The 62,099-nt window shown below is 33.9% G+C and overlaps 6 protein-coding genes across 18 annotated transcripts; 4 read left to right on the top strand and 2 right to left on the bottom strand.

Moving 5' to 3' along the window:
* Positions 1–4,043: 4,043 nt before the first annotated feature.
* Positions 4,044–17,955, top strand: LOC121218263 (protein TIC236, chloroplastic). The gene is made up of 19 exons (XM_041095186.1): positions 4,044–4,201; positions 5,372–5,434; positions 5,747–5,977; positions 6,077–6,160; positions 6,602–6,759; positions 6,879–7,404; positions 10,351–10,521; positions 10,623–10,682; positions 11,204–11,326; positions 11,742–12,017; positions 12,296–12,361; positions 12,476–12,607; positions 13,299–14,126; positions 14,218–14,498; positions 14,760–15,016; positions 15,807–16,045; positions 16,167–16,358; positions 16,951–17,223; positions 17,509–17,955. The coding sequence occupies exons 1-19, from the start codon at positions 4,193–4,195 to the stop codon at positions 17,653–17,655; spliced, it is 4,116 nt and encodes a 1,371-aa protein (XP_040951120.1). The 5' UTR covers positions 4,044–4,192; the 3' UTR covers positions 17,656–17,955.
* A 195-nt stretch (positions 17,956–18,150) lies between these two features.
* On the bottom strand, positions 18,151–22,862 carry LOC121203170 (psbP domain-containing protein 5, chloroplastic). 4 transcript variants are annotated; one of them, XM_041095189.1, is made up of 12 exons: positions 22,720–22,827; positions 22,623–22,632; positions 22,442–22,539; positions 21,637–21,745; positions 21,187–21,236; positions 20,952–21,019; positions 20,764–20,862; positions 19,867–19,926; positions 19,682–19,741; positions 19,534–19,588; positions 18,823–18,872; positions 18,151–18,552 (listed from the first exon to the last, which is right to left on the bottom strand). In XM_041095189.1, the coding sequence occupies exons 2-12, from the start codon at positions 22,628–22,630 to the stop codon at positions 18,454–18,456; spliced, it is 756 nt and encodes a 251-aa protein (XP_040951123.1). In that variant the 5' UTR covers positions 22,631–22,632; positions 22,720–22,827; the 3' UTR covers positions 18,151–18,453. The 4 variants fall into 4 exon arrangements, with proteins under 4 accessions (XP_040951123.1, XP_040951121.1, XP_040951122.1 ...); XM_041095187.1 differs by having other exon boundaries at positions 22,442–22,632; positions 22,720–22,862; XM_041095188.1 differs by lacking the exon at positions 22,623–22,632 and having other exon boundaries at positions 22,720–22,851.
* A 4,720-nt stretch (positions 22,863–27,582) lies between these two features.
* Positions 27,583–30,474, top strand: LOC107901381 (polyadenylate-binding protein-interacting protein 5). Of its 4 annotated transcripts, none has more exons than XM_016827369.2 (4): positions 27,659–27,866; positions 28,689–29,120; positions 29,229–29,315; positions 30,053–30,168. In XM_016827369.2, the coding sequence occupies exons 2-3, from the start codon at positions 28,692–28,694 to the stop codon at positions 29,298–29,300; spliced, it is 501 nt and encodes a 166-aa protein (XP_016682858.1). In that variant the 5' UTR covers positions 27,659–27,866; positions 28,689–28,691; the 3' UTR covers positions 29,301–29,315; positions 30,053–30,168. The 4 variants fall into 4 exon arrangements, with proteins under 4 accessions (XP_016682856.1, XP_016682855.1, XP_016682858.1 ...); XM_016827368.2 differs by having other exon boundaries at positions 28,671–29,120; XM_016827367.2 differs by lacking the exon at positions 29,229–29,315 and having other exon boundaries at positions 27,583–27,866; positions 30,053–30,474.
* A 1,135-nt stretch (positions 30,475–31,609) lies between these two features.
* LOC107901382 (pentatricopeptide repeat-containing protein At1g09900) lies at positions 31,610–35,610 on the top strand. 6 transcript variants are annotated; one of them, XM_016827373.2, is made up of 5 exons: positions 31,611–31,812; positions 31,903–32,058; positions 32,160–34,149; positions 34,293–34,375; positions 35,163–35,610. In XM_016827373.2, the coding sequence occupies exons 2-3, from the start codon at positions 32,005–32,007 to the stop codon at positions 34,044–34,046; spliced, it is 1,941 nt and encodes a 646-aa protein (XP_016682862.1). In that variant the 5' UTR covers positions 31,611–31,812; positions 31,903–32,004; the 3' UTR covers positions 34,047–34,149; positions 34,293–34,375; positions 35,163–35,610. The 6 variants fall into 6 exon arrangements, with proteins under 6 accessions (XP_016682860.1, XP_016682859.1, XP_016682862.1 ...); XM_016827372.2 differs by having other exon boundaries at positions 31,903–34,149; XM_041095185.1 differs by having other exon boundaries at positions 31,611–32,058; positions 34,293–34,370.
* Positions 35,611–52,886: 17,276 nt separating this feature from the next.
* On the top strand, positions 52,887–56,170 carry LOC121218262 (dnaJ homolog subfamily B member 4). Its single transcript, XM_041095183.1, has 3 exons — positions 52,887–53,612; positions 54,712–55,118; positions 55,475–56,170. The coding sequence occupies exons 1-3, from the start codon at positions 53,448–53,450 to the stop codon at positions 55,911–55,913; spliced, it is 1,011 nt and encodes a 336-aa protein (XP_040951117.1). The 5' UTR covers positions 52,887–53,447; the 3' UTR covers positions 55,914–56,170.
* Positions 56,171–56,473: 303 nt separating this feature from the next.
* On the bottom strand, positions 56,474–61,903 carry LOC107901385 (cyclin-A2-2). 2 transcript variants are annotated; one of them, XM_016827375.2, is made up of 12 exons: positions 61,747–61,903; positions 60,390–60,755; positions 59,840–60,128; positions 59,327–59,454; positions 59,039–59,131; positions 58,550–58,683; positions 58,157–58,232; positions 57,970–58,046; positions 57,802–57,835; positions 57,545–57,694; positions 57,317–57,451; positions 56,474–57,223 (listed from the first exon to the last, which is right to left on the bottom strand). In XM_016827375.2, the coding sequence occupies exons 2-12, from the start codon at positions 60,714–60,716 to the stop codon at positions 57,161–57,163; spliced, it is 1,506 nt and encodes a 501-aa protein (XP_016682864.2). In that variant the 5' UTR covers positions 60,717–60,755; positions 61,747–61,903; the 3' UTR covers positions 56,474–57,160. The 2 variants fall into 2 exon arrangements, with proteins under 2 accessions (XP_016682864.2, XP_016682865.2); XM_016827376.2 differs by having other exon boundaries at positions 60,390–60,747; positions 61,747–61,898.
* Between the last annotated feature and the right edge of the window lie 196 nt (positions 61,904–62,099).

The following is a 62,099-nucleotide window of genomic DNA, read 5'->3' as shown; positions in this document are numbered from 1 at the left end:
TTATGCATTTATCATGCAGTAAAAAATTTTTAATTTACTTTAATGATTTTTCGTTATGTCTGATTGACGGGCAATACAAGTTTTATAGTCATGCATGGTATTCCACAAGGAATTTTTACTCCCATTCTGATATGGTATGCTAATATAACAAATCTCATTTGGTTTTGTTGATTATTTGTTTGGAGGGGAAAAAAAGAGGAATTTTATACTTGCATACTAGATGGCATTTTGTATATTTAATACGTGGGACTAATATGTGCTTTTACCTGTATCTCTTTGAGTTTCACCATACTTTTTTTGCTTTAAGGAAGACATTGTTCTTTAAGGTTTTGTTTGTTTAGATTTTTGCTTGCACATTTTAGAGTTATGCATGTAATTAGTTTTTTATCTGCGATTTCCATGGATTATTGTTTGGTTTTTAATGGTCTTGTGATATACTACTGAATCCATATTGAGGAGTTCAAAACGGTGCAGCCAAGATCTTTGCAAGACTTGAAAGGTATGGGGTAATGTCCATTTCTATTCCACTACGTGAAAACGAACTTTAACAAAAGAACATCATAAAAAGTTGACATACCACCATTTTAAGTAACTCTAAACCGTCTTTAAAGAGTCAAAGGCCCACCATTTCGCCCTCTCCAAAAATTTTAAACTAGACACAAAATTAGTAACTCAAGTTCTCAACTTCTATAACTTAGTTTCTCTAACCAAACATGCTCTAGATACTGGGCAGTCTGAAGGCAAAGAAAAAAAAAAGATGATGAAATCAAATTTGGAGAGAGGGACTAAGAGGTAAGAAAACTACTGAAATTGATGTTAATGGTATTGCCCAAAGTGAAGGCATCTGTGGTTGAGGAAACATAGAACTAGAGAGAGCTGTACTATCTTCTAGTGTTTGTCTTTTCGTCAGAAGTACTTAACTAAGTCAGTTGCATTTTGAAATTGGCCATTGGAGGTTTAATCTAAAGCATTGTAATTCATTCCCTCACGCTCAATATTCAGATCTAAAAATGCCGAAAAATTTATCAAATTCATTGTCTTGGTTTATGAAAATGAACTATTCACACATTTTAAAAGGAAATCCTCTTGAAGTACAATCTCCTTGACATAACCATACACACTTATTTATCTAACTTTTGTCTAACGATGTTTGCCATGTCTGGAGAAAGTTATGAAAAAGATGGCTAATATATATATATTAAATGTTTGATATTTAGTTTAGAGAAGGAGAATTCTAGATATGTGAAATCAAAACCATATGGCCTGGCACGACAACTCTGTGAACGTAAAACTTGGAGATCAGATTTGGTGTCTGACGATGTGGCTGGTTGTCTACTATGTTTTCATTGATAACTTAGATCAGAAATGGCATGCAATTTAAATATTTCCAACTCTTTTTCGTAAGGTATAAAAGAATGTGATGATTAACTTCTGTCTGCATTTTCCACATAATCTAATGTCTATGTTTCCCTTTTATCTTTTCTACAGCTTTTTGAAAGAATTTAAAATTCCAGCCACATGGCTTAAAGGAAGAGCCACTGGTGAGGTGCTTTTCTGACTTCACTTTTTTTTTTTTCCTGCAATTGTGTTTTTGTCATTATATACAATAATATCGTGTTTGATCTTTTAGAAGCAATATGGACAACAAGTTTTTTCGCTTCCATAATGTTCAAAGTTGTTTTTCTATTCCAATATATATTTATATCTTTACTCCTTTCTTGACTTCTCTTATTCTTAATTTCATTCTGACTTCAAGAAGTTCTGATGATTCATGCTTTACTTCCCATGCATATCAATGAAGGGGATAGATTTCATAGTATATTACCTACATTAGCATGTGCTCCAACTCTCATTTTTCAAAGTATCCATATCTACACATATCAGCCATGGCCATGGCTCTAAAACATTCCAAATACTGAATAACTTAAAAATAGCCATATACATGTCAGAAACGTGCTTGTATTTGCACTCTCATACTTTCACCCAGTTCGAATACCAGCATTAGTTTGTAGAATGGTTGATATTATGAAGTACACTAGATATGATTTGTTTCATCCCCCTGCCATTGAGACATTTTTCATGAATTGTCACCTAGAAACAATCAAATGGCAATGATGACTTGTTTTAGCCTTACAGCTTTATTTTTCCCCTTAATAGTAGAAGATTCTACCAATTTGACTGTTTTCTTATAGAAGGAAAGGAATATATACTCAACTAGAGTACTGATTGGTTATATCTATATCCTTGTCAATTTGTTATTGGAAGGACTATATTCTGCAAGAACCGAATTCTACTTACGTCTAAGTGATGAAGATTGATCTATATACCGGTCAACTTGTTTATGGCAGTTCACTGTGGCATGCAGGGAGACATTCCTAATCTTCATGGACAGCTTGATGTGACAGGGTTGGCCTTCCAGATATACGATGCTCATCATGGTTTCTGTATGTCCTTGTTTTTTTCTCTATACCATTTCCCTGCTCTATATCCTTCGAGATATTTCTTGTAGCGCTCCATCAGAATCAGCAATATATAGTTGTAGCAAGTACTCCAAAACGGTTATTTTTTTTGCTGGTAGCATGTACAGGTGTGAAGCTCATTTTGCATATCTGTTGCCCTGGTTTCATTTACCAATGACTGTGTACTTAATGCCGATATGATGTATGAAGACTTTTAGTAATTTATGGCCAGCACATCAATTGAAATGAGCACGAAAAAAACATTATTCTCTCTGTAGCAGGTCTAGGTCTGAAAGTCATTTTCTATGTAGTTTGTTGCATGGTTAATGATTGTCTCTGTTTATACAGTTTATCACTCTATCTGCAAATGATGCATGGTACTCTTCTTTCTTTTCCCTGTTTTTTGTTGTTATGTTCCAGTAGTCTTGAATGCTTTAGTTATTTTATAGGTGCTAATGGTACATTCCAGTCTTTTAAGATATGACATGAACTAATTTATCTTCATGGGAATTGTATTCAATCAGCCTATATGAATAGATTTGTAAGATTCATGTTTGCATTATATAATTGAAGAGTGGCTAAGAAAAGAAGCTGTTTGTATTCCTCTTTGTAGATTTTCAAAAGCTGAAGCGGTGCAGTTGTTGGGAAATAATTTCCTCAGAGTCATTTTTATTTTTTCTATAGAGTTGCCCCATTTTGATGCAATGTACTGCTATTAGTAAATTCATCATAACTTTGCTGCTCTATGCTACATCATTATTTATTTTCCTTTTTTCTTTCCACAATTGTTGGCAAAAATTGCTCAATTTAGCTTAGATTGCCCAATCCTTCTTTTCAGATGCATTACTATTTTTCTCAAATTTTAGAATCATTCTATTGCAAGACTAAACTCCATTTGGCTTGGGTCTTGATGTTTAATATGGGAATTGCAAATGTTCTTACAGATGTCTTTGCCTTTGTTATTGCATCAATTTGAAATTACTTTTCTGGTCTGGGTGGTGCCATGAGGATATCATTTTCTTGAACGTTTGCTGTTTCTCTTTTCCTGTTGTCATTAGGTTATGTTTTCTCTGCAGCGATTGAGATCTAAACATTTGAGAAAGATGGTTTTAGCAAAAAAATGAACTTGAACTTTGCACCTAAAAATTGATCCAGCTGAAGGAAGAACATTGACTGGATGAATATCAAGTAAACCTTGGCTTGATGTCTGTTAATAAAAACAGCAAAAGCGAGAGATGATTGCTTAGAAAGGAAAATTTTATGGCTCTGCATGAAACTTAATAGTATTCATATACTTGATTTTTTTAGATTAAGGTTTTCTTTTGCAAGTTGTATATATTGATGTTGTCTGTGAACATCACACTAATCTTGCATGTCCACTTTTAGTTTTGGTAATATTCTCTTCTTTCTTGACATAGGAGACCGGAAAAAGTAGTCTAAGGTTTACTCCTTCTCTGCCTTTTCATTTGATTATTTTATGTTCATGAATGCTTTGCACTTGCATTGATACATTTAAATCAGTTAAACTTGAGCATTAGGTTAAGGACCTAATCTTATATGCTCTCTGAAGTTATTGATCTATCCATTTTTTTTCTTTGCAGGATATTTCAGCAAGTTTATGTTTCCGGGGTCAGAGAATATTCCTTCATAATACACGTGGCTGGTTTGGTGATGTTCCTTTAGAAGCTTCTGGAGATTTTGGCATCCACCCTGAGGAAGGAGAATTCCATCTAATGTGTCAGGTATTTACTTGAGCACAATCTGGCCTGGCTTTGCTTGATGACATGGTTTCTGAATCAAACTGTGTTATTATACCGGAAGAACTCTTTTTTCAGAATTCAGAATAAAAGTGATGCTGCTATAGGTGCTAAAGTAAATCTGGATTTTAAAGTTATTCAATAGGACTATTGGAGGTTTTTCATGCAATTGAAAGAGGGATAATCCTATTGATAGTTCGATGGTCGATTAAGTTCTTTTCTTTGTAGCTTGAGCAGTTGAATACATGATTTCTTTGGTAGTATTTTTCGCATTGGTCAAGTTTGAGGTTTGTTAAGTCCTTTTATGTAGGTTAGGCTTCCCACTTCCTCAATTTGCTTCATTTTGGATGCCTAAATTAGTATGAGAGCTCAAGATGTTTATTGTCAATTTATTATTTGTGACTTACAGAATTTTTACTCCTTGTTGTCAGAAGTAGGCTTGTTCTATTTGTTTTAGTTGTTAATATTGTGCCTACATGCTGTTGGGAGTTTTGAGCAGTGCCATCACATATCTGTTACGTTTTGGGATTGCTGTAGTGTTATATTCAGGTTGGACTATTTTGTCTATTGCCAATCGATTTTGTGTTCATGTTTAACATGATCTTCATGTTTCCAAAAAGAAAAAAAGAAAATTTCTCTCATGTTGTGTTTCTTTCTTCTTTCATTTTCTCTTAGTTGTAATCATATTGAAGATTATTCTTCAAAATTTTCATTGTTTTCTTTGGTTGATAAGAAGGTTGCTATCTCTTATATTATAACCACCAGCTTCAATCTGTTTTAGTGCTAGGTTTCAAAAGGAATGTGTGAAGTTAGATGCATATTTGAAGATGAGCTGTAACTTCGGTGATCACTTCAAAGTTGCTGTCATAGTAGCAACTTGCCCGTATATTTTGCATTTTAAGGAGTCTGTAACTCTGTGTCCACTGATGGAAGTGTTTGATTATTGCTTAAATTTAAATGCATGTATTTATAACATGCATTTCACGATATTCACGTCTGAACTTACTGTGAAGAAATAAAAGAAGTCATGGCTTGTAATCTTATGCATTCTCTTTGAGCTTGAAGTGGCAGCATTGCTGTGATCCTTTTATCTGGCACATGCAGTGTTTTATTTTCCCCCAATTTTCTAATTGTGTCACCGTTACTCATTTCCAGGTTCCATGTGTGGAAGTAAATGCCCTGATGAAAACCTTCAAAATGAAGCCTTTGTTGTTTCCGGTACGCATATCATGTATTTTTATCATCCTCAGTGTTACCATCTCAATGTCTGCTACCATGGTTAATTGTTTAGGATGACATATTTTTATTTCTTAGGACTTCTCTGCTCTCATGAAGTGATGCCTCTACTGTTATTATTATGTGATCAGTGCAGGATGACATTGTCATTTTCCACTTCAATCAGCATTAATTAGTGCAGGATATTTTAATACACTCTAGGTTCATCTTTGTATCTTTCCACTTCTTGAGGAATTTAGTATTGTTACATCACCTCTTAATTTCTTTCATATCTGCTTTCTATCTTGATTGCAGTTGGCTGGTTTTGTGACTGCGGTGTTCAACTGTCAAGGTCCACTGGATGCCCCTATCTTTGTGGGGAGTGGAATGGTGTCTAGAAAGATATCTTACTCTGTTTCTGATGTCCCTTTGTCCTCTGCATCTGAAGCAATGTTGAAAAATAAGGAGGCTGGTGCAGTGGCAGCATTTGACCGTGTTCCGTTTTCATATCTGTCTGCTAATTTTACCTTTAACACAGACAACTGTGTACGTTGTTTTCAATAGAAAATCATGTGTATTAAGATGAACTTTTTTTTGAACATAAGTGCTGTGGCAAGCTCTTTGAAAATGTGTCATATGTGATAGGTTGCTGACTTGTATGGAATTAGAGCTAGTCTTGTGGATGGTGGGGAAATTCGAGGAGCAGGAAATGCTTGGGTTTGTCCTGAGGTATGCTAGTACCCCATTTCCTGCTTAATTAGCTTGTCTGACAGAAGACTTAATGTCCTTGGAGTATCATCTTATTCTATCACTTTTTTCTATTGTCATGTTGACCATCTGCTTCATTCCTTCTTTCTTGATCTGCTTGTTGGCTATGATATTGGAATTGCAGAGCTTGGTTGACTATTTTTATACATTGATCTGTTATTTTCTGGACTAACAAGGTTGCTTCTTCTATATTGATATTATTTACTTGTGCACAATTGTTTGTGATTTATTTCATGCTGGGTGGTTGGCTTTTTTTTCTTTTCTTTCTTATCTTTTGTCCTCGGTAAACTAGTTGGTGAAGTGGAAATACAGTAAATCATATGTTTCTTTGTCCCACGATTCATTGTAAATGCAAAAGTTATTTCTTCTGCCATTCTGATGTATGGTACTGGCATGCCACAGGGTGAGGAAGATGACACAGCAATGGATGTAAATTTCTCAGGAAATTTGTCCTTTGACAAGATTATGCAACGATATATACCAGGTTATCTTCATCTTATGCCACTCAAATTAGGAGATTTAAGTGGAGAGACAAAACTTTCTGGATCACTTTTGAAACCGTAAGCTGAAGATCTTCTTGGATGAGGACCACTTGGTTTTATTTCTCAAATTTCTGCTTGTTTCTACTTTGGTGCTGCTTACACTTTAAGTTGGTTAATCGACATTCCTTTGAACATAGGAGGTTTGATATCAAGTGGACTGCACCAAAAGCTGAAGGATCATTTAGTGATGCTCGGGGAGATATAATGATTGCACCTGATTGTATCACTGTTAATTCTTCATCTGCTGCTTTTGATTTGTTTACAAAAGTTCAAACTTCATACCCTGAGGAATTCTGGCTAAACAAAAAGGAGTGCAGTGAGAATATCACCGTGCCATTTACTGTTGAAGGAGTGGAGTTGGACTTACGTATGCGTGGTTTTGAGTTTTTCAACCTGGTCTCCTCATATACTTTTGATTCTCCAAGGCCTACTCATTTGAAAGCAACAGGAAAAATAAAATTTCACGGAAAGGTTCTGAAGCCTTCTATTATAAGCGACGAAGCTGTTGGTCCTGAGGCTGAGGGGGAATCTGAGAAAATGATGGATAAAATAAGCAAAAAGAGTCTTGTTGGTGACTTGTCGGTCTCAGGTCTCAGACTAAATCAGTTAATGCTGGCACCTCAGTTGGTTGGGCAGTTGAGCATCTCTCAAGACTCTGTCAAGGTATTGTGTACAAACTTTCTCCACTAAGCAAGATACCTATTAAAGCTTTTCTTGCATTAAAATTTAGGGCATCTTAGAATGCTAAAAGTTTTGTGTACATGAGAGGTCTATGAGATACTGCTAAGAGGCGAGATGAAACTTTAGCATGCTCTATTAATGTGGCTGCAGTAATTACTTAACTGCAATATAGGCAATATAATATAGAGGCTTGAAATTTTTTTGTTCTTTCATTGAGTCAAGAGGAGGGAAAGGAAAAAGAAGTCATGGGTTCAAACTGTGAAAGGATGTTGCTTTTACTGAGGATGCTTAGGATAAGGACCTAAATAGAGTGATGGTCTGGCATTGCCTTTAACCCTTATAGCCTATACGACAAAGCGTGGAAGGTTTAAGTTGTTTTTGTCGCTTCCAGGTGTCTATTGTTGACTGGTGATATGACCTCTCTACAACACTAATTGTAATCTGATCAGATGGTGAAGAAGTTTGCTAACCTTTCTTAATAATTCTTCTAGCAGAAGTTTTAGACTTAAAACTGAGATTAATGGCCTGTTTAGAAACTTGAGTTTGAGTAAGAAAGGATTTGGAGTTACGAATCCAGTCTTTTTGTTTGGATATTAAATAAAAACAATTGAATTTGGATTTGGTAAATTCAACATTAATTTTAGATAGTTTGAATCTAGAATTTGAAATTCCTTTTGAAACTAAGTATTTACGAAGTCTACCACATTTCCTTATCTTCTTTAGCTCTACGTGATGATAATCAACCTTTCTTGGTTATGAAAAACACAATTATATAATAATATAAATTATCTCTCAGTTCAGTTATTTAGTTTATATGTGTTGCCATCATATTATTTTTTAATGTTATAATTGAATTCAAGATATTATGTACTTATATAAATTTACGTTTGTAATTAATTTGTTTTATATAGTTTTTGACTCGTTTATGCATTTGGGTTGTGTTCAACTTTTTATTGTGCCATGTTTAATTATTTTCTTATATTGGTATCATATAATTATATTATACTAGAAAATATCAAAGTCTAATTGAAAATATTCGGGTATCATGTCACGTGTCACTGTGTTTGCATTTTTTTGTGATTGTTATTTAGGCAATACATATTTATATAAAATTTTAATAATTTGTTTATGTCAATTTCGACATGTTGACCTATTCATGTTGTGTTAATGTTATTTTTCGCTTTTCATTGTACTTTATTATTGACTGAGTTGAACATATTATTAATTGTCATATTTTAATTATTAATTGTTGAGTTTAACATGCTACTAATTAAATACAAAGCCAAAAGTTGCATTTAGATCCAAATCCAAATCATGAACTTGAATTTGAAAGTTTATATTCATCCTGACAAAGAACTTTAGATCCATAAATTTGAAATCTAAAATTTGATTGTCGAAACCATTTCTATTGATATTCAAATCCAAATTTAAGTTTTCAAATTCAACTTCAAGCAAGTTTGGAATGGTTGCTTCCTCAGTTTAACCTTTTAAAATGTTGCATTCAAGAGGTGCCAGTCTTGAAAATGTTTCAGAAAAATATATATCATAGCAAAGTAGGATATATGAAATTTGCCCATTACTTCTCTTTTACAGTTGTTTTTGTAGCTTCCAGGTGTCTACTATTGACTGGGTAATGATTTATCATGCATCAATGAGTGTTATCTTAAGATGGTGATGAAGTTTGCTAGCCTTTTCTTGTAATTTGTCATTCAGTTCTGAACTGGGAAATCTTTTAGACTTAAACTGAAGAAAGAAGAAAAAAAAGAAAACAACTTTGAAATGGTTGCCTCCTTGTTCTAATGTGATAATTACATGGCAATTTGAGAATTTATGTGGTTAGTCTAGAAACAAATGCATCCTTCCTAGTTACATTATGCATGCAAGAGTTGTGTTGGAAGTTTTTCTGACTAACATAGAATAAAAATGTATTTTGTAGGCATTTGGCCCATAGAATGTTTCTTTCCTATTTAAAGTTTTTTCCTGACTCCATTTTACGAAGGGAGTATTTTAGCAACTATATTTCTATAGGTCTTTACCTTTTTAATTCTTAAATAGAAAATTGGATTTAGTTAGCTTTTTTGTGGATATTTGAAGCATATATAACCAATGAAATGGGAAATAACATGTATTTCAATGCTATGAATAAGATGGCTGCTACCCGGTTTATAAAAGGGAAATAACACGAATTTCATCAAAATTAGATAATGTGATGAGGTAAAAAAATTATGTGATGAATAACTTTTCAATGCAAGTTTAATTGACTACGGATGTAGTCATTCTCAATACTTGTGGCTAACTTAATAAAACTATATTTTTGTTATTTTGCTGTTTCATTCATTCTGCCTTTTTTATTTACTATTATTGGAGCTTGTCCTTGTTATCAGTATATGCCAACTAATTAAATACCCGTTTCTGTTGAGATGATGAGATCTTAGTGTATCTATTTGATACGAAAACCTCTATCTCGTGTTTGTGTACTATATTGTGATCTTTATTGGTCTTACAGTGTATAATTTTGAATTCTAAGTTTTGAAAAGATAAGAATGCATCACAAAAGTGTATATGCCAGTTAGTAATTTATGTCTTTATCATCAAGAGCCTTTATTAGAAATAGGGACTTAGCCCAGTCACCCACCTGCAGGTGGATTCTCGCAAAGCTGAGTTTTGATCCCTAGTTCTTGCCAATTATCCTTTCCTAGCATCCCATTGGCCTTTGGCCTCCTTTCTACCCAAAAAATGACCTTAGGTCTGTTTATGTTGGGCTGAGTAAAATACAAGTAAACATTTCCTTTCAGGATGTCAAGTATTTCATTGTCAAATAGAGTATCTGTGGTGGAGGTCCATAGTTTATTCTTATTGTGTACACATATATTGCCAATTCTTTCTCACTTATTTACAACAAAATTTTTATTCACCCTGGTTGTGCAGTTAGATGCCATAGGCAGGCCAGATGAAAGTCTTGCAATTGAGGTTGTGCAGCCTTTACAATCTGGCTCTGAGGAGAACTTGCAAAATGGAAAACTATTCTCCTTTTCTCTTCAGAAGGGGCAACTGAAAGCTAATATTTGTTTACGCCCACTTCATTCTGCTACTTTTGAGGTATATTAAGATCTTTCCAGTTTAGTTTGTAAAGTTAGAATCAGTAAGTGCTAAAGGTCAAATGAACTTGAAACGTTCTTGCCATGCGTCTGTTGTTGCAGATACGCCACTTGCCACTTGATGAATTGGAGCTTGCTTCACTTCGTGGAACAATACAGCGGGTAAGCTTTTATGTGGGTCTTCTTGTCAGCAAAGAAAGCTAATACTAGAGATTACAGCTGAATTGAAATGATAGGAATTTTCTTTAGGGAGAGAGCAAAAGTGAATACACTCAGTTTGTTAATTTGGCTAGAAAGAATCCAAAAGTAAATTCTATTTGGATAATAATAGCATTTTTAAGCTTGAAGGTAGTAATATATCTCCTTTTCTGTTCTTCTCTTTCCTCTTTCAATATTTGAGAATAGAGAAGAGGAAAAAAGGGAGGGGGCCAGGGGGGTGTTTTCTGTACATTATACGTTCTAAAATTTCTAGAATCTAAAGAAATTTCTACCATCTTTTGTGGTGCTTGTATTGATGTTTTACGCTGTTGCTGATCTCCATCTCAAACATTTTGTTCCAAGTGAAGTTAGATGGGAGCTTTTTCTAGTTTGATGATGACTATTGACTAATCATTTAATATATCAGTTGCTAGTGGTAATTTGAACTGGAAATAGTTAGTTAATCATTCTTTTTCGACTTTCAGGCTGAAATCCAGCTTAATTTCCAGAAAAGAAGAGGTCATGGTGTTCTATCAGTTCTTCGGCCTAAATTTAGCGGTGTGCTTGGTGAAGCCCTAGATGTGGCTGCTAGATGGAGCGGTGATGTTGTTAGTATTTGAAGCTTCTATTCCTTTGATATGTCGATTTTTTCTGGTTATTTTATCGGGTCATCTCACATGAAATTTCTGTGACTTACATATATATATATGTGTGTGTGTATTATTTTTGTTTTTGAATAGGTTTGAAATTCTTTCAACCAAGTTCAATTTTAAGTTGTCTTTTTTACTAGTAGTGGTTCTTAGGTGATTATATTATATATCCAGTTCAGTATAAAATAAAGTTGGTTGTTTATCTTACTGATCTTGTGATTTGGAATTTTCTTTTTTGCAACATTGATTTCTATTATCACATGCTAAAGATTTTACAAATCTTTAAGGACACCATTCTTAATTTCCTGCATTGCAACATATAGACACTGCAAACTATGATACTGATGTTACTCGCTGACATGAACTTTTGTAGATTACACTTGAGAAAACTGTTTTAGAGCAAATTAGTAGCCGGTATGAGCTTCAAGGTGAATATGTATTGCCTGGCAGCCGGGATAGAAACTTTTCTGAAATGGGAATGGATGGTTTGTTTAAAAGAGCAATGACAGGACATCTTGGTAGTGTCATATCTTCTATGGGAAGGTGGAGAATGAGACTTGAAGTTCCCAGAGCTGAGGTTGCTGAGATGCTTCCACTTGCTAGACTCTTGTCTCGAAGTATAGATCCTGCTGTCCGTTCTAGATCAAAGGTTGTTTTGGGTTTTATTTATTAATGGATTTTTTCAATTTTCTCAAGGCAGCTCAGATTGCAGGAAGCATTTTGGTAGTTGCATAACAGAGATTTTATTCTTATGAACTGTGCCCACTTCATCCTAACCAATTTCTTCTAAATGAAAAATAAGAGTACAAATGGTTTTAAACATATTTAGAATTCTCTATAGTTGTTTCTTATTTGCATTTGGAGATCTCTCCTGATTATGTATTCCTTCCATTTAAAAATCTTCATGTTTCTTGATACTGTGTGCAGGATCTTTTCATTCAAAGTTTGCAGTCGGTGGGAGTATATACTGAGAGTCTTCAGCATTTGCTTGAGGTACTTGGTCAATACCTGATTCTAGTAACTTCAATGACATGAACCGCATGTAGAACACACCAAAATTCAGTTCTTGTACTTTTCTACACTTTTGACAGCTCTTTGAATTTTTAGGTAATACGGGGTCATTATACTGCATCAAATGAAGTTGTTCTTGAAGACATAAGTCTCCCAGGTTTAGCTGAACTTAAGGGCTGCTGGCATGGTTCTCTTGATGCAAGTGGGGGAGGCAACGGAGATACTATGGTGTGCATAACATGAATAAGTTTCTGAAATTTTTGTTTTTCAAATATGAAATATTATAGCTACTGGTAAGGTCAGCATATAATCATGTGATTGGCGTGCAAAAATTGTTGTGTGAAATAATGAGGTCAGGATTTCTTCTTGTGAAGCTTAATGAAACTGGATCTTTGATGCATATTGTTAAGTGGGATAAGTATTTGGTCTTCTGTGGTCTTATTTAAAGTTGGGCCCGTCCACCTATTACCATGTGGTTTTAGGTTGGATACTTAACACATCTATAGTCCTTCAAATGGGAAAAGCCAAGTTTATATTTGTCCATCATCATTCACAAAAATTTGGATTTACAGCCTGTTTATAACTATATCTTAGGAATTATAAAATATGAATATTGCTGGTGTATTTGTTAAGGTTGTGCAAAAACTCCTAAATCAACATGCAGGCTGTCAATCTCAAGCACAAAATTATATCCATTTTTTGTGAATTATGATCTCAAGCACAAGGCTCCTATGGGGGACCTTCTCTTTCTCTCACTTTTTTGAACCCAAATTTCATATAAGGAATCTTAAATTTTTTGTTTAATTTGCATTTTTTGGAAGAAATGATTGCCATTTATCATTTGCAGCAACTTTTTGGAACTTGTTTCCATGCAGTATATTTCCTCTTGACATTATTGGTTCTTGTAAATATTTTTCAGGCAGAATTTGACTTGCATGGGGAGGAATGGGAGTGGGGAAGTTATAACACTCAACGTGTAGTGGCAGTGGGTGCATTCAGTAACGACGATGGTTTGCGTCTTGAGAAAATTTTTATCCAAAAGGATGATGCAACAATCCATGCTGATGGAACTTTGTTGGGGCCAAAAACCAATCTTCATTTTGCTGTTCTAAATTTTCCTGTTAGTCTAGTTCCTACCATAGTGCAGATTATTGAATCATCTGCCACTGAAGCTGTTCATTCTTTGCGACAATTGCTGGCCCCGATTAAGGGTATATTATACACAGAAGGAGACCTCAGAGGAAGTCTTGCAAAACCAGAATGTGATGTACAAGTAAGGCTCTTGGATGGTACCATTGGGGGCATTGATCTTGGGCGTGCTGAAGTTGTTGCTTCCCTGACCTCAAGCAGCCGCTTTCTGTTCAATGCCAAATTTGAACCAATAATCCAAAATGGCCATGTACACGTACAGGGAAGTGTTCCTGTTACTTTTGTCCAAAATAGCATCTCTGAGGAAGAAATAGAAATAGAAACAGAACGAAGCGAGGCAACTTTTGTCCCTGGCTGGGTGAAAGAAAGGAGTAAGGAGTCAACTGATAAAACTAGTGAGAAGAAAACCTTCCGAGAGAGAACAGAAGAAGGTTGGGATGCTCAGTTAGCTGAAAGTCTTAAAGGTTTAAACTGGAACATCTTAGATGTAGGAGAAGTTAGAATCGATGCTGATATAAAGGATGGGGGCATGATGTTGTTGACAGCATTATCTCCTTATGCAAACTGGCTTAGTGGCAATGCTGATGTCATGCTTCAGGTGGGTTAACTAAAGGTAAAGAATTTGCATAACATTTGACCAAGTGTAATTTAGTAGTAACTTTCAATTGTTTTCTCGTCTTTTAAAACAGGTTAGAGGCACTGTTGAACAACCTGTGCTTGATGGATCTGCATCATTCCATAGGGCATCTATATCCTCACCTGTACTCAGACAACCACTTACAAACATTGGTGGCACTGTACATGTGAAATCAAATAAATTATGCATAGCTTTATTGGAAAGCAGGGTAAGCAGAAGAGGGAAGCTGTTTCTAAAAGGGAATTTGCCCCTTAGAACAAGTGAAGCATCCCTGGGTGATAAAATTGACATGAAATGTGAAGTTCTCGAAGTACAGGCAAAGAACATTCTGAGGTGAACATGATTTATGATGCATAATATAATGACTTTGTTCCTAAATGCTGGTTCTTGTGTTTATTGTGAGTATTGATGAAAGGGAGTAGTTGCAGTAATCTGCCCCCCAGCTGCCATCTGGCATTTGCCCCTACTCTCCCTTTAGATCCATATACAGAACAGATCTCCTTCCTCCCGCCCTCTTGCTTCCTGTTAGCTGTCTATTTGTATTGATTTCTTTCACATGTTGCTTGTGGAAAACTGAAATCTTGCTGAAATTAGTGGCCAGGTTGACACCCAGTTGCAGATAACTGGTTCCATACTGCAGCCAACCATCTCAGGCAATATTAAGTTGAGCCATGGAGAGGCATATTTACCGCATGATAAGGGTAGTGGAGCTGCACCTTTGAATAGGCTGGCATCAAATCAGTCTAGGCTTCTGGGTAGCGGTGTCAACAAAGCAGTTGCTTCTAGATATGTCTCACGGTTTTTCGGTTCTGAACCTGCTTCTTCAAGGACCAAACTCCCACAACCCTCTGGTAGTATATGCCATTCAATGTTTTCAATTCTGATGCCTTTTTCTTTTTTTCTAGCAGTCACCGAATACAGCAATAGAAATCAAGACTACTCTTTTATATGGTTTTAGAATTTTGAAAATTTCAGTAGAAAATATTTCTTTTTCAATAACTGAATAAGACTCCTAGGAAACAATTTTATGCGCTATTCAATACCCATTACTTGTGGATTTATCAATCTAGTTAAACACAAACAAGTCTCTCAATTAGAAAAGAAAATTGGAGGACTTTTCCTTCAGGTAGGCTCTTAGATAACTTGAAGAGGTTCAAGGGCAAAACCTCTGATAGAGGATTTTCTTCTTGTGTTTCAATACTTTGAAGCCTCTCATGGGTTACAAATACAAGTAATAAGCTACTTTGATGCAACAAGAAGTGGAAGAAGGAAAAAAAAGTGAAAAATCTATTGGTAATTTAAGAATTTATGGCATCAGGTTAAATTTTGTTTAAGAAAATTATGGATATGGATATGCCTGGTCTATTGATGTCTAAACCTTTGGTTTGCTATTTTTAAATGTTATTTAACTTAAACTTATATTTAGATTTTGTTCTTATTTTCTGCACAAATTAGGTGATACTGACAGGATGAAGCTTCTTATTAAAAAGAATAATAACTATTGTCAATCTCCTGAAATGAAGAATACAGATTTACCATCAGTTCTATGAACATGCAGAATCCTGTCTATTGTATAATTAATTTGTCTTTATTATTTGTTTCTGATCATCCATGTGAAGTAATTATTATTTCTTTTTTCAGTTAAGTCAGCTGGAGTTGAGAAGGAGATGGAGCTAGTGAACATTAAACCAAGTGTTGATGTACGCCTTAGTGATTTGAAACTTGTTTTAGGACCAGAATTAAGGATAGTTTATCCTTTGATTCTTAACTTTGCTGTTAGTGGGGAACTCGAATTGAATGGCTTGGCTCATCCAAAGTGGATAAAACCGAAGGGCACTTTAACATTTGAGAATGGTGATGTGAATCTTGTTGCAACTCAAGTGAGTCCTATCTATTTCTATGTCACTCTTGTTTAAGCTTCTTTCCTTGTGCTCAAATTTGTTTCTGGTGGACTTTTCTTTTATTGCATTTAATATGCTGAGATCGACTTCTCCAAATCAGGTAAGGCTTAAGCGGGAACATCTCAATATAGCAAAATTTGAACCGGAGTATGGTTTAGATCCAATGCTGGACTTGGCTTTGGTTGGATCAGAATGGCAATTCAGGATTCAAAGTCGAGCCAGCAATTGGCAGGACAAGTTGGTGGTGACCTCAACACGTTCTGTGGAGCAGGATGTTCTCTCACCCACTGAGGTAACTACTAATTAATAAAATATGTTTGATGATGCATCATTTTTCTGTTCCCACTGGGTCCCCCTGAAATGATCTATTCTGTCTTACATGAGCTGTAAGCGTTTGTCCCACTTCCTTTTAGCTATGTGCCAAAGGTAGAATGATACAATTCAAGGTTCCCTTAGAAACTTTGAACCTAGGAAAGTAGATTATAACCTCTTGTACTAGGGTTGCATCCTATGGTGTTATTAAATGATTTATTATTCGTAAACAATGATGAGGTTTTCTGGTTTCTTTCTTTCTAAATTGACCGTGTAAGGATAAAGTTGTCAAACATCATTCTTTCCTATATCGTGGAAATTTGCTTGAGATGTAATGGCAAAGTTGAACCTATCTACTAGTTTGTTTTGTGTACCTTCATTCATATTCAATGCATGTAGCCGATCTCCATGCCACATGTGATATTTTGTTCTGGTTTTCTGTTTATCTAACAAGGCATCCAATGAGGCAAGGCATTTATAAGTTTAACAAGGATATGTGAATATTAGGTAGTTGCCAAATTCAGATCTCATGGACTATAGTGGGTTGTTTTGAATTTTGCCATCTTGTACAGGCTGCTAGAGTGTTTGAGAGTCAATTGGCTGAGTCTATATTGGAAGGTGATGGCCAACTTGCATTTAAAAAGCTTGCGACTGCAACACTTGAAACGCTAATGCCAAGAATCGAAGGGAAGGGAGAGTTTGGTCAGGCCAGGTGGAGGCTAGTGTATGCCCCACAAATCCCTAGTTTGCTATCTGTTGATCCCACGGCTGATCCTCTCAAATCTTTAGCCAGTAATATATCCTTTGGAACAGAAGTTGAAGTCCAGCTTGGGAAACGTTTGCAGGTAAATCTAAATTCTATCCATTCTTTTTTTTTGCTCTGATCAATATTTCGCTTCGTGTAAGCAGCTCTTCCTTCACGCAAATGAATTAATATATAGAATACCAAAGTAGGGAAAAGAAAAACCAAAATTGTACAGTTTTTGTTGGGTGCTTTGATTATGCACTAATCATCTGAACGTGGCTCAATAAGCTTCTATACGATCTTCAGTCAATGTTGAACTTTGTTCTTACTTGAAGATCAATGTTGAACTTTGTTCTTACCTGGTGCTTTTATCCCTCTCTCTTAGGCCTCTATAGTTAGGCAGCTGAAAGAATCAGAGATGGCTATGCAATGGACCTTGATTTACAAGCTTACAAGTCGTCTGCGAGTTCTACTACAATCTGCACCTTCCAAACGTCTTCTTTTCGAGTATTCTGCTACCTCGCAAGACTAATCTGCTATCAGTTGTTTGTTTTAGGGCAAACCTGCTACCTGCCATTTTCAGGGCTTTGCACAGGTAAAAGTGCCACAGTGATGCTTATCCTTCAAGTAAAACGAAGGGTAAGAGAGGTCTAGGGAAGGGGTAGTAGTTTTTGAAAATGCAAAGGTAGGTTTAATTACGTATTTCATTCTTTGCTCAAAATGAAGAGCTTGTTTATATTTGAATCACCTTCATCTTTGTACAGATGTAAAATTCAACAAAATGATAGTTTCAAGAGTAAATATAGTATTGCTCAATCTTTAGCCTTTTCAACTACGCGTATCAAATGTAAGGAGTGATTTCATGAACTAATAAAATTAGATTTCTTGGCTTTCCAATTTGCAAGTTTGTAACATCCATTCTCATTTGGATAAAGCAAAGATTTGAGCTTGTTAAAGTTTTCCATTTGATTCAAAAGAATCCAAATGAAAGAGTGAGTAAATAAGGGGGTATAAAAGAGAAGGCAGATTAGTGCAATTCTTTACTATTATATAAGCAATCTAAAGAATTATACAGAAAATACATTCTACATGTAAATATACTCGCTTCCTAACTTTTCTTTTTCTAGTCCACATTGGAAACATACGAAATTCTTGATTAACGTTGCTTCATTCAATTCAATTTTTCAATGTGGTTGGCAGTAAGGGGGAAAAAAGTCATGATAACAGAGTGTTGAAACCCTTTAAAATTTACACTTGTTATCAACATCGTGGACCCAAGACAAGAAAAAAAAAATCAATCGAAACAAAAGGAAAAAGAAAAGGAAGGCTGTCACCAAAATCTCCATGGATCCTTGTATGGAGGAACGTAATTATCTGTGGGAGGGAGAAGGCGAAAGGATGCAACAGTCTGTTCCAATAAGGGACCCATCTGTATTATGCAAGTTTCACTTAGTAAGTAATTCACGCATTATTCTGAATACACACACACACACACACACACACACACACACACATATAATCATCCCTTTTCCTTGAATTGGATAAAAACTACCTTGACCACAGTTACATACAAAATGACCATCTGATACTTTTATTCTTCCATTCTTCTGTCCTATTAGAAATAGTCTACTAATGTTCATTTTTGCATGTGTGTGTGTGTGTGTGTGTGTGAGAGAGAGAGAGAGAGAGAGAGAGAGACCTTAGTCCACTCCTTGCTAAGAGTTGAAGCACTTAGAGAGTACAGATAGCCTGCAATAGACATTTGCATGGTTGAATGATAACAGAAGAAGATGATATGCAGAAGTCCCACAAACAGAAACATAAGCCGAATATGTCATAAAGTATCCGGAAGAGACTATGTCAAGTCTCAAGCATTAACTACAAAATTGTAGTAGCAAAGGATATCTGTGCTTAAATGAATGAGGCATCTTTCTATATATATTTTTTCCAGATTTGACTTAGATGACTGTCAGTAATTCACTTTTGAAATTACAAACATCACCATTCCCACACATTCTTATTTATTAGGATAAAATAGTTATTTAATTATAATTTTAAAAACTTGTGTAAAATTGTTAGTAACTATTTTGATGAGTTCCAAGCTGTCATGCAAGCGATTTCCTTTTTTGCCCCCTCTTTACCATGTTGGAAATATTGGCAGATAAGTTATGCGCATAAAATATTTTGTTAACTGGTTCCTAAAAGCAGATAAGTCATGCGCATAAAATATTTTGTTAACTGGTTCCTAAAATCTTAGATCTTCAGGACTCTACCAAGGAAGTTTCAAATTTGTTTTCGGTACTTGGCGAGAAATTAGATGACAAACTGGGTTGCAAAGATTTTAATAGCTTCATAATACAACTACACCTTTGGGAAATGAGGAACAAAGGTAGAAATTTTATGATCCTACCTTCTCGTTCAGCTGTTGAAGCAACATAATGTCGGTACAGGTTTGCTTCTTGAGCCTGCAAATATCCATTAAATGCATCAACACTCCACAAAATGGAAGGTTGACAGATCTTTGCACTGATGATAACTGTCAAAAAGGGAACACTTACTGATTTTGTTGGTGATTTGCGAACAAGGTACTCATAGTACCAATATAGCTCGCCATCAATCTGGGAAAGAGGAAAAAGAATTATACAAGCCACTTTGACTCCAAAGCTTTTAGATGTATATCAATTATATTAAAATAACCGAGAGAAATGGTAATACAAATTAAAGCAAGGTCTTTAAAGCTTACTTCACTAGCATGCGCATCAAGAACTGAACTCTCACTCATCCGCTGACTCGAGGTGACACGCTACCAAAAGATGTAGAATGTCAAATGATAAACAACTTGATGTAAGTTTTTGGCAATTAAATCCAATATCCTTTCTAGGGAGCAGTATTTATTTATTTGTTCATTCATTTAAATGGTCAAACAGTAGAGATATTTTATAAATTAAAAAAATATATGAGAAGAAAAGTAGAAAACTAATTTACATGGTTCAGACTCCATGAGAGCAACACAATTTAAACTGTAGTTTAACGTCAAAAAATGTTCAAAGACAAGCATTTTATTTAGGTTAAAATATGCTCAAAATCCCTGCACCTTTCATACATTTAGAATTTAGTCCCCCTAATTTTATTTCTAGGAATTTAGCCCCTCTACTTTCTGAATTTAAAAGTGCAAGTTCAATTGTTAATGCCATTAAATTTTTTGTTAAATTCTGATATATTACAACTTCATTTTTTCTGTTACATGGATACCTAGTGAATTTATTATTATTATTATTATTATTATTATTATTATTATTATTTCAAAATCTCACACCAGCAAATGTAACAGAAAATTTCAGCTGGAGTGGACGATTGGACCTGAACTATGAAGTATGAAAAGTAGAGGGCCTAAATTCTTGAAAATAAAAGTAGAGGGATTAAATTCCAAATGTGTGAAGCGTACAGAGACTTGGAGTATATTTTAACATTTTATTAACATCTACACAACTTTTTAGGTGGCTTATAGTTTCTACTGCAATTTTCAGTTTCAGGAAGATTTCAGTCTTAATTGAGCATTTGGGACAAATTTTCAGATGAACCAAAGTTAGAAATGTAAGTTATCTATCATACACATGAACAAAAAGAAGTCGTGTATTACCAGTGCAGACTTGTCAGACAATACAGAATCAGCAACATCTTTTGCTGCCCATGTCTTCTTATCCTTTGACTTCAAAAACTGAACATTCGGTGGACCTATCTGAATCAAAGGATGAAATAAAATTCATAAAACATTGGACAGTTAACAAATAGGAATACATTCAGAAAGATGCAATTCTATAAAATTACCGAAACAGAAATGATGAGATTATCAACAATGTCCACACGTTCAGACACAATGCGTAGGCGTGCATCAGCTGCATTATATGTAAAATCTTGTTAGTATATCATATATTTTGTGTCCAATATCTAATTGTGTTTTAGAAATATTGCAACAAAACTTGGAATTCTGAGTAGTACTGATTAAAATGCTATAGCACACACAACTTTTCTTTTCCGAGTTGTGAGATTGAGTAAGACTTACGAGACAATGGTGCTGCAGATGAATAGCGTTCTGGCTTTCTAGATTCCACCCTTCAGAAAAAATGCAAAAAGAGTCATGTTCCTACACTTTGAGGTGAATTGGTTTACTCTTCCTTGAGTGAAATTGAAAGTGATATTACAGGTGTATCAGAATCTCATAGCGAAAGAACTATAAGATGCCTTTAAACAAAATACGTAATTTGAATCCTCCAAAGATATGTGTTACTGTGTGTGCCAATCATACTGCATAAACTGTAACAAGAGTCAATTCTCCGCATATATTAGGGTCAATTGCTCCATAGAAGTAAACGAGGTAATTTTTCAATAGGACTGAGAACGATGAGACAGAGTGAACAACATGTTTTCTTTACAGATTTCTAAATTTATATATGATAATAATGAAAAAAGGCAGCAGGTCATGTCACGTATAATTTTGATGCTGAAAACCTACCATTTAAAAAGGAACTTCTTGGATGGCAATTCCACTGGGTATGAATAGGTATAAGCATTTATTTCATCAACTAATGAAGTCATTCTTACATCTTCCGCAGCAAGACATCCTGCAATAAGCTTAACATAATACTTGGAAGAAAAAGGAAGAGAGTATGGATATAGAAATTATTGAAAAACTAGATAGCATGCATTCAAATGTTTCCTTCCAACAGAAGTGTTACAAAATCAGAAGAAGGTGAAGATTCAGTGGGAGATTGTTGAAGCCTAATAGTAGGAGCAATAACAAAAGAAAAATAAGATCCCTTTATGATCCTCTAGATAAACATTACATAGAAGGATCCACTTAAATTTCTAGAAATAAAGGGTTCTTTCTTCGGTCAGAGAAGAAGGCTCTACCAAAAATCTAAAACATACAATTTGATTTTGGTGCAACTAGAAACTGCTTACACTCAACCATGGGTAAGTTTAAATATCACAATTCTTTACACAAGCTCAAGCCATAACAGGGATGCCACACCTAATATTTTGTGAATTCAGCACTATAATGATTCTTTTGGGATATATAATAGTCTTCATGGTTAACAAAATCAAAACGAAAGCAAAATAAAATAAGTATAGCACATCATGTAAATTTTCCATCACTGATGATAGATGGGCATATAAGACAGCCTAATAGCTTTTAAATAACTGGTTCCTTTTCTTCACTAAAAACCAACTAAGCTAAGCCATTCGTTCTTCATACCGTCATTTCATCATGAACAAGGTGAACTAGTGAAAGAGGCAACGAAGGTATAAACATGTACCTGAAGATGGAAAATGTGTGGAGAGCGAAGAAGAAAGAGCCAAGAGCAGCAAATCCCTTCTCCATAACACGTTTGGGGAAGTGGGTTTTGAAGCAACACTGCAACATAGTGTAGTTTTCTGATGAAATTTTGTACTGTAATTACTATAATTATGACTTAGCATTCCACTGCCATTACTAACCGGTTCATGCCTGAGAGAAAAGCCCAGAAAAAAAAAACAAGTTGAGAAGAAACAAAGCCAAAAAGAAAAAGTAGAGATAGAAAGAAAAAGAGAAAACCTGAAGAAAGGGAGGGTTGGGAGCGAAAGAAGAGAGGGAGAGAGAACCACCATTTTTACTCTCTCTACTCTGCTACTTTCTTTCTTAGCTTATTATACTTAGCTAAACTCATCCGCTTGGATTTCATTTTTCAGATTTTCTTCACTTTTAAATGGGTAATGTTCTTCTACAACTCATCACCAAATCGGCTAAATCCAAGACACCAATAGTATGTTGCCACGTAAAACAGTTATTATCATTATTAGTCCTGAACTTAATAACTTTTATCAAGTTGGCCCATTGACTCTTTTTTTTTATCAAATAGATCTCCGAGATTGGTATCCATTACACAAATTCGTCCTTATCTTTGTTTTTTAACAATGGGGTGACGTTCCCAAACATAAACATGACACGCGAACAAAAGGGAACGCATGTGTTTTCTTCTTTAATTATTTAAAAAAAATTAAAAAAATATAATTAAAATTTAGAAAATTACAAAATATAAAAAATCAAAAAATATTTAGAAATTCAAAAATAAATAATAATGGATCAACAACCGGTCACCGCGATCAATACCCAATCAAGATTGATCAATTTTTTGAATTTTATATTTTTCTAAATTTAAACTACTTTTAAATTTTGTTGAGTCTTTTGTAATTTTCTAAAATTTTAATTATAAATTTTTTATTTTTTGAATTGTCTATATTTTTCAATTTTTAAAAGTTTCTTATTTTTAAATTTTTTTATAGATTTTTTAAAAAATTATTTTTTTAAATTTATATAAATGTTTTGAATTTTTCAACTTTTTAAAATTTTTTAGAATAATTGAAGTTAAGATACATTTCATTCCTTTGTTTGCCCACGTGTCATGTCCATGTTTAGCCGGTAAAATTTTTTTAGAATAATTGAAGCTAGGATACATGTCATTCCCTTGTTTGCCCACATGTCATGTCCATGTTTAGCCACATTACCACATTGTTAATGGTAGGGACCAATTTGTGTAAGTAATGCTAATCTCAAAGACCAATTTGATCCTAAAAAAATGTCTAGGAGCTAATTTGAGAAATGTTACCATGTTCAAGGGCTAATCTATATATTAGTAGGAGGAGGAGGAGGAGGAAGAAGAAGAAACGTAAATAGAAAACTTACAAGACAAAAATAAACTAAGAAGTGTCAGAACTTGTATTCTGAAACACTTTACGATATTTAAGTATGTATTTTAGTAAAGTGAAGTAAGATTGAATATAATAAGAAAGGAAAAATGAGAGGTCATACTTATAGTGAGAATAAAACTCGGTGTTTATAAATGATTTTCGTTTTTTTTGTGTGCTGACCAACTTTATTAACCAATTAATGATTGGTTGATATGATGTCTCATATTTGTTAAAGATGTTAATAGCTCACACTTTATTAATGGTTGTGCAAAATGTAAAGAGATGAATCCAACTTGTTTCATGTGGCCTCATTGATTTAGCAAATAGTCCCCATTTTAGTCTAAGACGGGTTATAAAATGACATATGGAAGTTTAAGATGAAAAAAAATATATCACTAAATAAGAGGATTGATGATAAGAAAAGCGATAGAGAAGTAGTTGGATCTCGTGAATGATTTGTGCTCAACTAATTAATCGTATCGAAATATTTGTGGTAACTAAATTGTTTAGTGTTATCGTATCCCATTAATGACTTTTGTTATACTGAACTCTATGTCTAAGAGTATTTTTGTGGAAGCCAATTTGTTTGACAATATTGTATTCTCTAGAGGATTTTTTGCTCAACCAAACTTTGTTGGGTGTAATAGTAACCCCTGCGAGAGTTCTGCTTTACCAAACTCTACAGTTACGTGTGTGTTTTGGAGCGCTTAGGAGCAAAAGTTTAAACTGCTCGGTAGAACAAGATTGTGAGATAATAAAGGCAAAGCTATACGAGTGATGCATGCACAAAGGCCTGGCCAAGTCAAAAACTTACTTGGAGAGGAAGAATTTGACTTGTGCTATGCCTTTTACTAGTTGTGGCTAGTCGAATTGTACAAAAGATGTCTTTCAAGATAAGTTGTTGCTAATTTTTCTTAAATAATTGACCTAAACTGGCCAAAAATTCTAAGGTAGGGATTCCTTTTATAAACTCCTAAAACGACATTCTTCAAGATTTTGGGTCTTCCACTAGTAGTGAAGTCCTCCAAGCAAGCTTCAATTCTTCTTGGCAGCTTTGTAAACCCATGGACACATGATACTACATATATAAATTTACTTGGCTTGAATTTGCTTGGACCTTGTCTTTGTAACCGATCTTCTTAAAAAAGAAAGTTTATCTTGACTTTGGTAAGACCTTTGTGAGTGCATTAAAGAGGTTGCTAAAAAACCTTCATAACATATGTGGAGCCAAAAAGAAAGAAAAGCAAAGGTTGAACCGGAGTTGAAAGGAGCTTACAAGAAGTTGAAAGGACAAGAAGCTTAGGCCGCAGGAAGCTGAAAACAACTAACATATATGCACCTAAAAATGAAATGGTGAAAAGCCACAGTTCAGTCGACGAAGCTGCAACAAGCTGTAAGAAGCATAGGTTACAGGGTGAGATTTGAAAAAAAAAACAAAAAAACAAAAAACTAACATACCATATGCACACCCAAAAATAATCATGGCAAATTAAAACCATAGCCGCAAGAAGCTATAAGAAGCTACATAATGCATCTACAGGAAGCCACAAAGGCTACAATGTGAGAATTATAGAGTAGAGCTACATAGGTCGCTGAGTTGCATCCAGAAACAACAAAAAAGAGAATTGGAGCTCTAAATAAATGAAACCCACAATAATATAGGAGTTGTATTAAAAAACAACATGAAAGAGAGCCGAAACTCCATAGAAATGAAACTCGTAAACAACATGGGAGTTGCACCAAAGAACAAAAATGAAACCGCAAACAACATAAGAGAAGTAAAACCCTAAAATAACATTTGATAAGTAAAACTCAAAAACAAAAATGGCAGATATGTAACTGAAAAGACAAGAGTGGGGGTTTAAACTTGAACTTGAATGAGGACTACATAACTAGGCTTACAGAATTTGGGCTGCAGAATCACCACTATGGAACCATGGCTACAAAATCAAGATTGTAGAATCAAGGTTGAAAAACCGAGACTGTAAAATCAGCAGAATCATGGTTGCAAATTTATGGTTGTAGAATCTCAGTTCTACTATGTTTAAATTTAATTAAAAACAATATTTTAAATAAAAGTCAATTTTTTTATTAAATCAAATGATAAATCATCGCATAAATTATTTTAGGTTAAATTATGGTTACAATCCTTCTATTATGTTTAAATTGAAGGTTTGATATCTATACTTCAATTTGACATGATTTGGTTTCATTATTTTTATAATATCATTAATTAGTCAAAATAATTTACACTCTTAATTATTTTTTACTAAAATGCTAATATCAATTTTTTTTTTAAATATCCATTATACTTGTGTTAGAAAAATGTTTTTAGTAGTAGTAATTAAAGAATGTTAACTATTTTGGTTAATTAATGTAATTGTAAAATAGGTAATGAATTTATATCAAATAAACTCTACCGACTAAATTACTAAATGTGAGCATAATAGAAAGACCAAAATTAAAATTTAATATATTACGATGATTAAAAGAATAAAATAAAGGAACTAGACAATTCCCATGGAGAAAAGCCCTTGGGGCATTCCTTTCAAGTAAAGTTAGAATGTGCTTCCCATGACTCTCATTTTTATATAATTTTATTTATTATGTAAAAATTTATATTTATTTTTTATACTTTAATTTCTAATATAATATAATTTTTATATTTTTATAATATTGTTCATAGAGTTAATATTTAAGTTAAATTGTTGATATAATTTTTTTAAGAAATATTATTTTAATAAAAAATTATTTTGGCACCATAAATTGTAATAAATGTTTTTTTAAATCTATGTCAATTATTAAAATCATTGTAAGACAATGGTAAATTTTCAATTTTAATGTCTCTATTATACTCACATTTGGTACTATTCCAATTAAAATGATGATTAAAAACATATTTCTAACATAAAAATAAAATCTATTTTAGTATGATAAGTTTGAATGAGTGTTTTTTAAAAAAAAATATTGACTTCAACATTTTAACCGAAAAAATTAAAGGTGTTAAATATTTGAATAATTTATTATATTACATAGCAAAACCAAATTATGTCAAATTAAAATATAGACACTAAATCTTAAATTTAAATATAGTAGAAAGACTGTAACCATAAATTGGCCTAAAATAATCTATACCTAACACAATCATTTGCCATTTGGTTTAATAAAAAGAATTAATATTTAAAAAAAATGTTTTAACTTGTATTTAATTAAATTAATATAAGTTAATTTACCCAAAGTGAAGTGGGGATAGAAAAAAATTTCTTTTTGACAATGTTTTCATAAATAACATGGTACGATTTTTAAACTTTTAATATAATTCATAGTGGTGGTGATTTTAGAAAAACACGAGTTTTTCTTAAAGTTTTTAAAATTAGATTAGTTATTGAATCGATCAAATCATTTATTCTTAATTGGATTGGTTTGTTCGATTAATTGTATAAATTATTAAATATTATAAATTAAAAATAAAAATAAAAATAATTTTAAATTTAATTAATTTAATTTTTTTAGTTCAGTCTAATCGATCTGTGTCGGTTAGTGGATCGATTGGTCTAATTATTTTATTTCGAATCGATATTTCATTTAACTCCTGATTCAATTGATCTAACATGATCTTATCCAATTTTGAAAATAGTGACTTTTTTTCGATTTTTGAAATTGATATAAGTTTAAAGGGTATTATTTAAATTATAAAAAAGGGGTATTATTTACACCAGTAAAATATAACAATTCCGTAGAGGATAAAATTTAAAAGTTGGTGGATAAGGATTTCCCGTTTCAAGCATATTCCAACAGATGAATTTGTAAACCGATCTGAGATTGAAGTTAGGTCTGTTTCCAAACAGGACGCGGACGTCACTGCTTGTCAAGTAGTCTCCTCTCCCCTCCTCGCTAAAAAGCATTTCATTATTGCTTTCCATTCTAGTCGCCGATCTCTTCAATCTTTTTTTCTTCTTGCCCTTTTCTCTGTTTCTTTCTTCAGACGATCTTCAATCTCTTCAAACATTTTAGGTAATTTATCTTTCGGTTTCCCTTCTCCTTTTCTTATCATATCATTACGGAATCTTTTTTCCCCTTTTGCAGTATTTTTATCGATTTTTTGCTTTATTTCTCGTTCAAATTTTCTGCCTAATCTTTGATTTTTGATGTTTTATCCCTTCTTATTGGTTGATCTTCTCGAGATTTAAATTGGAAAACATAATCGAAGAACTAAAAGCTTACCCGAATTTTCGTTACTAGTTGCTCTCTTGATATATATTTAAAATTTTAAGGAATTATGCTTTTTTCCCATTTTATCTGGTGATTATATATCGTTTAGTCCTAAGAGTTTGACCAAAATATTTTTGTTGGATTTTGCTTTACAGAAAAGCTTTGATAGAAAAATTCATATGATCGAGCTGATTGAACGTGTGTATTTGTATTAAGAAGAGGCTTATTCATTGTAAATGTTTATTTTCAATAAATCTGATTATTGTTATGGTTAAAGTAATTTTGTTATTTGATGAGAAACAGTCATAACTCAGCATCTTGTAAGTAGAGTTCTTTTTAGTTGTTTGATGGATTTTAGGTGTTGCTTGTTTTCAATCTATAAAATGGTCGACTTGGTATCCATGTCTTATAATAAATCATACCCAAATTCAGTGTTTATTACAATTTACAAACAATCTACTCTTTTGGTTTTTAATTCTTTGGTGCTTTCGATGGTTGTTTCCTTTCATTTTACTACTTTGCTTATAGGTTGAACTCTTATTAAATTTCCTCTTTGGGAAAATTAATGATTTGCCTCATTCTAATAATGGTTGTCTAAATGAATAGTGTTATTTGTCCATGAAGGCAATGAAGCCCGGAGTTTCTTCATTGAACCCATATGCAGCATCATACATACCTCTTGCCAAAAGGGAGGCCAGTGATAATGTGACAGCCAAAGATATTAAACACGGCAATGAGAATGCTTGGTTCAAACCTTCCTCACACTTTGCATATAACCCGCACAGTAGCAATGCTTTTCTTGGCTCTTCAGCCTATGGTACTGAAAAGCACCAGGTTGCAGAAGGTTCTGCAGTGAAAAGCCATCCTGCTCATGGTTCTTTGATGCAAAATCCTGGTGAAATGACTGACAAGCAGATTGTGGATGAAGAATTTGACATGGATTTGGAGTATCTTCGCATGACATTTCCTGGTTTGTCCAATGAGTCTCTTTTGGATGTCTACTTGGCGAATGATGGAGACTTTGAAGCCACTGTTGATATGCTGAACCAACTTGAGGTAAATTTGACCTTTGTTTATTTTATAATTACGAATATCATGGTGAGCGTGATATTGGTGGATTGCTTTCCTTCATTCCTTCTCATTGTGAGTTTTTCTTTTCTTAAGCCTTGGGAGGATGAATGTTTGAGCTCCCCTCCTGCTGTTCTATCATGCACATCTCCAAGTGTCCCGCTATGAACTGCTAATAGTGAAGTAATTGAATTCCAGCATAATTTTCTGATTTTTATTGTCTAATTACATATTTAACCTGATTTTATATTTTTGGCTTCGACTAATAATTGTCTGATCAAAGAGTTCGGGATCTTACTCCATTTTTGGCCCATTGTGGTGTAGCCACGGTTTTCTTCTTCATTTCTTTTGTGCAACTTCTGATCTCATCATCATGTTTGGTGACTGAAGTGAAAGATCTTTTGGTTCCCCCCCTTTTCATGTTTTCATCTGATCTCGTACATTCATTCATGTGATTGATTTTTCATATGGATTTTTGGTTCTTACCATAAGTAGTATGTCATTGTGTACTTGTTTTTATTCACAATCACGTAACTGTTAGTTCAATATGTCCAAAGTGAGGATTCTATGTTAGGTTAGTCTGTTAATAATTTCTGCTAATTGGGTAGATTAAGGATGCTGGTCTGGGCTTTTCCCTCATGCAGCAAACTTGGTTTTTGATGGTTGTATGACAAATTCTTTATGCAGTTTGCTTCAGCTTATCAGTATTTCACGTAGGTTTTACACTGAGCTAAATGTTTAATTTGTATATGACTTTCACTGAAAGATGTAAAAAAGAAGTTTTTGTTTCTGATAGTGGTATACTTTGTTGGAAATAATTTCTGGAGTATATGTCATGTTGATTTTTTAATTAGTTGATAATTTTGAAAATGTGTACTTAAAATTTCTCTTGGTATTCATGGGATTGTTGTCTTGTTCAGATGCACACTGTTGAGTCATCTGAAACTCTTCCCGACACTTTGGATATCGGTGATGTCTCAGAATCCGGGTCTTCAGCAACCTGTGTTGGTCTTAAACTGAAGAACATGGCGGGTGAAACCAGTGCTTCTTCATCAGGCGGTGCAGAATCTGCTGTTGCCTCATGATCGACTTCCTGAAAGGATATATTTCAGTGTTTGTGGTATAGATGTATACACAACAAGTAGGGGCTTTCTTAAAATCTGAGAAATATGGTAAATGCTATAACATTTGAAAGATTGTTTATGTTGTATAGTTGTATGTTGCTTGTCTTGCCTAAACTGATACTGCAGTTGTGAGCTTTAATTTGATTGATGGAAAAGCTCCTTTTTGCAGTTAACATGCAAAACATAGTTTTTAAGAATGAAAATGATTCTTCCCTGTTTCTTTATTGTTGTTTTGGTTTTACATGCATTGCGTTCATGGTGTTATAAATTTGTATAAAATCTGCCAATTGTCATGTGTGTGTTTTGTTTGGTTATATTTCAATTCTTAGGTCTTTTTGTATGGGTTTAATTCTAGTTCCTCCAACTTATATTTGTATTTGTAAACTCTTGAAAAAGGTTAAAGTCTACTAGAAATCCCTATACTATTATGTAAATTCATTTTAGTCCCTGTACTAAAAATTGCCTCAGATTAGTACTGTTACCTTAATTTCTTATTTAAATAATGATATTGTTAAAATTTTCTGTTAAGTTGTTGGTAATTTGGATAAAATATATCATGTCCAATTGATTTATCTATGGCATGATAATTTAAAATACATGAATGGTTTTTTACGAGTCAAGTCAGGATAAATTATATTTTTAGTGTATAAAAATTAATTTAAAGCAATTTTTAATAAAAAAGATTAAAATAAACTTTACATCAGGATAAATTATATTTGTAGTGTATAAAAATTAAATTAAAGCAATTTTTAATAAAAAAGATTAAAATAAACTTTACATATTAGTGTAGTGACTTTTGAAAAACTTTAACCCTTAAAAAAATAAAATATATTAAGCATTTTAAGGCTGAAATTACTGCATCAACTAAATCAATACTCAATCCGCTTCTTACTAGTTTCAAATACAGTTATAATTATTTATTTTCCTGTTTAAACCATAGAAACGACGGGAAATTGGGAATCAATAAAAAGAAAGTGTGAGAGAAATTTTAGAAGGTAAAAATATTGTGGAAGTCCAGGAAGTTAAAGTGTACTTTTTTTATTAAAAAATGGGTAAATTAATATTTACATGTTAGATAAAAAATTGGTTAAATAAAAAAATTGGTCTTTATGTTAAAAAAATTATCTCTTCTTATTGTTAAAAATTAGATTTTATACGTCTGGATGATACATGTAATTATCTGGTTATTTCATCAATCACATTAATTTTTAACAATAAAAATAATTTAATAAAGGACCGATTTGTTGTTTAATTTAATATAATAAGACAAACTTACCCAATTTCTAACAAAAAAAAAATAGATCTAACTATTAGTACAAGTTCTCTATGAAATTTTATCCCTAAAAGAAAAGAAGCCCAGACCCATGTAATGGAAGGCCTGACACCCATTTGCTCTTCTGAGTCTAAATTCAGCCACTAAACCCTCTTTTCGTGTTCCTTTTCCTTTTAATACATAACCCTTGTCTTCTGTTTCAGTTCCACCATTAAAAATGACCATTTCTTCTCTTCTCTTCTATTTCCCTTTCTTCTTTCTTCTTTGTTTCCGCTGCGAAAGGGTACCTACAAATATTTATTAAATGCAATTGTATCTCCCAAGTTCAAATTTTTTATTCAAACTTTCATGGCTTTTTGTTTATCTTCTGCAGTTACTTATTCATGTAGAGTTTGCAGAAATTTTCGTGTTCTAGCTCGTTTTTCTACTTCATGTGCTCTAAATACAGTAGATTACTTCAAAGAAATCGATACCCATGTTTCCGACTATCCTGAATTACAACGGAGGATGCAGAGTTATGCTATCTCAGGTGACTTTAGCAATGCTTTCTCTACTCTAGATTTGATGAAAAACATTGATGGGAAACCAACCGTGTATGATTGTAATGCTTTTATGTTCTTTTACTTGAAGTCTAAGAACGCGTGTTGGCAAGAGTTGGTTGAAATGTATACCGGGATGAAGAGATTTGGTCCTCCACCAGTTGCATCCACTTTTAATACCCTTCTTAATGGAATGTTACTTCTTGGTGATCTGAAACATGCAATTTTTATTGTTGAAGAGATGTATAGAAATCATTTTGTGCCATCCTTCACTTCTTTATCAAAAACGTTGAAAATGGCTGTCAAAGTAGGGAATTTACTTGATGGTCTTGTTGTTTTTGAGCTCATGTTGAGGTATGATTATCACCCAACAGAACCAACTTTGAATAAATTTATTTTAATGCTTTGTGAAGCTGGGATGGTTTCTGATGCTTGTTTTGTGTTCTCTGTTCTTTTGAGAAAGAGTTATGTTTATAGTGTATATTGTTACAATCCTATTCTATGGGCTTTATGCAAGACTGGTCGAAGTTATACTGCTTTGCAATTGTTTTATTTGATGAAGAAGAAAGGGTTTGTTCAAAATGTGTGTTCCTATACTGCTTTGATTTATGGGTTCTGTAGAGAAGGCCTGCAAGATAATGTTTTTCAATGGCTGGATTTCCTGCAAAGTAATGGTTGTAAGCCTAATGTGATTACATACACGATAATTGTTAAGTTTCTTTTTGATAATGGGAAGTTTGAGGAGGCTATGGACTTCATCAGTAAGATGGAAAGGGAAGGTTGTAACCCTGATCTGCTTACTTATAATGTCATTCTTCGTGAGCTTTGCCATAGAGATAGACTAGATGACATTTCTGAGTTAATTCAGGTGATGGATCAAAAAGGTCTTTCTCCAGATTCATATTCATATGCTGCTTTGTGTGGAGGCCTGCTCAAAATAGGAAAAGTAGGGGATGCATGTGAACTATTGCGTGATATATTTTCCAATGGAACTGCGGATGTTGCTGTCTATAATATTTACTTCCGATGTTTATGTCAAGAGAATAAATCAAGAGAAGCACTGTCTAAGTTGAAGCGCATGATGAAAGTTGGCTTTAAGCCAAACAATGTGTCGTATAATACTATCTTGAGTGGTTTTTGTAAAGAAAAAAATATTAATGAGGCCATGGAGCTTTTGTACCATTTTGAGTGGGATGTGAATGGGCCCGATGCGGTCACTTTCAATGCAATTTTGTCTACTGCATGCAGGCTAGGAAACTCTGCAATAATCCAAAGGATCTTGTATCATATGAGGGATGAAGACATGAAGCTTAATATTTTCAGTTTGACTTGTTTGGTTCGATATTTCTGCAGTAGTGGAAAATTTTCAGAGTGTTTGAAGTTAGTGGAGTCCATGATGTATAATAGTCCTATTCCAACTGTAGTCACCTTAAATATGCTGCTTCATAACCTTTGCAAGAACCGGTTACTTGGAACTGCATACCGGATTTTCCAGAATTTAAGAAACACCAAGTGCCTTCCTGATGTGACTTCATACAACATTCTCATCCATGCTTCTATAAGAGAGCACAATCACCTTCTGGTTGGTCAACTGTTAGGGGAAATGAAGAGACAGGGACTGAAACTGGATGTTTTTACCTATGGTTCATTAATTAGTGGACTGTGTAAAGAAGGGAAGATATCAGCTGCTCTCCAACTGTGGAATCAAATGCTAGAGAGGGGCCTTATTCCTAGTGTTGTAATTTTTAATACCCTATTACATGCAATATTTCAGAGAGGCAAGTTTTGGGACATCCTCTTGTTACTTAAAACCATGGTAGTACAGGGCTTTCAACCTGATGAGGTAACTCTAGGGATCCTTAGCCAAGCAGTTTCAAATGGTTCGATGAAGAGATTTCCTCAAGTCGCTAAAGTTCTAGATTGGGTGATAAGTAATGACTTTCAGAAAGAAACAGATCAAAAGACAATAGCTGGCTGATTTATTTAGTTTTTGAAGTTTCTTTTCATATGATTGCTTGAAGCGAATTATGGCTCGCTTGGTCTTTTCTAAGAACATTTATGAAGATTCAAGCCTGAATCAGGTATGAAAAGTTCTTAATCAATGGCCAAAAGAAGATACTTCTTATTGAATCTATGTGTTGATGTTTTTTCACCAGAGAAAAGACACGTAAATCATTAATATTGAGAATCAACCTCACATGTTTTCTCTTCTTCTCATGTGCAGTGGAAGGGGGAAAGTCCTTGCTTTCAGGAGCATCGAATTTTTTTCCATCTAGAGCATCTCATGCCAAACATCTTAAATGTAGGGTAGGTGATGTGTGTGTATTCCTCTCTCTCTAATTCATTCCCTTTGGCCACACCCCTTAATGTAATATTTACCCAAGGATCTCTTAACTCTCATGTTATTACTCTCTATACTATCATTTTTTTTAAAAATTACGGTGAGAATGGAGTTGCTTAGGATTTAACCCTTATTCTTATTGGTAAATGTTAACTATACCTATCAAATCCCTCCATATAGAGACTGATTCAAATTAGTTCTTATACTATTAAATGAATCAACTAAGTCCCTATACTAATAAAAAAAAATAAGGGCAAATTTTAACAGAGTTAATAATTTTAAAGCTTTTATGGTTCTGTAAATAAAATCTTCTGTTTGGAACTGAATTGCAAATGAAAAAAAAAATTATGTTATTTTCTAAGCAATAAATGTTAGTCTGTTAAATTTATTCTTATTTGATTTTTTTTTTTACTAGTACGAGGATTGAATTGATCTATTTAATAGTAGAACTTATTTGAATTGGTCTTTATAATAGGGGGCTTGACAGGTGCTTTCGCCTTAACAAAACAGTAGCCTTAGTATTCTGCATTTCAAATAATATGCTTCAAAGACGGTAGATGTCAGATGGCTGGCTTGAAATGGAAAGAATTGACAACTTTATAACATGTTCTGTTTTGTAGAAAACTTCATCACTTCTTTTAGTATCTTTCTTGTTCTAGTAGGATTTTAGCTATGAGAACTGATTCTACTTTATAGTATCCTATCTTACTAGAATATGATTTCGATTTTGAACATGGTTATGATGATGAACAGGAATCAGACCAGGGCATAAAACCGCAGAAGCTGAATTACCAACTCAAATCAGGGGTCTGATCTGGGATTGGATTGGACTAGCTTATGGTCAAAACAGTACATACTGGTTGGTACAGCGGTTACTGGTAGGGAGCTGACTACCATGGTTTAGAAGTCAGAATCACCTTTGCTCTGTCAGCTAGTTAACCATGGCAACTCTTTTCCTTCTCCCATTTTACCCATCTATTGATTTCCCACAGAGCTTCTTTCATTTCTTAATCTGAAGAGACGGCATGTGGGTTAGGGTTAATGCTAATGATTTGCTTTATCATTGATTGTACCATCTCTTTATATGAAAATTCAGAATAACTATCTGATTAGCATTTCTTGAATGTCCATGAATATATCATACATACTGCATATATTGTTTTTATAAGTAATGTGCTATTTAATACCAATTACTGTTTCAGTTACAGTTCCATGTACTATCATTTTGACATTGTAAAAATGCACATTATTATTCATAAGTATAATTTTAATTTTAATATATAAAATTTCCATATACAGTTTATGAATATACTTGTGTCATGGGTCGCAGTTTAAAGCCCGTAATCATTGCGCACAACATCCCATAGAGGTCAACTTATGAAATGAGACTTGTTTGACCCGATTCGTAGAACTCATGGAGAAGTCTATTTACTTAAAGCTTTAATAGCCTCCTGAAACACTCTAGTAAAACTAGAGTTACTAGGATAAATAGTGTAAATTCTAAAGGAATAAGACTACTTTTAATTGTAGATAGGCTTTAATCTCGATTCTCTAAGTAATTCAACATGTATCATTGAATTTGGAGGAGTTTAATTATAAATAGAGGTTTTCTCCCTCATTTGTATTCACTAAGTTGTAATCCTTCATAGTAATCGAATACTATTGAGAGCATTTAATCAAACACTTGGTGTGTGTTATTTTTCTGTGGTTTTTTGTTCTTTCATAGTTTCTTTTGTCTTTCAAGTTTGCTTCCACTTTGCTTTAGTGTCTCAGAGAAATTCTACAAGAATTCTAATTTTTCGAGAGTAGGTTGACTTAGGCAAGATTTGAACCCAAAAAATCACCTAAGGTCGTGCGGTTTGCTAGACTAAAGATCTAGCCCATGACAATTGGTATCAAAGTCAATGTTCGAAGGCGTCGATTGAGATGACGAAAGGAAGAGATGAACAGAATGTCCCGATGGAGTCCTGTGTGAGGTCTAGGAAAAATAGTAGATCGAGAGATATGTTATCAGCTCTGGAAGGTTGAGTGATCAATCTTGAGGAATCCATGGGTGGTGTGAAGGGAACACTTGAGGTAGTTGAGGGACGCACCGATAAGTTAAACTCGATGAGAAAGCAACACAGGGACTTTGTGACAGACTATTAGTTCCAATCGGGGTGCAATGAGAGAAACCCTCAATGTCGCTATGGATGATCAAACAGAGAAGTTGACTAAGAGGAATGATGCTCTCGAAGCGGTAGTCGTGGTTTTGAAGGTTGAAACTAAGGTCGTGATGGCAAAGATTGAGGAGCTCGAGGGAGAGCTTGCGATGTGCAAAGTTGTTGTAGGAAAAGGGATGCTAGCTACAGTTCCTAAGCAACGTAAGATGGATGTCCTTAAGTCAAAAGAGTTTGGAGGGACGAGGTTTGCGAGAGACGTGGACAATTTTCTTTAGGGGATGGAACAGTACTTTCGTGCGATAGGCATCAAGGATGATGCCACTGAGATAAACATTGTTGCAATTTATTTTACTGATGTCACTCTTTTATGGTGGCGTCGTAGGTCCACAAATGATAGATGAGGTGGTACCGCAATTGAAACTTGGGAGGTGTTCCAAATAGAATTGAAAAAGTAGTTTTACTTGTTGGAAAAAATCTGGTTTGAAATGATTTTCTTACATAGTGGAAAATAAAAATTTTACAAACCGACCTGGTTTGTGATATTTATGCAATAAACCCTAGGCCAAAATTGTACCTGTATTTTAGATAGACGAGTCCTTGTCATTCCCGGCTTTCAACCAAATGATCTTTTCCGCTATTCTCGTACCATGAATTTCCTTGAGTGTGGCGTCGATCAAATCAAATCAAAATATAGAAATAAAAATGATTTTATTTTCTTTTGGGTGAAAACGAAAATTCTCTTCTCAAATAGAGATCGGTATAATTGTTATTCCGGAAAAATATATTTAAAATCACTATTCTTGTATGAAATCTTCTAGTGAAAATCTGAACATGATGATCATATATTTAAAATCGAGATCATACCATTCATATTTATAATGATGCACATAGTAGTTACGGCTTGGATATGATCTATAATCTCATGTTCTGTCAAATTTAAGATATTTTGGAAGCCATGAATTAAAGATCTCATGAGCATAAAAATAACAATATAAAGCTATTTGACCCATTTAGGTGATGAGCATACTTTTAATGATAGTCACTGTAACACCCCTCGCTCGACCCAATCGTCAAATTCGAACTACAAGATGCTACATTCATTGCTGGAGCAACAACAGTCAATTAGGCAGCATATAAACATTTACACATGTAATCAAGTGTTAATGAAATTCAAATTATATTAAACAATCATTTTCGGGTCTTATGCAAGCTTATGATAGCTTTTTTGTCAGCTTGAGCACAAAATAGGACCAACTTATAAGGATTTTAAAATGTATGGATCGACATTACGACTTCGTTATGTTTTCATCGCGACGTGGCCATCATAGTAAGTCACGTCGCGACGATAAGCCTCAGCTTGTCACTGTAATAGCCCGATTTTTAGAAATGTTGAAAACAGTGGTACAAGACCACCAAATTCAAAAAATAAACTCGTAAACTTTATTATTTAATAATTATGAGTCAAATATGATTTTTAAGAGATTTTTAAATTAGTAATTTGTGTTTTATAAAAATTTATTAAGTCAAGAAATTGAGGAAAAGAGGTATCGAGACCTCGATGTCATAAATCGAGCCGTAAATATTTTTATAAATATTTACGGAGTGTCAATATGGTAGTGTTAAAGTTTCGTCAGAAAATTTTAATATTTCGGCAGTCAATTAATTAAAAAGGACTAAATTAAAAAGATGCAAAACTTGCTAAAGTGATTAAATAGCTTAACAATTAAATAAGAAAGGACTAAAAGAGTAAAAGGACCAACTTAAGTGGCAGAGACGGCATACCGTTAAAAAAATCAAAGATTTTTATGTATTTAAGGACAAAATTGGAATTACAATAAAGTTTATGTGGCCAAAATTTATTTTAAGGATTTCAAGACCATTTCTTCTTGAAATTTCAGTGGAAAATAGCTGTGGAAGAGGGTTTAGAGCTGGTACTCCATATTTTAGCTTCAAGTAAGTGTAATTCTTACTTTTTCCTTGAAATTTTTATATTTTTAGACTTTTACAATTAGGTCCAACTTAGCATTCTGTTAGTTTCTCATTTTTTTGAAAGTTTAGGAAGATACCATTGATAATTTCATATGATTTTTGTTATTTGATGATGAAATTGATATGTTAATGGATGTTTAAAGGTGTTTTATTAAAGAATTTTGGATGAAAACATGTTTTAGGGATTAAGTTGAAAAGTATTGAAATTGTGGAAAAATTCTGAAATTTCATGGAATCCATGGGCTGTTATTGATATGTATGAGAATTATTAGGCTTGGATCAAGGATTAAATTGCAATAATTTCATTTTCTGAGCCTAGGGATGAAATTGTCATGTGTTAAAAGTTTAGGGTCAAAATGGTAATCAACATATTGCACTAAAACAGTTTTGGGCAGCAGCAGTGTGCCAACTTTGAAAAATCACCAAAAATCGTGGGAATCAAATTAGAAGATGAGTAAAATATGAAATTAAAGCTTATTGAGCCTAGTTTCTCATAAAAGAAACGATGTAAGCAATGAAATTGTAAATCATGAGATATAATAAATTTTGTGAGATAGAGTCAGAATAATTTCAGAATCCCCTGTTCTGACTTTGGAAAATCATTAAAAATTGTACAAAATTAATTATGGGTTAAACTTTATATTTTTAGAATCCTGAAAGATCCTATTTTCATGAGAAATAAACGGGAATACCATCCGAATTCTGCACAATGAGATAATCAATTTTTAGTGAAGAGCGGTTAGAACTGTCGAGCAGTGCAACAGGGGAAACTTTAAAGAATAAATTATACTTATTGGCTAAGTCAAAAATTCTGAAATTTTTATGGTAAAAATATATATGAAACTAGTTTCAGATAAAATTAACAAATTTTAATTTTGAGCTCTGTAGCTCCGAAATAAAACAATTTAGTGACTCTGACTCAGATGGGAAACTTTAAATTTACATATAAGTGAGTAATGAAATTATGTATAATGTTATTAAGCGTGTTATATACATTAAGGATGTGGAATGGAGAGGAGGAGGAGGACAATAAAATATATGAATGAATTGTGTATAAATAGTTATATGCCCGATTATAATCGGTCAGTGGTAAATTGAATGGTAAATACATATTGGTATTGAGAGAATTATTGCGGCATTAAGAAGCAATTGATCAAATGTATAAGAAATTTAGTCATGGTATATATATATATATGTGTGTGTGTGGTAATTTTGATATATGGATGTATTTTGGTTGTGGATTGATCATGATGGTAAATGTTAGGTATATTTGGTCTATTAAGTGACATAATTGAGAAGTATGATAGGTGGGTCATTCTATGTGTGAGATGATGATATAATTTGGCCTGGTTAAGTAAGTTAAAAGGATGATTATACCATTGAGGTTGCATTGATTAATTCGGTTTATGTGATGGAAATGTCAAGTACGTTCGTCTTTGATGCGTGATGATTATTTAATGCCATGAGAATTTGTTTATTGGTGAGGTTTAAAATGTATCTATATTTTGTTATATAACTTGTTTTGTAATTTATCTGACAAATGATAAAAATTAACTCGTTTACTATGTGAGGTGAATTATGATTTGGGCAGCACATCTATATTTTGCAATAATAGATAAAATATATTTATGCCATGGGTGAATGGTTAAACACTTGGGCTAGTATAAGGTGTATATTTGGTAAGGTTAGTTGGTAATGAAGTAACATGTTTTGGTTTAACATCGAATAGAGAAAATTTGTACTATCTGTAACAGCCCGATTTTGGGCCTAGTCGGAATAGTGGTTTCGGGACCACAAATTAGACAAGGAAAAATATGGTTATTATTATATTTTTATGGTCTACAATTTCACGGAAAATTTTTGTAAAAATTTCGTTCGAAAATTTCGACGTTTGGGCACTCAATTTAGTCAAAAGGACTAAATTGTAAAAAGTGCAAAAGTTGAGTTCTATATGTAGAAGTGTCTAATTGATATGAAATTATAAGTTGGGGGTATTTATGTGATAATTAGACCATTAGTAATTGATGGACAAAAATAGACATAAGAAATGAGAAATAGATTTTTTTAAGTGGGGGCATTTTAGTCATTTGGTTATAAAAAGAATAAAATGGGAAAAAGATGACAAAAATCATCATCTTCTCCATAAGTTGCTGCCAAATTTTAAGGGACACCATAGCTAAGGTTTCTTTGCTTTTTCAAGCTTATAGTAAGTGCATCTTAGCCCCGTTTTTAATGTTCTTCGCATTTTTAGAATCCTCGTAGCTCGGTTTAGCTTATTCTAGCAATAATTCGTGTTAGGATTCATATTTGGAAAAATACCCATAGGTGAAATGTGTTTATTTTGCTATTTTATGGTGGAATATGAAGCTAGAAATTATGTTAAATAATTTTTGCTAAGCGATTTTAAACGAAAACGAGTAAATTGACATAATTGGTAAAAATGGTTAATGTTCAAAAGTATGTGTTAGAGTGAGAATTTGATGTTTCCATAGAAGGGAAAAGTGTTCAACATGTCATAAAACATAAGAATAAGTGATGAAGTTTAATTTTCGAGCTTGGGGACAAAAGTGTAATTATGAAAAAGTTTGGGGGTAAAATTGTAATTTTTCAAAAAGTTGGGTGGTGGACTATTTTAATAAATGTGAACATTAAACGAGTTAAATTTGCTATTATAGATCAAGAGAGACGGGAAGATTATCTCAAACGAGGAAAAGAAAAGATAGTGGAGTGAATTGCAAAATTACGATATTTTGCACCGAGATAAGTAAACACGTGACTTAATGTATTATTTTGGTATTATTTGATATGTGTTTAGATTTATTTGAATATAAAATAAATGTTTGGCAAGATTCCAAAAATGTTGTTAAATTGGGAAAGGTGGTAAGGAGCTGCAAAACACGATTTTTGGTTGAACACTCGGAATAGGCCGGAGCATATTGCATATAAAGGGGTTGCTGTGTGCTGATTCCCCTATTCATTGATGGTTGCTAAGTGCTGATTCCACCGTATTTTAAATGTGGAAGGGGGTTGCTAAGTGCTGATTCCCCCGAGGGGTTGCTAAGTGCTGATTCCCCTACCTATTGGTGGTTGCTAAGTGTTGATTCCACCGTATTTTAAATGTGAAAGGGGGTTGCTAAGTGCTGATTCCCCCGAGGGGTTGCTAAGTGCTGATTCCCCGACCCATTTGGTGGTTGCTAAGTGCTGATTCCACCGCATCTGAAATGTGAAGGGGGTTGCTAAGTGCTGATTCCCCCAAGGGGTTGCTGTGTGCTGATTCCCCGATTCATTGGTGGTGCTAAGTGCGGAATCCACCAACAACGGTTAACATTCCGAGTGTTCAACGAGTAAATTGAGAAGGTGAATATTCATATATGTGGTGGACGAGTTTATGGGAGGAATATCGGGTTTGATACTTAATCAACCCATGTATAAGATGGGAGGAAAAATAAAAAAAATACAAAAGAAACAATTTGAATGTAAAACTGTTTTGAGTGGCAGCAGTTGGGCAACTTTGAAAAATCACCATAAATGGTGAAAAATGAATTGGAGGTTGAATAAAATATTAAATTGAAGCTGAATGAGTCTATTTTCATATGAAAGAAGTGGAGAAAGCAAAGGAATTATATATTTGGGATATTTAAATTTTACTGAGACAGGGTTGGATTGAATTCGAAATCCCCTGTTCCAACTTTGGAAAATCACAAAAAATTATAAAAAAATAATTATGGCTTGAAATTTATATGAATGGATTCCTTTTTGAGTCTATTTTTAATATAAACAAACGAGAACATTGTTTGAAACTTTTATAGAGAGTTATGTGAATTTTTGTAAGGGGAGGTCAGGACTGTCGGGTAGTGAAACAGGGGAAACTTTAATGAATAAACTGTACTAATTTGCCTGACCAAAAATTCTGAAAATTTTATGATGGAAATATATATGAATCTAGTTTCAGGGAAAATTTACGGAATTTGATTTGGAGCCCTGTAGCTCCCGATAAAAATAAATTAGTGACCATGATGCAGAAATACTGCTTGCTGGAATTTGACCAAATAATGAAATTTGTTTGTGATAAAAGTTATATTTTGGTGTAATCATGTGGGAAATTTATCCACTTGTCATATGTTTACTTACTAAACTATATGCTTACTTGCTTTTATTTTTCCCTTGATTATAGTGATATCCATCAACTTAGAATTGGGACGGAGTCGGACAATCATCCACACTATCATCCGCGTTTGGGTATTTTGCAACTGGTATTTCGGAAATTATGGCATATATAGACGACTTTATGTAATGTGGCGTCACTGTATATATATATGTTATGGTTCAATCTAAAATGTGGCGTTTATAAATAGTTAAATTGTGTATCTTTATACAACTGTTTTGGTTGGAAATTTGAATGGTGGTTGGAAATTGCAAGGGGTTTAAGCAAAAACAAGCAAAAATGCTGTCGAAATTTTTAAAAAAATTTAGTAATACCTTGTACTCTGTTCCGGTAAGGAATACGAGTAAGGGGTGTTACACTATCTTTGTGGCTAATATTGATAGTTGTATGGGAGATGAATGGATAATGTATATGGGACACTTAGCTTATGAGATATTGAGTAATTGATATATTACAATAGTTAAATAGGAAAATGTGACGACATGAGAATATGTAATGATACGAATCAATTCAAGTACTCGTGACGAATTTAACAAGTAAGTGGAAATTTATAAATTCATACGACGAGGAAGTGAAAGATTGTGAGTATATTGGGTCACATAAACCCTAATTAGCGAATCAAGAATAACAATTTGAAAGTTTTAGTTTAGATGAAATTTTACAACTCGGTTTAATATGGTTAGAAGTATATGTGTTCTGGTAATAACTCGTACTCTATTCAAGCATCCAATATGGGTAAAGGGTGTTACAGTCACGACATCACTCACTGTGTTTGTAACCTTCCTAACCCGATCTAGACGTTATGGTCGAATCATGAAGGCTACATTAGCTATCGAAATGGCCAAGTGGTCCGTTTTACTCACGAAAACCCTAATCAGGCTATCTTTAGGAAAACCGCTACTTTCGAGCTCAAACGCTAAAACATTCATTAATTAGGCCAACTTTATTTAATGTCCATCTTATTAATCGATTGCGACATTTTTGAAAAAAACAATTGAGTTGTCAATTTTATTTATGAAAATCTCATTTCATTCTAATACAGCAAAAACTTCAAGTATGCCAAATTTTACTTTAAAACAAATAACATTCATTTACCGGTTACTAAATTTAATAGACATGCATGCATAAAAACCCCAAATTAAAGTTTACCAAGCCACAATCCAAAAAAAAATTATTACAGTTCAAACTAGAGAAAATTTTTGATTAAACATTTAATTAAAAATAAACAACCCGATGTCCAAGTTGCTACTCCGCATGCTGAGTTTGGTCCTAATTACTAAGGTTACTAGAAAAGTTTGAAACTAATTGGGTGAACTTATCAAAGTTCAGTGTGAGTCAACAAAATGGGCAAACATTCAGTCAATCAACCAGTTAACAATCATAATTTCAGAAAAGTACATGGCAAAACTAATCAGTGTATGAACATGTTATGCATATGATGTGATGCAAAAATGTTCCTACCCAACCATCCGCTACACGCCACGAGTTTCCCAGAACCCGTTTACCAAACTCCAAACAATGCGAGCCAAAGCTTAATGTGGATAAACCTCCAATCAATAGTGAAGATAATCTGCCGGTAAAAATACAAACTAGCTGTTAGTAACGTGGACTTGCCACCAGTATCAATAATGCAGTTAAACTGCCAATAATGCGATTAATCGCCCAATCTTGCAGATTTAATGCAGTATACTAACTCAATATTTTAGATTTAAATTGTCGCCGGTACTCCATGAAACTCCTCCGTCAACCACAAAACTCAACCCAATGCAAATGCAAAACGCCATACCATCAGTGCAACAAATCATGCTTATTAATAATAGTTTAGTACAATGGCATACTTATCATGCTTTTCGGTAAACAGTATCAAAGTATGCCTTGCATACTTTCAATTAACAGAATCAATGGCATATGAACATGCTTTCAATACAATCAGTGTTATGCATAAAATGTAACACAACACATACTTATAACATTATCAATCATGGCAACTTCATAAGCACATCGAACAATGTCACAATTTTTAACATGCTTTTCCATGCATCAATGATCAATATCCATCATACAATAAACATTACAAAGTATGTCAAAACTTACATAAAATCAACCACAATTATGGAACATTCCCATACAATGCACATATATCCCATATACAATCAAACAATCCCCAAACTAGGCCTTTTAAGAATGGCTTAGCTATTTAAGTACGTACCTTGTCTGGCACACCATTTATTTGATTTTAGGTCATTCGGTCATGCCACAACCAGAAAGTATATTTTACCAATTTTCATCATACAATGTTAATTTATAACTATTAACACAAAGATAAGACCCACACCTTATTTTTGAAAACTGCAACACTACCGAAAAATCCACACTTCCGCTTCTAAGCCTTAGATGAGCCTAGATCCAAAGATAACACTTAGTATGATAATATATGATTAATGACCAGCCTTGAAACACCACTAAATGTTTGGCTACAGCAATGTTACAAGCACAAATTTGAAATTTCCAAAATATTGAACAAACTTACACTAATTCGTTGAAAAAAGGGAGTTCGAACAAAATTCGACTTCACTGTTGATCCGGGACATTTTGATCAACACCTATGAAAAAATATTATTAAAAATTGGTAACCTAAAATAAATTAAGGGCACTAGATCAATCGGCCAAAACAACAACCATTAACAAAAACAAATCGATGCAAGATCTCACTTAAATCCGCACTTATGCTAATACCGTTACTAGATCTGAGATGTCGGTTGTTCAAGACCGGATGTACTCTCAATTGGCAAGGATAGGGGTTGTTTTAACAGTGGAAAAAATGAGAAAAAAAAAGATAACAATAAGGTGTGGCAAAAGGAAAAAAAATTACAGCAACCTAAAATCAATGTTCAAAGGGGCGACACACCACTACAAATGACACCAATAAGGGGCTGATTTGGGCGGCATAAAGAGTGGTTTTTGGGTAGTAAAGGGTCGGTTTTTAGTGGCTAAAATATCAATGAAAAGGCTAGAAAAATCGGCAGCAAGAATTGGCAATCAAACCCTTAATGAGAAGAGAAGAAAAGAGATCAAAACGACACCACCACAAGTGGAATAGAGGGGGACAACAATGGAGGTTAAATGAAAGTAAGGTGGGGTGATTTTTGGTGACCAAAACAATAGTATAATGTCTAGAAAAAAGCTGCAAAATACTAGGTAAGGCAATGGCACAACAATGGTGAAAACACCTTGTTTGGGACAGCATGAGGAAAATGAAAGGGGAAAATTGAGAGAGAATGGGAGAGGGAGAGGGAGAGGTGAGGGATAGAGGTGATCATGGGCCGAGCGGCCCGACCCAGCCCGACGGCCCGCCCAAAATATGGGAGGGTTTGGGTAAAAATATAGGCCCGAAATATGGGCTTGGGTAAAAAAGTAGGCCCGTTTAGAAAACGGGCCGGGCCTCGGGCAAGATCCCTACTGCCCGACTGAAAAGAAATTTTTTTCTCAACCTTCACCTCCGGTCTGGCACCAGTCCAGTGAATCCACCTCCAGTCCTCCACCGATCCACCTTCGGTCCTCCACAGACCACGGCTCCACCTATTTTCCCCATTTCCCGTTTTCCCTCTTCCACAAATCCCTAACCCACGGCTCCACCCATTTCCAAAATCAAATGTTAGTTTTTTTTTCTTTCTCATGACTATGTTAAATTTCCTGGGGTTTTGCCATTTTGTGAATAGTTGAAATTTTTAGGGAAAGCGGTTGATGTCGGATCACATGAACGAAGCAGTGAATTATATAAAACATTTGGAGAAGAAAGTCAAGAACCTTTATGCTAAAAGACATGAACTGAAGAGAGTGTCTGACTTAGCAAGTGTTGGTTCAAGAACCAAACCAGCTGCTGCTTCAATTTCACATCATTGTTTCATAATCCGACCATGTTTGATTGGTATTGAGATCATGTTCCGTTGTGGCGTTGAAGACCAAGATTTGTCTTCATCAAGAGTGTTGGTTGTTCTTGTTGATGAAGGACTTCATGTTGTTAGTTGTTTTTCTACCAAATCAGAAGATGGAAAAATCCCACTATCTTATGTCTTTCATACCTTGATTAGTTGTTAACTAATCTTAATTAATTTAATTATGATTTATTTAACATAATTAACTATTATCCAATCTTAATGTAATTCCCCATCATCATCCACTATCACATATTCCAAAATGGTTTAATTGTCATTTTGGACCTTTGGCTAATTACTATTTAATTCTCTAAGTCTTTATCCAATTAAAAACCTATAGCGAATGAACTATTACAATTTAGTCCTTGTATCTTAATTAAATAATTAATAGACAAATTTGATGTGTCAAACACCAATATTCTTTTGTACCAACTCGGTAAATATTCATATTTAATATTTACAGACTCGGTTTATGGAAATGGAACTCTAAAACCACATTGATACCACTGAAAATCGAGTTGTTACCGTCACAAAATGACTAATAATGTCCATGGTAAAGGGTGTATGAATGTGTGATTATAGTCAACTGAACGGACAGATGATATCATTTAATATGATTGTTATATGAAATACACTTGTATGGTTTATTTCACCAAGGGATTTACGGCCTCTTTAAAACAACTTACTTAGTAAAAAAGACATGATGTATGGTTTCATATATTTGTTAATTGTAAAATTAATTTCTTGAATATCAAGAAATAAATAAAGTAAAAAAAATATGAATCCATCATGATAAGAAAAAAATAAAGTGATCACTGTAAATTGATAATTATACAAAAGGTATCCTTCATAAAAATTCTTTTGTGAATGAATGGATAATTGAACATGGTGGAGGTGTTGATCATGTGAACTTTCAAGACACAAATAAATATAAAATCTCACAATATGGTATAATTTATTAATATAGCTATGTTGGAAATTTGAAAATTTAGGGATGAGGTGCAAGCCTATAATATTTGAGTCGCCCATTATGGAAACTCAACTCAATGCTTGCATAATGTTAAGTTTTGAGTTTAATTGGACAAAATACGTCATTATTAGTGTGTGAATGCTAGCACTGTAAAATAATCTATAATATATCATCTTGGATTAAAATTATTAGGTAGCCATGATGATAAAAGAAAGAATGGGCATATACTCTTAGTAGATCTATAACATAAATATATTAGAGTATTATAATTATAGGAACACTCTTAATGCGATCTACCTATGTCAGTGTGGAATGTGGATGCTTCAAGGAGCTTAAAGGCTCTAACAGCACTCATGGAAAGAAATTACAAACACATGTCTATAATAGTGCCACTGGATGTTGTGCATTGACTAGTGTTGAAATCATTGTGTGAGGTGTGTTCGATTAATCAGATGAAATAGTTAGTTCAAAGCATAGTCTACGATACAATTTCGATTAACTTCAACATGTTTTCTCTAAGTGAAGATTCAATCGTAAGACATCTTCATTTATGCAATTGATTTTCAATGTTAATATTTTGAAAATGAAGAGAAATTGTTTGGACATTTTCAAAAAATATATAATTTTTCAATAGTTGCAAATGAAAAGCTATGTCACTTGATTATTAACCAAGAGTTGTCATTACTCATAGTGATGAGTTATGTCTCTTATTAACGAAAGTTATGTTGCTTGGTTATTAACAAATAGTCATAATTATTCAAGTAGATATCTATTAAATAATTATGCTTATTACTAAAAGATGTGATTATACATTTGGATAGTTATGTTTTTATGAAGAGACAAATTTCATTTGCAATAAATATCAAGACATATCAAAATTCAGAAACAAAAGTTTCTTTCTATCCTCCTTCATAGTTTAATATTCCTAGATTGCTCTGTAAAAAATTTACTACAGAAGTTCTTTATAGAAATTAATACTCTTGCTATGCTTCGTTCAATGCTCAGTTGACTGTCTCTTTCTTGCAAGTAAAGTTACTAATCTTTCTTACTAATAAATTTTTATTCTAGCCTTAGGTTTAAACCTTAAAAATAATTAATAAACCTAACTCTCGAAAATATATCTAATACTCAAATAAATATTATAAAATTGTTAAGGGGAGCTAACTTCTTCAGGAGAAGTCTTTGAAGTTTGGTCCGTTGAGAAATTAGTCTAACTCTCAACAACTAAAGGTAGGGTGTTCACAATTCGGTTAAAACTGAATTAACTCACCGAACCGTTCTAATTTGGTTAATCGATCAGTGGTCGAATTTAGTTCGATCGAAGGTCGGTTAATGATTTTTTATAATTTTAGTTATTGGTTAATTCGGTTTGATACTGGGTAATTAACTGAATTAACCAATTAACCGAAATATTTGTTATTTTTAAGACTTATGTAGTGTTTCAAATGTCTTATTTGTTGTTTTCACCTCCATTTAAAGTTTTTTTTAACTATTAAATAAAAGAAAATGAACATTAGCAATGTGTTTTTTTATATGTTTTATATTTATTTTAACCAAAAGACAAAAACATATAAATTTTGATTAATCTGGTTAACCGATCGAATTAACCGAAATATTTCGAGTCGGTTAATGTATTTGAAAAAACTTTAGTTCGGTTAATGGTTAAAGATTTTTATATTTGGGGTAATTCAGTTAACAATAACTCAGTTCGGGTATTAACTGAACCAACTATTTAAACACCCCTAACTGAAGGTATTGTCCCTTGATGGGGGTTTTACCTCTCGTGCTCTATCGAGAGCCAGCATGTGGTGAGTGCCATTTGCAAGTAAATGGGTTATAAGCTTTGGATTGGTGGTTCGAGTCCCCGTACGCACTATACTGATACTTCTTCCTTAAACTTTGTTGGTCCACCAACTGAGCCATTTTTTGCTCTATGACCCAAGTCCACTGGACAACCACTCACATTGGCTCTTAAAAAAACCTAAGAGACAATGTAACACCCCTAACCCATATCTGTCGCCAAAACAGGGTTACAGAGCATTACCGAAATTTACAGATCAAATACAAATATTTCATACAGTTTAACATTTATATCATAAATCAATCATATTCAATTATATTTTCCCTTATATGATCCCTTGAGGCCCAAAATATGCATTAGAAACAAGTCGGGACTAAACTGGTACTCAGAGAATTTTTCGCAAATTATCAAAATTTTTCCAATATGCAAAGGACACACGCCCATGTGGCCAGACCGTGTGTCTCACACGATCAAGAGACACGCTCGTGTCTCAAGCAGTGCGGGCATTCGAAATAGAGGCACAGCCGTGTCCCAACCCGTGTCCAAATTTGGGTGCTCTCTAACTTGGGTCACACGGCCAAGCCACACACCCGTGTGCTAGGCCATGTGAACATGCTAACTTGCATTAAATAGGTGCAAGGGTCACATGGCCAAGTCACATGCCCATGTGCTAGGCCGTTTGGATATTTTGAGCATTCGGTTTTGTAATTTTTTTAAGATGCAGGGGACACACGGCCGAACCACACGCCCATGTGCTAGGCCGTGTGTCACACACGGCTGAGACACACGCCCGTGTCTCTGCCCGTGTGGACGAAAATAGGTCATCTCCAAGGTCACATTCCTCACCCAAACATGGCATCAACCTAACCAAACATTTTTGGACATCAATAAACCATTATAAGACATTCAACCAAACCAAAATTAAGCTTTATACTTAACCTATTACCACAACCGTTCAAGATTCTTTACTTACTAATTTGACCAAATACATATATAAGCTCATTTGTACCTAAATTTACAAATTTTAAACCAACCATCAACATGTTTATAAATTATCCATCATTTAGCCATACTAGCACACATTAAACATGATAAGGTCACATACATATCAAAACATGTCCATCACAAGTCATTCCAATGGCTAGTTACAACCAAAATATTTTCATACCAATATTAGCTAATTAACCTATACATGTCATTATAACCAAAATGAGTTTACTATATATACCAAAAAGGTCGATGGATAATGTGATGTAACTCCGACCAACTTCCAAGTACTATAAAACAGGGAAAATAAAATGGAGTAAGCTTTTAAGCTTAGTAAGTTCGTATAACGGGAAATTAATTTGTTATTCATTTACATTTAAGATAAGCATACAAAATACATCCAAAGCAATTTGGTTAATAGCCAATACTCATATCCTCATCAAACATATTAGTCATGTATTTTACATGAATATCAAGAAACATGTATAAGCTCATCAAATACCAAATTTCCATGTTCATAAACTTTCCCATCTTGTATTCATATATTAATTCCATATATTTCGGGTATGTACTGGTATAGTTTATTTTAATTTAATGTTGTCTCATGTCAAAACTTTACCTGTTGAATCATTTAAAATATCGATGAATACACGGGTAGTACACACGAAGTGTACCAATCTATAATCCGTCAATTCTTATTCGGCAATGCTCATACGAGCACATAAATGGAAAGTTCTTTCGAGCCATATAACGGGAAGCTCTTGTGAGCCATGTAACAGGAAGCTCTGGAGAGCCATTAACAGGAAGCTCATACGAGCCAATATCGGGAAGCTCTGGAGAGCCATTAATCAGGAAACTCATAAGAGCTAGTTATCGAGAAGCTCGTAAAAACCATATAACGGGAAGCTCCGGAGAGCCATATATCAAGACACTCATAAGAGTTGTGGTGTGTCCACAACATATGCAGGATCACAACCAATCGGGATGCTTCGAAGAGCTATTAACAGGAAGCTCATGAAAGCCAAATATCGTGACGCTCGTAAGAGCTATGGTGTGTCCGCAACAAATGCAGGATCACAGTCAATCGGGAACCTCGTATCCATCGAATTTTATTTATTCAAACGAAACTTAATACTTGTCGATCATCGTTGGTTATGTGATTAATAAATACACATATCACTTTACACAAATTCCATACATGACAATTACACCATCCTAATGCACAACATTCAATTCAAACATATAGATATACAATTTAGTTACACAAACTTACCTCGACAATGTTCGTATACACAAAAGTTACTAATCCGTTACTTTCTCTTTTCCACGATCTAACTCCGTATTTGATCTATCTGAATCTATACGAATGAATTTAAAATCAATTTATATTCAATTCAATCCAATTCAAATCTTTGGCAAAATCACTATTTTGCCTTTATACTTTTAATTAATTATGATTTCGTCCATAGGTTTGGAAAATGAAATTCATGCAATTTAATCCTTATTCCAAGCCTAGCCGATTTTTACTTGTAACAATAACAGCCCATACATTTCACAAAATTCAGAATTTTTTTCATGAATTTTCCATCTTTACAATTTAGTGCCTAATCATAATTTCATCAAAATTCCCTTAACAAAAATTGTTTATCTATCAACAACCTTTCATTTTCTACCATAAAATTTCATAATTCATACATACTCATTCATGGAAAAACTTTAGTACTTTGATAAATTTACAAATTAATCCCTGAGATAGCTAGATTAAGTTATTAAGATCTCGAAAATATAAAAATGGCTAAAAACGGGACAAGAACTCATACCTAATTAAGCCAAAATAGCTTGCTTGAGCTCAACACCCATAACTAGGGTTTCCATGTCTTTAATTTGGGAAAGATGATATAAATGATGATATTTTCTTATTTGATTAATTTATTATATTTTATTATTTCTTTTTCCAATTTAGTCATTTTTTTAATGAATTTTCCAATGATGAATCATCATACTTATCTACTAACTCCACTAGATAGTCTATTTTCCATATAAGGACCTCAAATTTTGAATTCCATAACTATTTGATCCTTTTAGCTACTAGAATTCAATTTTTACACTTTATGCAATTTGGTCCTTTTCATCAAATTAAATATGTAATAAGTAAAAAAAATTTAGCGAAATTTTCATATGATATTTGTATCATAATGCAGACCATGCAATAATATTAAAATATTTTTTCTTCCGGATTCGAATTTATGCTCCCGAAATCACTATTTCGATTTAACTGAAAACGGGCTGTTACAAACAAAACCTAATTAGGCCCGATCAGCTATCCTGTTAACGATACTTCAAAAATTGATCCAAAAAAGTTGGCCCCACCATAAAAATAAAATTGAAATTGATAAAATATTATAATAAAAATAAAAGCTAAAGCTAGATTTGAAAAGTGGTTAAAAATGGCGAAGGGTTCCATTTCGATGGCGTTGCCATTCAAACGCCAAACACTGTCCTAGGATTTAGCCTTACACTCTTCATTGCCAAAATGCAAACCATTATTTTGTTATTTCCAGGAATAGAGAAACAAAAAAACAAAAACCATTAATTTCTTATTTACACTGACATTGGTTTAATATAATCTCCGTTAGTTTCGTTTTTTTATGTACTGAAAGTCTCCAACAAACACGGTCTTTTAACTCTTAACCAAACAAAATTTGCAGCCACATTGATTCACCACACACACAGAGACCAAATCTCTCAACCCCTTTCGTATTCTTTATTTTCTTTTTCCTTTTTTGGTTTTAATTATAGGAATTTTTTGAATTTGTCTAGCTTGTTTTTTTGTGTTAATCTTGTCTGCAGACAAAATCTCCATTTTTCATGTTCCAATCATGGAACTGTTAAATTTATAGATTTTCTCTTGCAGAATTTGGATTTACGAAGACATTTGAAGGGAAATTGGTGTTTTTCTTTTTATGTTGTGGGTTTTTGTCAATTTGTTGATGGTTTTATAGGATTTTGGATCAAGAAACTAAAGAAGAATGGGGGTGGATTATTATAATGTATTGCAAGTGGACAGGAATGCTACAGAGGATGATCTGAAAAAAGCATATAGGAAATTGGCAATGAAATGGCATCCTGACAAGAACCCAAACAACAAAAAAGAAGCTGAAGCCAATTTCAAACGGATCTCTGAGGCTTATGAGGCAAGTCTTTCCTTCGTTTTCCTTAATTTTGTTTCTCTTTAATTGTGACTTTATGGTAGAAAAAGGAAAATAATGGAACAATTTTGTTTTCTTTATGGAGTTCCATTGTCATTTGATTATGGTGTTTGCCTGGAAGGAAACACAATGATTTTGACTGTTTTAGCTGAGAAAAAAAGGGTGTTTGAATGAATTAATGTTAATAGAGGAAGGCCTGAAGAAATTAATGTATTTGCTTCAATCTTCCAATAGCATTGCTATTTATTAGTCTTAGAGATGTCATCTTTATTGCTATTGCCTTTCCTGAAAGGGAATTAGAGATTGGAGTAAGAAATTGATGAATGGTAATAAGAAGAGGGATAAAATACAAATGCATCTACCTTACTTGTACTCAGATACGAGTGTTGGTTACGAGTATGTATGGATTTTTTAAGAGTTTTTTCATGTATTTGGAGGATCCTTAAAGGTCGTATCTTCTCTCTATTTGTCTAACACGAGTGTTAGACACAAGTACTTCAAGAAAAATAGGGAGTCCCAGCAACATAATAAATGCATAGCATTTGCAGAGTCCAGTTTATTAGTTTACCCACATGCGATACTCACCCAAATCCGTGTAACATAGGACCCGACTACTCCTAGTGAGCTTTTGGTTATGTAATTATGTGTCTGATATTTCTTTCCAATACTGTATTAGATTCTAAACTATTGTTTATTTTTCCTTGTTATCTTGTTAGTCTGATTAGTTATGGTAGTCACGTTAGAGGTCCCGGAATATGGTTTATTTTAATCTTGAGAAATTACTAGAGAGCAGATTGTGGTGTCTGGCTCCGAACCAGGACTTGGTACATCATAGAGGAGCCGGTTACTGCCGAAACAAAAGGTAGTCACTGCCCTACAACAGGTTGTGCTTGCTGCAATATGGTTTTCTTGTTTATTTTGATGACTTATCTGATCTTAACATGTGCTTAATGATACAAAAATACAATAGAGTCAAACTTGTCCTGGATCACTATATTATAGATAAGCATGGAGAGATGCAAGTTCCAGTATCTGTCATCTTCTTAGATTTCTTATGGGGAATTAAGTTAATTTTGCGATTCAGGTCTTGAGTGACCCTCAAAGAAGAGCAATTTACAATCAGCATGGTGAAGAAGGGTTGAAAGACGTGCCTCCACCAGGCAGCAGCGGACCATCCTATGGAAATGGCACTGGTGGGCCAAATGGATTCAACCCTAGGAATGCAGAGGATATCTTTGCCGAGTTCTTTGGAAGTAGTCCTTTCGGATTTGGGTCAACAGGACCAGGTAGGTCTTCAAGATTCCAATCTGAAGGAGGGAAGTTCGGAGGAGGATTCGGTTGCACTGACAATAATTTTCGAAGTTACAACGACACAACTGCACCTCGGAAACCGCCCCCGGTTGAGAGCAAATTGCCTTGCACCCTTGAAGAGCTGTATACTGGTTCAACAAGGAAGATGAAGATCTCAAGAACTATAGTTAATGCATCAGGGTAGGAATCTTCATCTCATACATGATCCCCTATTGCATTTGCTTGACTGAAGTTTCATTTTGATGTACTTTTTTGTTCCTGCAAGTTAACCATCACAGCATGCATTTTTTTATGAACTCAAGAGAGGAAAATAAAGACAATAAAATATATTTTCGATCGAATGGTGGCTGACGAGTTTATTTCTTTCATCTTCTTTGGTATTGTGTTTTCTATTCTTGCATATTGTTTTCATGCTGAAAACCATGAACACAACTGAGATATTCTCACCTTAATTACACTGTTGTGATGATGGCATCATTATTGGTAGCTTTATATCTTTGATCCTGCTGATCGGACAATACTTTGGATCCTTACAGGCGGCAAGCACAGGAATCGGAAATATTAACCATTGATGTGAAGCCAGGGTGGAAGAAAGGAACAAAGATTACTTTCCCAGATAAAGGAAATGAGCAGCCAAATCAGCTTCCAGCAGACCTTGTATTTGTAATCGATGAGAAACCCCATGATCTTTACAAAAGAGATGGAAATGATCTTATTGTCAACAACAGGGTGTCACTAGCAGAAGCACTAGGGGGCACTACGATAAATCTAACTACTCTTGATGGCCGTAACTTGTCATTGTCTGTAACCGACATTATCAACCCGGGTTATGAGCTTGTTGTTGCCAGGGAAGGAATGCCAATTGCAAAGGAGCCTGGTAATAGAGGTGATCTTAAGATCAAATTCGATGTGAAGTTCCCTACAAGGTTGACACCCGAGCAACAAGCTGGACTAAAACGCGCTTTAGGGGGTTGACGTAGAAAATCTTTCCCCATGCAACGACACTGAAATGTTGAATGCGTTGTTGGATGTAGTCATTAAGTGGCATATTGGTTGTTACAAACAGGTAGAGTTGGATTGCCTGTGTATCTTAGTTTTAACTGCCTCATCATCTTTCAATACCCTAAAACCCATGTAACCTATTATTGGCTTATCTTTGATCATTATTTTCCGTCCAAATTTTAGTGTAATTATTTTATATATTCTTGAGATACAAGGGGTTGATTCTTTCATTAGTTTTGTAACTTGTTATCTTCAATGCAAGATTAATGTGGAGCATGTATAATCATTTTTTATTATGTGTAATTCTAACTTTTAGAAATGATAATATATGGACTTACGCAATGTAGTATATCCAGCGAGTGATACATGTATCAATTTCCAAACATCAACTTAGCACCTGTGTCATTCAAAATTGGTACTTCTTAATTGTGTGCCTCGATAATTAAAAGCTCAAAATCTAACATCTAATTACAATCTCGTAAGTGTTTATTAGCATCAACACTATAACAGCTAAAAGAAAAACCACAACGCAATAAAACAGAATAATACCATAATAGATCAACTCCATAAACACCTCAAATACACAATACAATTTTACCAATTAAGAATGGATGCTGGTTGCAGTAACTAGTGCTGATGGGAAGCAATGGGATCATCTAATAGATGTAGCTACTGTTGGGTGTACTGTGGAGCTTCTGCTGGCTATACCATAAAGCCATTCAGAAAATTTATACCTTACCCTCTTTATTTATATTATTAATGGCAAGACTGTAAAACAAACACATCTTTCATTGTCGACTACCGACCTAGCAAATGAAATAAATACAGTAATCAAATAAAAATACTTGTAGCGTTTAGGACTTCCCGGTTCCCATTGGAGAAAGGAAGTTCTAAACCAAGGTTTTATTTTTATTTTTATTCTTATTTTTATTTTTAAAAGAAAAAACGTGTGGCAATAGCATATTACAAGGTTTCAGTGAAGTTTGTCTGGAACTGGAAGCACCAGAACCTGTAAGACAACAATGCTACAACTTACACAATCATAAAGATTGAATAGAAGAAGGGACAATTTATAAGATTTTTATATATATATAAAACTAAAAGTTGTAAGATCCTTTTAAGATTGGAATAAGATTCTCCAAGCAGAGCAGTGGCAGGGAGGAATAACATTAAAATGGTTATGGTTTTACGTTTTTAGAAGACAAACCGACTTTCCTTCACTATCTTCTTGAGAACACTGATATAACTCTTTCAGGGGAACTCATTGTCGCCACGCATTTGAACTGTCATTTGTAACATCAATTAAACCATTTGATCTAGGACGTATAGAACTAAGTTAATTATCAAGTTGGAAGCAATCGATCAACAAAATTTACCTTCTGTTGTTTGTACTTGTCGTGAATGGCGTTGAGGTAGCAACCATTAGTGTTGAGTTGCAAGTCCTCCAGTGCAAGAACTGTAGTTTTCAGCTCTGATGCTTTGTAACTAGTATAATGCTCCAAGGTTGGATCCTACAAACAATGGGGAATGTGTCCTTCAGAGAGTGCTTCTAATTATAAGAAAAAAAACAATAAGAGGGAGGGAGGGGAACAAGGATTGCAGACCCATGGATGGACTGATTGATTGAGGGTCCATCTGGCAAGGAATACAGCGGATGCAGCAATGAGTGAAGGTAAGAACTTCAAGAAGTTGTACTCAACAAGACTCAGCTCTGCTAAATAATTTGCTAAGACTTCTAGTTCTATACAAGGATCCTGTAGTCCAACACAATTGAAGTACAAATCAGTTTTTTCCCCCTTTTCACTGATTAATGATCATATTGAATTTTTATATAAAAATGTAGATAGTGAAGATACAATACTTTGTAAGTTGCTTGTGCTGCTTGAATGAATCTTCTGCAAAATTGAAAATTAAGTGTAAGATTAGTTTTTCTAAAGAGAGGCGGGTGAACTATTTGGGCTAAAGCCAGAGTTCGTGCCAGATGTTTAGTTACTGGAGTATTTAGATTTTAGAAGATGGTGTCAATTACCTAAGAAATGTTTTTGTGGTTGGAACAGATAACTGAAAATACAAGAAATTCAGAATTTTTCTCTCCATTTTCAACACCTGTCACATAGCCAGAATCAGGAAATTCGTATAACAGAATATGTAATGTAACAAACATTACTGACCCTCTAATGAACTCATGAATGCTATAAGTAGCTGAAGAGCCATACCTCTCCACTTGTGTAGGTATTATCAGTGATGAAGCAAAATTCTTCCACTCTTGGTGCGCAAATCTCTTCATACTTTCTTCAAACCATAAAAGAAAAGTTCTCAGAGTCCTTAATGACAGAGTTAGACAGATAATAATAATCAACGTTACAAACATCACCAGCCTTATTTAAAAAGTTTGGTGCATATTTTAGGCTCAACACGAATGGCTACTTTTTCATATTTATCAACAATGCCGAAAACATAAAAAGTGCCTTTCTCTGGCACACATGCATATGCGACTTGAGTGAAACATGATAATGTGAGGCAGAGGATCATGGTCGACAATTACTACTATCAGAAGAGATGTATGAAACATAATTCTTAATTTCCATGGAATAAGTTAAAGAACTTACGATGCAATTAGCATGCAAGAAACACCAACTAACTGGAGTCTTTGTTTTTCTATAACATTGTGAGAGAGAAAACGATCAATGAGGCTCACTGTGAGGTAGAGTGTGTCTGGGACTAACTTATATTCTTCAGAAACCTGAAACATTATGAAAAAGCTATAAATAACAAGCACATCAAATAGCCTAAAGTTTAGTTCATACTAACAAAATAAAAGGAATGAAAAACCAACTCTTTATACACTTCAAGAAAGCACAGAATATCCTTATATTCAGAAATTGACAAATATATGATTCTTTTGAATGAGGAGAAAAATAAACAGTAGACTTTGCCTCAGCTTATGAGAAAAAAGTTCTGATCAACAACAAATTAGAAATGCACCATAATATCTTGAACTAGGCAGAAGTTTGCAGCTTTTTCAGCTTCTTATCCTACATTCAAGCAGGTTGAGATGCAAGTAACTATTTGGTTATAATTTAACTACATTGACTTACCTCCACTAACCAGTCAATCAAAATCGCTCGCATGCTTGGGGTAATATCCCGCTGCACCTGTTCCATATAATTAGTTGAAGGTCTTCGGTTAAGCTGCAGAAGATAATGTGATGAAATTAGTATCAAAGTTTGCTGGTATCATCAAATAAAATTTACAGAATAATAAGATAGAAAAGTGTTCAGTGCGAAACAGGAGTGCTAGAATGGGAAAGTTTTTTTTTTCTTTTGCTAAGCGCATGGAAAACAATCATATTCTGGCATTTACTGGATGAAAATCGCAGCACCAACCTCGGTAACACGTATATTATTGTATATGTCTGGGGCATACAAGCTACATATTCGAGGATCTTTTAGGTTTGAATCAATATCCACAACATCTTTCGAGACTCCTAGTTTCTTGTAAACGTCATCTGCTACTGCAATATCCAATCAAAACCAACATAAATTTACTGCAGAATATTTTAAGGGCTAACTAGCTGTTTTCTTCCAAAAACTGTTATATTCTACAAAACCAAGACATTATTGTGGTTGTTATCTTCATTAAATACTAGAATCATATTAAAATAAAACACGCACAATGCCATATTTTCAGATGAGGTTCCATAAACATGAACGGACTTAAAAGCAATGAGCATTATGATATATATAACCCAGAACAGTAGTAATACTTTGCAGTATCTTATTGTCTGTTAACCTTAGAGCAGTCTTGACACCTTTTAAAACAGAGGTATGCAATTTCTTAGACAGCTGGACCGCATGATCTGTGTCCTTTCCTTTGATGATTTTAGAAAGAGCACAAACCTTTCCTTTTAGGGCTTTGGTGTCCAAAAGGCATTGTAAAAGCCTGTATTGGAAGCATTGAATTTTCTACAGCATATTCTCTTGCACCAAGACACGTAGGTTCCGCTACACCTCTTTCATCCAGTTTTACTGGTAAACTGTTTTCATGTGCTTCCATCATCCTTATTTTTGATAAGTCTTCAGCTAACTTTGCTTTCACATCTTCTTCAACCGATGGAATCCCTATGAAGATATTTTCAACCATTTCTTTGTTCTTCTCACTAGGATCTCTGATGGTCTGTTTGGAGGTCTGTCAACCAGTAATAATAAGAGAAACTTAAACTATTTAGTAAGTACAAATTACTTTGCCACTAGGAGAATAAACAGATGCAAAAGCCATTCCAGCATTTCAGACCCCTATCAGGAAGAACTTCATCTTCTCAGTTGTTTATTTGGGTAATATCATGTAAAGAAGCTCGAAGTTCCTAGATAAATGTTATTAGTATTTACTATTTGGTGCATACGAAATTTGCAGACTGAACTTCAGGACGAAATCAAAAGATGTCCTCACCTGAATTTCGGTTACATTTAAGCAGTCGATCTGCATACCATTAGCACTGACATTAGTTACATCTTTAAGCACTGCCCTTCTTTTAGGCTGAAGGCCAACAGTGGCAGCCACACAAGTCTTGTTCTCATCCGATGACGCACGTTTGGAGTTCATCCGAAGAACACATTTTTGGTCCTGCTTGAAGGATGGTTTTGAAGAGCACATTCCTTCTGCTCCCCTCTGTGCTTTAGCCCGTGCTCGAGTAATTCTTCCTGTAGGCTCTTCAATACTTTCAATAGGTTCATTTTCTTTACTCATACTTGGTTGCCTTCTAGAAGAGCAATGCATGATTTTCAATTTGAAATTTTCTTCATTGAACCTGCATTCCTAATACCGAATCGTTGCAACATGATGAAAATAATACACATTAAACTACAATTTTCTAGAAAAAGAAGACAAAAATTTTATGACTTCAATCAATTCTCGAACAGCATAAGCTCTGCGATACTATGAAAATTTTTATTGACTCCAGAAACTTTAGCCTCATGCATACTAGAATTAAGTTTTCCATTATATGAAGAATCAATGGAGTCATGCGAGGTCACCCGTTTCCATTTTCAAATATTGGAATCTGAGACCTTCGGAGACCAAAACCAAAGACTCAATTCTCAAGTTCCAACAGAGGAAATGGGTACTCGGGAAGTTTGGCACGGGATTTTTAAGTTATAACATCTCTGCAATGCTTCAGCACTAGCAGTATCAGTAAGAAAGATTAAATCACCCTAGAACTCTAAATTAGAAATTGCTGTACTATTTAAAAGTTCACTTTCTTTCAACGTGTGGTTTAAAAAAAGAAACTGAACTTTGTTTTTTACGGTATTCTCTGAGTAAGCCAAATAGAGGATTCTAAAACCTAAATAGCAATTTGATAAATTTGAGCATTTATGCTATTCCTTAAAAAAATAAATAAAAATTCTTCAATCCCTGGCCAAATTCCCAGCTTAAGTAAGTAAATAATAATAAAGAAAGACCAGGAGTCCAAATCTCCAAGACTCCATTATAATTGCTCAAGAAGAACTAAAGCTTCATAAGAATAATGTAATGCACTTGAAAGTTTGAATAAATCTCAATTACTAAAATAAAACACAAAACCGAGCTTTGATAAAGTTAACAAAAAAGAAAAGAAAAAAGAAGAAGAAGAAGAAGAAGAATTATTCGAAAAGAATAGAAAAAAAAGAAGCTCTGTCATAGATCTAAAAAATTGAAATTCCTAAACTCCAGCGATCCAACAACCAGCATTTGTAACCAAAATAATTGAAATGCAGAAAACCAATAGCTACGGTTAAAAATATTTTAAAAAGAAGAAGAAGAAGCTTACTGTGTTGTGGGGAGCTCCGAGACCGCAAGTGAAGAAGCGTGGAGAGGTTTTCTCTACTATCTTTTTTGGCCTCTCTGCCTATTTTTTCTCGATTCTTTGAGAAAAAAAAGCGAAAAAGCTAGAGACAATGAGCTGAGCTGAGCTGAGCTTGAGGCTTTTAAGAGCGTTAGGTTGTTTGATATAAGCAGAGAGGAGCGTAGCTTTCTGGGCGGGACGCTGCTACAGTTTGAACTGCTTTTAAAATAAGGGTTAATTTATTATTTGGTACCTGAATTTGACTTTAATATTTAATTTAATACCTAAATTTGTTTTGTATATACCTAGGTTTGGCTTCAATGTTAGATTTGATACTG

Source organism: Gossypium hirsutum, chromosome D06 (genome assembly GCF_007990345.1).
Source record: "Gossypium hirsutum isolate 1008001.06 chromosome D06, Gossypium_hirsutum_v2.1, whole genome shotgun sequence".
Taxonomy (NCBI): Eukaryota; Viridiplantae; Streptophyta; class Magnoliopsida; order Malvales; family Malvaceae; genus Gossypium; species Gossypium hirsutum.
Note: the sequence above shows the minus strand (reverse complement) of the source record. Positions and strands in the feature narration are given on the sequence as shown.

Bases quoted from the DNA above. Each gene is read 5' to 3' on its own strand.
- LOC107901381 (XM_016827366.2), top strand. From the start codon at position 28,683: ATGAAGGCAATGAAGCCCGGAGTTTCTTCATTGAACCCATATGCAGCA. The intron at 29,121-30,052 runs GTAAATTTGACC...TGTCTTGTTCAG, and splicing joins ATATGCTGAACCAACTTGAG to ATGCACACTGTTGAGTCATC.
- LOC107901382 (XM_016827371.2), top strand. From the start codon at position 31,878: ATGGCTTTTTGTTTATCTTCTGCAGTTACTTATTCATGTAGAGTTTGC.
- LOC107901385 (XM_016827375.2), bottom strand. From the start codon at position 60,716: ATGCATTGCTCTTCTAGAAGGCAACCAAGTATGAGTAAAGAAAATGAA. The intron at 60,129-60,389 runs GTGAGGACATCT...ACTGGTTGACAG, and splicing joins TAAATGTAACCGAAATTCAG to ACCTCCAAACAGACCATCAG. The intron at 58,233-58,549 runs GTAAGTTCTTTA...TATGGTTTGAAG, and splicing joins TCTTGCATGCTAATTGCATC to AAAGTATGAAGAGATTTGCG.
- LOC121218263 (XM_041095186.1), top strand. The intron at 10,522-10,622 runs GTATATTAAGAT...CTGTTGTTGCAG, and splicing joins TTCATTCTGCTACTTTTGAG to ATACGCCACTTGCCACTTGA. The intron at 12,362-12,475 runs GTACTTGGTCAA...TTGAATTTTTAG, and splicing joins GTCTTCAGCATTTGCTTGAG to GTAATACGGGGTCATTATAC.
- LOC121203170 (XM_041095187.1), bottom strand. From the start codon at position 22,772: ATGGTGGTTCTCTCTCCCTCTCTTCTTTCGCTCCCAACCCTCCCTTTC. The intron at 20,863-20,951 runs GTAATTTTATAG...CCTTTGATTCAG, and splicing joins ATCTCATCATTTCTGTTTCG to ATAGGTCCACCGAATGTTCA. The intron at 19,742-19,866 runs GTAAGCTTTAAA...CCTCTTTCCCAG, and splicing joins TTGATGCGCATGCTAGTGAA to ATTGATGGCGAGCTATATTG.
- LOC121218262 (XM_041095183.1), top strand. From the start codon at position 53,448: ATGGGGGTGGATTATTATAATGTATTGCAAGTGGACAGGAATGCTACA. The intron at 53,613-54,711 runs GCAAGTCTTTCC...TTTGCGATTCAG, and splicing joins GGATCTCTGAGGCTTATGAG to GTCTTGAGTGACCCTCAAAG. The intron at 55,119-55,474 runs GTAGGAATCTTC...GGATCCTTACAG, and splicing joins ACTATAGTTAATGCATCAGG to GCGGCAAGCACAGGAATCGG.